The sequence below is a fragment of the Opisthocomus hoazin genome, chromosome 5, assembly GCF_030867145.1.
Source record: "Opisthocomus hoazin isolate bOpiHoa1 chromosome 5, bOpiHoa1.hap1, whole genome shotgun sequence".
NCBI lineage: Eukaryota > Metazoa > Chordata > Aves > Opisthocomiformes > Opisthocomidae > Opisthocomus > Opisthocomus hoazin.
Genome location: NC_134418.1, coordinates 26,546,215 through 26,617,288, shown reverse-complemented (window position 1 = coordinate 26,617,288; position 71,074 = coordinate 26,546,215). Strand labels below are relative to the sequence as shown.

Below are 71,074 nucleotides of genomic sequence, written 5' to 3'. Positions count from 1 at the left end.
CTTAAATTCTTTGCAAACCAAAAAACTTTCCCATCCTCTTTCCAGTTTAAATACAAAATGGTTTACAAATCTTTAACAAGTGAAGAATGAGCCCACCTTATGCTGATGAGTAGAGGGTAAATGTTCATTCTTTTGTGCTGTGAAATCCTACTGTTAAGAAAAAAATCAAGGCTGTTTCTCTCAAACCTAAGACTTCTTCTTTGCAAGGGTCAATACTAAATCCTGTGCTTACTCCATATTAGGGAAGGATCCACAGTGGTTTTTAGCAGTTTTGCATGAACTTAGGATCAGAGGAATTCTATAACATTTTCTTTGCTGATGGGAACAAGGAGCAACGGTGGTGTAATTTTTCTGTGAAATATGTGAACCCTCTTGTTAAGATTGCAAGTCTATCAGGCTAGAATATAGTTTGTTCTTCACTGTTATATGGAAGAAATATCATGTGGAGTTTTTGTATGTTAGATGTTTTGTAATCATTTGATGAAGAGGGAGTATCTACTGTTACACGTGTGAGTTCTCAGCCAGTGGAGTACGTGTTGTTCATTCAGGCCGTCACAGAAGGTACATCACATTGGTGCTATGGGGATCTGGTCATACTTGTAATTTTCTAAGTGCTTTGAAGTGATTTACAGGATATAGTAATAACTGTGTTTATTTGTTTATGTAGGTAATGGAGTTTCTCCGGTTTTGTCAAGCTATGCCTTACAGACAACTACTTTGACAACTAAAACTGGTGGCAGCGATGGCAAGGCTGAACACTTGGAGTATATTGCCTTTGCGCTGGTTCCTGTTTTCTTCATCATGGGTCTCTTGGGGATCCTCATCTGTCATGTCCTTAAGAAAAAAGGATATCGTTGTACGACAGAGGCTGAAGAATTAGAAGAAGAAAAACTCGATGAAAAAATAGGTAATCAACAAGTCTGATAACTTATTTCTGTACATTGCGGCTACTATGGAGTAATTTATTTTGAGACTTCTGTGATTTTTCTGTCTTATATTTGACATCAAAACAATATAATTATTTTTAGTACCATTGTATGTCTGTTGGGTTTTGATCTTTGCCAGTCAAAACTAGGAGTGTTCCAATTTCCCATGCAAGTCCTCTGACTTAATTAAGAGCTTACAGAGGTATCAAAGTATCCAGTATATTTGTTTGCAAATACATACTGCAATCAGAGTCACCAGATTGCTTTTCTGCATTCCACATGCTATTAGCAACAAAGTATTATTATACATAATTATATCCGAGGAGTGACAAAAAGCTGCCTTTCAAAGCCTAAAATGTGAGGTTTATGTTTAGCAATCTTAATTTGTTCCTGTTGTGCTGTCATTCTCATTTCCCCTCTCATCATAAAACCGAGCCTTTGGACTGACTGTCTGCGTTCTGTTTTATGTAATATGGGCTGCTCATAACTTTTTCTTAAAGATACCTTTGTTTTTGTTCTAATGTTTGTTTGTTTGTGCTCTTGTTTTTATGGTTCCTTACTGTTATCTTCTCTTACTTGAAAAAAACAAAGAAACAAAAAAAAACAACAAGAAAAGAGTGTTTGTTATCACTTGGGAAGAGCGATAGTAACCCAGTATAGCATTTGGCTAAGTAAATACAAGGGCCAAGTCATGTGTAAGTGCTTTGGGCCTCTTCCTTTCTCCCTGTTAATTACTGTCAGTAGGTTGATAGTAAGTGCCCATTACAGTGGCTCTGTGGTAAGGGCAGAGCCATGTGGTGCGGTAATGATGCATCAGTAGGTTCTTGAGCAGTTACTGCCTGGGGCACGTACGCGATGAGTGGGACTGTCTGATCTGTTAGTTCACCTGAGTGATAACAGCAAGGTGAGCAGTAATGAAAGGGGGACAACTTCTAGGCCTTCGTCTGGGGTAGCAGCTGTGTCGTAAGTTGCATTGCAAAGTTGCAGGTATTAGGATGAAGATGGAGAGTGGGTACAGAGATGAGGAAGCTCCTAATTTACTACATGGAGAGAAATTTTTAGGGTCTCGCCTATCAAACTTGCCTCAATCTTGTGATTCTTTTTTATTTTTTTTTCTTCTTTATAAAGCTAGTCATAATAATTATTAGGGAAGGGCAGAGCTGTGCCTTTTAGTTGTGCTATTTCTCTCCCTGATCTTTCTCTGCCTTCTGAGGTTATTCTGAGGAAGCTTCCAGTATTGTTAATGGCTGCAATCGATTCCAAAAGTATTAAGTATAGTCATGACATTTCTTTCTTAAATCCCTTGCTTCTGTAGTCATATAAGAATTTTTTTAATTAAAAAAATCAAATGCCATGTCCTTGTAGTTGTGGTGAAAAGCTTAAACTGAATCCCTTTATACTGGAAGCTGATACTACCTATTTTAAAATAGTGGCTTGAGACAGTTTAATGTTTTTTTTTCTTTTTTTTTTTTTCCTCCCTATGGTTGAGGTCAGAAATACTGCTCCCTTGTTTGTCTCCTTACGAGCTAGAGAAGGGATTTTGACGTACGCTTGTGAAATTATTGAGTTTATTCAAGTCTTCGATGAATATGTTAAAGCCAATGTGTAGATTCCATAAACTTGTGTTTATATTTTTTTCGCTATGCAGAGGGAGTCAAAAGTCACATCTAAGCTTTCTCTCCTAAGTGACAATAGATCTTGTATTTTTTTTAGGTAACTTTTCGTGGTGTATGTTTGTTTTTTGTTTTGGCTTGTGGTTTTTTTTTTGTTTTACTTAGCTTTAAAATAGATAAATTTTTCATTTGGAAGGCAAACATACTGACAACATATTTATTTCCTTGCACAGAGATGAATGAAAGTATGCATGAGAATAGCGACACTGTGGGACAAATTGTTAACTACATTATGAAAAATGAAGGTATGGTGTTGTGGTGTTGAAGTTGTGAGCGTTTGTGATGATGTTCAACAAATACATTTTTTCAGATATTCTGAAGTATGGTATGTTTATGTGTTTTCATTTAATAACCATTTTGTACATGCTTAACTTTTTGAGATTGCCTTCAGAAGTCAATAACTTCAAACAAAATAGGAAAGTTTTTCACTTACCTGAAAATTATTTTGTTTGGTAAGTTTCATGCATTTCTTGACATTTTAACTATTTGGACATTGAGGTGTTTTTTTTTTGGTTCATCTTTTTGTTTTGTTTGTGAAGGAAAAGCCAAAAGTTGCTTTCTTAATGGCCATGTTTAAAGCATGTGAAATTCTTATGTTTTGACCAGGTTAAACTTGTTGTCTTGAAATGATTCCTGCAGCTGTTGTCTGATGAAAGGTTTGTGCATAACTGAGACAGTGGTGTAGACTAGCACTAATGCTGAATTTTGAACATGGTATCTTCACGCGCTGTGTCTGCAAAGTAAAGGATAAAGAAGACACGACTGAAAAAGTAAAATCACACTAAAGTAGCCTGTGGAATGGTTGGTTAGTTCAGAACATGTTTGCCCAGTAGAAGAAACATTTAGGAGACTGCATGTTTTTATAGTCCAAGAACCTTTAGCCTGTTAATTTCACATTTGTGTAAATCAAAGTTCTCCTAAGCATTGAACTTGCTTTGAGTTACTTCTGAATGAAAGCTAATCTTCTGGAAAAAAGTGTATTTTGGGGTTGGGTTTGTTGTGTTTGGTTCTCCTCGCCGCCCCCGCACACCCCTTAACAACTGTTAGGGCTTTGAGTTTGTGTATTTTTCCTCAAGTCTGGGATTAGTTACCCCATGTCCTTTTTGGAATAGGTGAGCAATTGGTAGTTCTTGGCTGATAATTAATTTGCATTTTGTAAGGCTCACTTAAACTCAAGTTTTTAACCTTAAGTTGCTTTATACATGTGAGGTGATGATACTGCTGTGGTCAAATTGGTATTTTGAAATTTTCAGAGATCTTGTTTGGGAGTGTTGTGCAGATGGTTATGTTATATGGCTTGTATTGGAGCACAGCTTTGGGTCCAATATCAACTGTAATTTTAGTAGCTCATGTTAAAATAATCCCATCGAATTATATTAACATTTTTTTTACATAATTTTCTCTCAGGCCTGTTTGGAGATATACATAATGCAGTCATCCTTCTTTTAGATGAAATATCTTTCAGCACCTTTAATTTTGCTGTTTGTGTTTTTCTAAAGTTAGAGCTGTACACTTTTGAAGAATTCTATTTATTCTCATTGCAGCAAATGCTGATGTGTTAAAGGCCATGGTAGCAGATAGCAGTGTCTTTGAACCTGAAAGGTAATTACTCATCTTTTTAATGCATGTTTCCTGAAGCAACTAAAAACATACCCTTTCAAAGGGTTTTATTCCCTGAGTTATCAGCTAAGAGGGTAATACTTTGATTTCCTTGTTCTGTCTCTGAGTCACTAAATTTTAATGTATGCCCTGGGTTAGTAACTGGCTCTTCTAGTTGTGTTCTAGGTGTGTAACACGGACTTACCGCTTTTCAGGCCAAAGATTTACAGAGGCTGCAAAAACTTGTTTACTTTAGGGTGAAGTTACTTATGAGTTGACTTAGTCCAAAGCTGCTGTGATTTGAAAGAACAGAAGCAGCACTCTTTTCATTTGTATGGATGCTAACTTAGAATAGACATCTTTTCCTGTGTCTTCTTCTGGTTTACTTTTTTCTTTATAATTCTGGTAATAATATACAATGGCTGATCTACCTGTTATTATTTTTTCACTACACACCTATTTAGAGAATTATGTAGAGAAAGCAGTTCAGTCCTTCAGTTGCAGATGCATCATTTGTGTAAAAGTATCTGTACATAAGTACCTTTAAACTATATCTTCAAGTAATTTTTATGTATGATCCTATATTCATATTCAAGGCAGAGAAGAGGAAGGTTCAAATAGTACTGTGCCACTAATAAAAGAAGTGGGAGTGTGTAGTTGTAGCAAAACAAATAGTTGAGTATGCAACTGCTTGTATCCTGTTTTAACAGTGAGAGGCTTGGTTATTGAACTCCTTTTGTAAGTTCAATTTTTTTCTTCTCAAGTATAGAAATTATTTTTAAACTTTTATGCTGCAGCAGAAATATTTGAATTTTAACTCAATCTTTTTGTGTAGGGATGTGTGATGTTATTTTGGGCATTTTAGACTATTGTTTCAGTGGTGAATTAAAATACAGGAAGAAAGGGAAAGGGGAAAACGATTGTTTGCTCTTACATCATTTCTGACAGATACTCCTAACACTTTAGTAACTCAAGTGCAAATCCATTGTATTTCTTTGTAAGTTCGGTGCGCTATGAAAAGCTTCCTAACAATAAGAATAGTAATGGCTAAGTAAAATCTGCACTTCTGCCACTTAAAGCCATTAGTTCTTGTCTTTGCTTCAGATGTTGAACAGATTTTATTTCCCTTATGGCATTCTCTTATTTATTTATTTGAAGACCATTAAATGTCTCCTGTCAATATATGTCCAAGTAACTCCAGTCTCTTAACAGCGTGTTTTACTTCTTTGATTTGTTCTTTCTGTTCTCCTTTGGAGTCTCTTCAGTTTGTTAGTATTTTTCTTGAAATAACCTTTCTAAAACTGGGTGGACTGTTCAGCTGAGGCATGTGTGAGTATACATGTATTTACGCTGAGTAATGTAACTTTAGGTTCACAGGTTATACTCCTGTTACTTCCGCTGTGAAAGTTGTCCTTTTTAAGCAACAACATTGTAATGATTCGTGTTCAGCTTGTCATCTTCAACTTCTTTTTCTGAGGAATGATCATCTGGCTAGTTGCTTTTTAATATGGGTTTATACAGCTTTGCTGCTAAAGCACTGAAATTTGTGTTGTACTTACTGCAGTAAATACAGTGTTCTTCATATGATTTATGTATGTGTGAACGTGTCTTTCACACACACGCTCTACTCTGATCATCCTAATTTCTCATCTTGTCCTCTACCGTTACTGGGGGTGACCAAAAGTTTATGGGTACTTTAGCTAGTCTTCTATTCCATTACCCAAGGAACTATTTAAAACACTGAATACCATCAGGACCGGAATAACCACATTTAGTATGTCTTTCCAGTTTCATAGTAAGCTACTGATATATAACTTTCTGGTATGTCTTTTATTTTTTTTTATAAGCAAGATGTACTACCTTATGCTACAATAATTTCACCTTTAATGCACTGAGCTTTAGCTTGCTTTAGGAGAATGTGTTGTAAGACAGTGTCAAAACTGATGCTGAAGTCCAAAAAGTACATCATCTGCTTTCTATCTATGCTGTCTGCTTTTCTGTTTTAGAAGTAAGTTATATTGATTTGATTAGAAATTCTCAATAAATGCCTTTTGGTGGTTGTACTGCTTTTTCTTCCTTTGAGTACTTTAAAAAAGCATTTTTCTGAAGCTTAAGCTGAATGATCTGTTGATTCCTTTTCTCCTCATGGTAGACAGTTTTGCCTCTTTACAGTACTGTGGGACTATGCTCTTCTGTGAGTTCTTAAAGATATTGTAACAATTCTGAAATACTTTCCCGAGTAATTATATGTCTTCATCAGTATAAGTCCATGTAACCTGTTCCCTTCTCTTCTATTTTAGGCTGATTTTTTTTTCCCCTCACCTTTTGTGTTAGTTAACCATGTGATGACAGCTGAATTAACTTATGGGAGTGATTTTAACTGCAAAAATACAATATCAGAGGGAATCTTAAACCAGACATCCTCACAAATAAATGGTCCCTGAAAAAAAATAGCTGTTCACTAGACATAACTGAAGGTTATATTTTATCCTTTTTTCCTTTTTAAGAAACAGGATTTTATAGTAAACATTAAATTTCCTTTATCCTTTTTCCTACAGCCCTTTATCTCCTACATCTCCTGGGAGTCCAACAAGTCCAGGGTCTCCTTTGTCACCTGGTGTTGTTCCGTTTAAACACAGCTGCAAAGGCCATCACTTCCACACTGTTGGAGGAGTCGTAGAAAAGGATGTTTGTACTCGCTGTAGCCATAAACGGTGGCACCTTATAAAGCCAGCTCACAAATCTAAAGAGCACAGAAGAAGTCGTCTTGGAGAAGTTACAGTTCTTTCTGTGGGAAGGTAAGACTTAGGTCATTTTATTGTATACTTTTCTTAGGGCCGCTACAGTGGTCCATGCTGGATCAGATATCCATTGATTCTACTCTGTTTGTAGTATCAGTGATTGTTTTTTGTAACCCTGTTCTGTGACTGTTAGACAGAATTAGACTGAAGTTATTTCTGGAAGAAGTAAATGTGATTTTTTTTATTTTTAGAACTGTGCAAATAGATGGGGATTTACTGTGGGTATAAATGTAAATCCAAAGCTATTGCTCTGTTGATACTGGCTAAAAAGAAACAAGGATTGCACACTAATAAATTCCTCTGTTTCTGGATTTGATATTTCTCAAGTAAGTGCTAGCTATAGAAATCACTTCATTATTTTTAATTCCTAGCTTCCTTTGTAGTTGTTTTAGAAAGCTGCTGTTGTAAGAAGTAGTATACAATCTGTGGATTCTGCTTTAAAACACAGTTCCCTGAGAAAGTGTGATTCAGCAGTAGTAAGTATTAAAAGTACATGTAGGTAATAGGAAGGAAGATGGCTCTGAAGTGAAGTTGGGTCCCTGTGGGTGTCTGCCTGCTCTGATGTCTAGGTCCTGGGACCTGAAAACGTGTTCCTGTCCATACACTGGGTACTGAGAGCGATCTAACTTACCTCTGGGGAAATACAACCAAATCTCTCTTTTGCTTATCTCAGATTTAGAGTCACTAAAGTGGAGCACAAATCAAATTCCAAAGAACGGAAAAGCTTGATGTCTGTTACTGGTGTGGAGAGTGTCAATGGTGATATGCCTGCCACGCCTGTGAAACAGGAGGTGAGCGAAGCGCCTGCCACGCCTGTGAAACAGGAGATGCAAGAGAGGAGAAGCTCAGAGTAAACTGCAGGTATTAGACACTGGAACTTGTATTGAAAGTGGTATGTTGTGAAGTAAGCAAAGGTAATCAGTCAAGAGAAATGGAGTTGAAAATGTAGCAGTTCTGCATGGAAACTCATCTTTCAATTTCAAAAGTTTCTATAGAATTCTGCAAAAATGATATTTGATCACTCAGTTAATGATAAGTTGATAGACGCTAAATTATCCACCAAATTCTGATCTAATTATTTATTTAGACTTTGTAATTAGCGTAGATGTTGAAATAAAAACTGCTTTGTGGAGGTGGCATCGCAGGTCCAAGAAGTAAAACGTGGTCCAAGGAGTAAAACATGTGCATATTATTTTTTTTGTCAATAAATGATGGTTCAGATTTAGTGGCAATGTACTTATTACCCAAAAGAAACAAACACTGCTGACAGCTACATCACTGGAATAACTGCAGTGCTTCTTCCTTCTGCTTGCTGCCCTGTACTGTGTGCTGCTATAAGGTGACTGCTTACTAGATACTTCTCCGATAGATCAGTGGAGCTATGGCTAATAAGAATGGAGACACGTGAAAATGGTCATATCACAGGGATCTATGGTAGGTTATGAAGCCAGGAGGCTGGTGTATTCTTGAGTCATTAAACTTCAGTGAATTGCTTGAGGTACTCTGTTAAGCATGTCAGAAACATGTCGGGCATGGTTTGCACGCTGCATACTTTTTTTTCTTTTTTAACAGTTAAGAATGTTGGATGAAAAAACCCTACAAGTTTGCTTCTAACGGATGACACACTGATTGATAATCTGAAGGGGAAAGGTGATTTTAGAGAAATGTGATTTGAAATACAGAGCTTGACCCTTGGGGAAGAAAGGGGTTTCGGGGTGACAAAGGCACTGGATTTGAAGAAAGTGAACAAAGTGCACAGTGCCTAACTCTCTGTATGCTGGGAGAGAGGATAAAGTCATGTTATGTCAACTCAGTCCAGTTTCAAACTCTCAGTAACTGCAAATAAAAGAGGGAAATGCACAAGAGGAAATTGGGTATGTTTAAAAATGCAAGACCCAAACCCCCTCGAGTGTCTTGAGGTTAAATTCTGAAAGGCCGAGGTGCAAGATGTGACCTTTTCTTTATATCCATTGTTTATTCATTAAGAAGACATTCTGTAATTGTATCCATTTATAAAGGAAGCAAAGTAGAGAGCTGGTAATGCAATGGGGATACTTCCTCCCAACCTTTCCTGGCAGCACAGGTATGACTGTTGATCTAAGCAGGGTGTATTTGTCTGGAACTCTGTGCCTCATCGTTAAATTATACCCAGGTTTCTGGAACCATTGCCACAGAAGAAGAAAGACTTGGAGATGTGGTATGCTTCCAAATTTTTAAAAAGCTGTGGAGGGTAATGAAGTAAACTGTTCCTTTTGCTCAGAGGTTAAGAAGGTAAATAGCAGGCTAATTTGCAAGGAGGTGGAGTTCAGGTTTCAAAAATAAAGAATTTGGAGTAAGCTGTCATATCGTTATTGCTGGATATTTGTAAGAGCAGATTGGACAAATGCTTGTCAAAGCCAGTGTAAATACAGCTGGTCCTGCCCTGGAGGTACGTGATAGACTGTAAGGGTGGTTAGGTTTTTTGTTTCGCTTTTTGTTCTGTGGCAAATTTTTGGCAAATCATAGCTTTCTAGTGGCTGCTGTCTCATTACTGCTCTGTAGTCTGTGAAGGATCTACAGATGTCAGTGAAATACAAATAATACTCTTATTTTCCGACTCAGAATTACGTCCTGGGGCTCAGGGTGTGTTTTTTTTTTTTGGTGGTGTCCTTTCTTTTTCCTTTCTTCCCTTTCTAAAAATCAATATTGACTAAATGCAATAGGAGATAACCTCTTCCTTCATGGGCTGCGTTGGCATTTGCATGCCCGGCTAACTGTTTTGTTACTCCTGCGAGTATTTTTCTTTCTTTTCTATCTGTCTAATGGTAGTATGATCAAACTATTTGTCGTATGAATTTTTACTTAAAAGCAGACTAGTTATCTTCTCTTTAAACATCAGAAATAGAAAGAAAAGGACATATATGAAAATAAAGTTCATTCTAGTGCACTTTTATTTTCTAAAAAAAATTGTCTTATGAAATCACTCTAAAAATGTTTTGTAATCCAGTTTTCTTTCTAATTTGTTCTTTCCTCTCCTAAATAAAAAGCTATTCCCTGTAATTACCTAAAAGTTGTTCTCTAAATTTAAACCATTACTACTTTTATCTAAAAATAAGCTGTTCTCTAGAGAGGTATGATAGTATATCTATGAAAAAAAAATCTAAATGTCCATCTACGGCAGCTTTTTATTGTAGAACCTCCCTTAGGATTAAAGTCTTGCCCTTTCTGAAAACAAATATTTTAATAGTAGAGAAATGATTCTGCGGAATCACTTGTAAAGGTCTCTCCAGTCCAACAGAACTGTTTTGTAAATCATCTGGGAAACTAGCCAGGCCTGTTTGATGTGCACTACAAAAAATAAACAGATACTGCTTGAAAGACTATGATACTGTTCCCTGGCATGGTTCTAGATCAGTTTGTCCGCTGCCATGAGAAGCTGTTCACGTATAAACAGATAGTAGTTAGACCTTTACATCAATTAATTATTTCAGACTTCTAATAAATTATTATAGGTTAATTTACTGAAACTGAAGAAATAAGCAGCTTTTAAGACTTGTGTGCCTCCAGCCAACAAATTAATGATAAAAATCATGTATAGTTTTGGAGAATTTGGGTCAGATCTTGAGGCGCAGAGGAAGAAAGTGGACACAAATGTGTGTTTAACTGCTGCCAGAAAAGGTTTGTTCTGGCGTTTGGAGGCAGTAGATTTGTGCTTTGTGACCTGACTTTAACCGCTGTTACCAAGAGTTCCTGTATGAGATGGAATTTCTGAGCTGGGCAGTACCTGAATGATGTCATGTTGCTAGTTGCTTGTGTTCACAGCGGCTCTTGAGTTCAGGGCTTTTTTCCCCCTAAACTGACATGCTCTTAGTGTTTTCTTGAAGTGACCTCTACAGTGTTTCAGCTTATCATAGCGTCTTGCTGGCTGTCTCATTTGAGGTTGTAGCATGTCTTCTCCATATCTCCAAGCTCCACGTCCTCAGCAGACTCCATTTCATCAATTAAGTTTATTTAAAATATGCTTAGTGGCACGTAAAAATTAGTAGATATGCAGCTGATAGTTGAAGTCAAAATTTTGAGTTGAGCTCCTGCACGTCCATTGTAAGTTACTGGGTAAATAAAAGCTTAAGGTACTGGTGTGCCGAAGCTACGTAATGTTTTCCATTCCTACTATCCTTTTCAAACTTGTGTGCGCTTTGCACTGTGATGTGATTTGTCAGTTTGTCCATGTGTTTGTCCATCCTTTTCGTGAGTACCAGCTGAATTTTTAGTTCCTCTTCTTTAGGATTTCACATGCTAAAGTTGCAATGCACGGCAACCACTTCACGTGATTGTGGCATTTTTTTCCATTTCAGAGCATCTGCTAACTTTTTAATTGGCCTGTTCATCCTAAAACTAACTTTGCTCTTCAGGCTTATTTTTAGAATTGTTTTCTTGTCTTGCAGGTGGAACTTCTAGAAGAAGCTTGTCTGTCAGCACTTTGGAGAAAACTGAAAACTCCCAAGAGATACATACTATTTAAGGAAATGTATTTATGGCACTGTAGCATTTTACAAGTTCTATGATGGGATCCATGCAAGGTTAAACACTTAATGGTTTTTCATCAGTAAAATCAGTAAGACTTAGACACTTACTGTGGAGCTGTGTGGACCTCATACCAAATACTGGGCTTCATCTTGGAAAAAACCCAAACATATAAATTTTTGGACAGGAGAGGTAAAAGCCTTATCAAAGAATCTTCAATTTTTTTGTACTTAAAGAGGTATTTTTAATGAGCTCAATATTACAAGTAATATGATTACCAAGTGGATAAACTGTGTTCACACCTCTGGTCCATCTGGGTATTTCTCTTCTTCCCTTCCAGAATTGACACGTATTTGCTGAAGATAAAAGCCATCCTTTGGAAGATGAAAATACTCTTTCAATGTAACTGTTAAAAGCCAAGCAAAATGTACAAGGAAATAATTATGTTGCCAAAATCTGCATGTGTGCCTTTAGTATATAAGCCCTCGGACTCTGTGAAGGGTACTTCACAGTACAGAGTGGTTCACTTATATGCAGTTATTAAATTTAATTGTTGTCTTTCCCCCCCTTACCTCCCCCTTGCTACTTAACATGAGACTAAAGAGCATCTTTTTCTGTGTAGTTGGATGAGCTCTTGACAAGGTCACTTTACTCAGGGCCAATTGTTCTCCTGCTTGCTTGTAACTACTCACTTGTATTTGAATAATGCTTAATAGTTTTGCCTTTCTCTCTTGTTTTTATCCACAGGTTCCTTTTTAAGCTAAGGCAACATATTTCAACCATTAGATAAGAATATGGAATATTTGGCATTAAGAATTTATGGAGTATATACTGAAGTACTTCAGAGTGGTACCAAAACTTTCATTGGCACCAAAAACTTAAGTCCATGTCACTCCCTTCATATTTTAAGTGTGACTTACTGCTAAAAATACCAGTGATGGTTTTGTGATGTTAATTCTTTGTGTCTGCTTACCATGATCTCTGCCTTATCGTGTTACTTAGTTTTGGGAGGGAAGTCTTAGCAATACTTCAGCAAACTTTGCTGTGTAATGAAAACTGAAAAATAACATTTGTTCCAAGTGCCTAAGAATATAAGCTCTAATATAATGCATTTTAGTAGAGATAGCACTGTATTCCGAGAACTATAAAGTAACTTAATCTGCTTTATGAACTCAATCAGTGTTTGTTTTGAAATTGATTTGTTTTAAATTAGTACTTTCAGTCCTTATAGTGCAAGCGCTCTAAACTGTGTTTCTCCTTCGGGTCTGAGAATCAGGTTTCTTCATGAGTTTATGCAGTGTTAACAATCAATGCGTACAAAGGTAAAAATTAATATTCTTGCTTATGTATTAGATACTCCCACGTCTTGTCAGGAAATCTCAAGTTTATTTCACTCTTGCTGAAAGTATGTGCTGCTGATGGTCTTCCTTCCACTTGTGTCCATGAGATACTGACTGGATCTATCAATATATACTTTTCATCGATGCTGTATTTGCCAAAAAAACCCACAACCCACCAAAGCTCTGAAAAGAATAAATAGTTTATTGTTCCTTTATAAAATGGATATTTTTAAAGATAATTGCCCATCCTTGAGAACCCAAAATAACTGTTTGACCAGGACCGTAACTTGAGTGTTTAGCATCCCTGTCCCCATTAATTTAAGCTTGGTTTATGAAATCTCTTCAATATTTAAATGTAACATAAACACCAAGCTCACCTTACAGGCATACATTTAATATTCTTGAATTTTTTTCTTCTTCAAGCTTCACTTGATTATTTGTATGAAGAGCTAATGTTTCTAGGGAACTTAATTAGTATTGGTTATAGTACTTAGCTTTCACTTTTCAAGAGATCGAGAGCTATGAGTATAAAGTGTTGTTGGAAAAAGGGAGTATTGGGGAAAAACCAGCAGTCTCAAATAATTTTCAGAAAGGAGATACACAGTTATAGGGTGTCCCAAAAGCTCTTTTTTTAAAAAAAAAACAAAAAACTTTTTTTAAAAAAAGCTGTACTAAAGAAATTGATAATACTCTATTTTGATACATGATGGGTTAGTACTGCAAGTAAATTTGCCAGAAGGATGGAAGAAAGTTTAAACAGAAATATGTATTTTTTTTTTTTTTACTTAATTTAAAAGTAATTTCTATTTTGATGCCATTGGAAATGTGTAGAATAAAAGAAATGAAAAAGTGTTGGATATGTAAAACATACAAGACCTGCTATGTGCAAGAATTTAATTTTTGCATTGCTACTTCAATAAGAGGGAGGATTTAGAAACTGTGCCTATTTTATTGCATTTAACACTACACTGCAATTTTGTAGTGGTATGGATACTGCCATATTAGTCAGCCTTTCTTAAATTTGCATATCAGATGTATTTTTAACAGCATAGTTTATATACAACTTTTATACTACTAAGCAGTAAATAAAAAATATTGATTCTTAAGCTTGCTTGTGATCTCCTTAAGCCTGCATCCATTGTGTGGAACTTAAACTTTGCACGGTCTTAATGTATGATGCAATCTCTTTGCACCTTAAGTTTTTGTTTATGGAGGTAGTGAGAAGGTTAGGTTGTTGTGATGTACTTCAGAGCAATTTTATTGTCTTGAGACAGGACAATTGCAAATATTACCTCCATATTTTATATGAGAAAGAAGAAAATCTGTGCTTTAAGCCAAGCTGGTATCTGATTAAAGACCTTTTACCTTTAAAGTTTCAAGACTTTGAACTTTTTATTACATTTGACATTGAGCTTTATTCTCAAGTGTTTACCTAAGGTATGGAAGGAAAAATTACAAATAACAGGAAGCTCTTTGCAGCTGCTTCCTCTCAGCCTGTGTCCCCTCTGTGATACTGCAGTGCTTAATTTGTTACATTACGTTCTCACAGATAACTACAATCTACAAATGGCATTAAAAAATAGTTTTGCTGTATGAATCGTGTGACGGAGGCTCGAAGCAAGTTGTGGCTAGCTGAGATACAATTATCAGTGTATCAACCTATTTGCAGTTTTTTGTTCTTTATTTCAGTATTCCTAGCTGCATCACACAAGGTCTGTTTTGAGGTCTGTATTGGAATTTTAGAGGTTTATATGCAGCCGTGGTTTATATTCAGCATTTAAAAAAAAAAAGTTTCCTCCACGCCTTGATTTTCAATGAGAATTGAGACATTGCTGATAGTGAAGCTTCTGGAAAGCAAACACACTTTCTGATTCTCATTTTCAGGGATTTTTTTTGTTCCCTTTTTCTTCTACATAATAAAATAACCTGAGAGTAATACATATTATCCCTCCTCTTGTTCTCTTAGTATGTTTCCCCCTGCCCCCTTTTCCTTGACTTTCTAATGCTTTCAGTAACAACTTCAGATTGCCTTCAGTATAACCGTATCAACAGACTTTGATGCCAGGAGGGATAAGGATAGAAGATTGTTATTTTGTGTAATACACAGTTTATATTAGATAATATGTGCATATACTGAAATATAAAGAGGATTGCTGTATAAAGTTTGATAAATTCTACTCTAACTGGGCTGACAGAGAAGTCCTCAAAAGAAATGTGAAGAATTTTTTCTAGATGGATTTTTTTTTTTTTTTTTTAACGTGGATACTATTTCTGTTATTTTTCCCCAATACGGACATTTTATTTTTTTAGTAGATCATTATGCCAAAATTCAGGATCCTACTTCATGCTGCTGTAGCAGAACAGGTAGGGCAGCTACTTCTCTAAGAAAATCTGATTTTACTTGTAAAGAGCACAGAGCACGTGTGGAAACATGGTAAGGATTAAAGCGTTTCTTTTCTCTTTCTTTATGACTCTCTTACGAACAACCTCAGCTGAAAAGCGTGCCATAATGTACTTGGTAGCCTGCTGCCATTTTCTTTCTGTACTGTCTTCCTATTTTTCACAGGTACAGAAACCTTGACAAAATTGGTACCTTGTATAGGATCCCTGTACTTGTGTTTTGTGTGTCACTTGTGGAAAGACACCATTATTTCAGCCAACTGTTCTTGTTTAAAAATAAAAGTAATGCTAAAGCAGAAGCGTTTTTCTGTGTGCTTCAAGGCTGTGGATAGATGTTGCACCTATGTGTTTTCTGCAGAAACGAGCGCAGGCTGCGGTATTGCGAGGTGTGCGTGTGTGCATGCCCAGCTCGGAGCGTGCAGGAGAGAGGTGGCTGCCTGTGGGGCTGGGCAGCAGGGCCACACCGAAGGGTCAGAGATGGGCACTAAAACCGTGATAAGAAGAGGCGGGAGAAAAGCATGTCAGATAAGTTTGGGTTTGGTTTTCAGGTTTTTTTTCCCCACAAACGAATTGAGGTGGTACTTGCTGCATACTGATACAAAATGATGTGCGTTCAAAAGTGCCTTTTTCTGAGATTATTCATCTCTTGATGAGGACATGGGAGCTATTCTAGTTTGGTAATGCTGAGAGTGCCTGCTGGGTTGCAACATGAGACTGTTTCTTCTAAGGAATGAAGTTTCCTGGATGTTGAGTTCTCCCACCTGTGCATCAGATGCAATCTGCAGTGCAAATCAATTTTTATCTATTAAAGTAGGGTTTCTGTGTACTTCAGGCTTGTTCTTTCCTTTTTCCTGCTAATTGTGCAATGCTACTGCTAATGAATAAACCAGAAAACAGCGTGGTTAAGCCTTGGCTATCTAATATTAATGAACATCATGTCAGACTTGGGCAGATAACGATGGATTTAGATTTGATTTTTTTTTCTCAGTGTTTAGTGAAGTCCTGTATTTGGGGATTTTGTTTGAGGGAAGTTCGCAGTTAGGCTCAAAGTAGACACTGGATGCAATTTCCATTTCTCTCTTCTTTTCTGTATCCTTGTTGATTTTTTTTTTTTAATTTTTTTCCCTCTCCAGTTGTGGGGCCTGTGCAGTGAGGTGCTGCTGCTCTGTTGACTCTTGCCGTGATCGGTATCTCTCGCTGTGGGTGCTCTGTTTCTCCTCCCCTCTGCACCGCCAGTGGCAGGGCTGCCTGATGGTTGAAGGACCCCTCTGCAGAGCTGCCAGGCTCCTAGGCAGCCCTGGAGCTGCGTGCTGGTGGGTTAAAGCCGTCTGGTGAGGCAGAACTACTGACAGGGTATGTAAGGCTGGGGCAAGATGAGGACAGGGCAGCTGAGTGGTTTGAGAAAGTCGGAGTCTGGTCCTCTAACTCTTGGAGGTAGGCCAGATGCCAGGCCTGTAGTGCTGGAGGCAGGAAGATGGCGGAAGCCTGTGAGGAGACAGACTGGCAGGGTCTGAAGTCTGTCCTTGCTGTTGAAGTGACCTGAATTATCTGTGACCGGGGGGATGAGTGGGTTGGTGGTATATTTTGTGGGTAAGTTTAGCTAAGGAGAGACACCAAGTCACTTGTGACATGGATGGGCGTTACTCCGGATCCTGTTACGTGGGTACTGCTCGGCCATCTGTTTCTGGGCGTGTGGCCAGGCTTGCTTTGTCCCTCGGTGCAGAGTCTTTGCAGCGCAGGCCGGTTGCATCTTAACTCACACGGCTCCTCTTTGGTTCTATCTGTGCAACTCCTGGTGCTGCAGAGATGCAATGGCATCGAGTTCAGCTATAGCCTATCTGTCTTCCACAGAAGAGGATATATTGCCAAATGTATTTTTCTATCAATGTTAACTGCGTACTTTTATATATGTAAACCCTCTTGATTTTCTTTTTCTTTCCCCCCTGCTTCCCTCACCTGCTATCAGCAGCCTCCCCAGTCCTGTTTGGTGTGGGCTGCAGGGCTGTCAGGTGTGCGGCGGCGGTGGGTGGCAGGCCCCCCCGGGCACGTCCATGCCCATCCCCTTGAAATGGCGGCCGTGGGGGACAGGGAGCATTGGCTTCATTCGGTGAGCTCTGCAGAGCCGTCGCTGTGCAGCAAACCGACGAACAAACCCGGCTGATCCCTTGCCGGCACTGATGGCGGAGGGACGGGTGCGGAGAGGGGACAGCGACGGGAGCACGGAAGGCTCGGGAAGATGGAAGACTGAAAAATAGCAGTGACCGGAGGGGCGGCAGCAGTTCGGGACAAACTCTTGTCTCCTACTGGCCTAAAAAATTTGTCATTGCTTCATGGGAGTTGCTGTATATCCAGCTAGATACCCAGGTAATATGGGGTGATTTTTTTTTTCTTTTTTGCATTGAGTAAGAGTATTTTTAAATTATATGAAAACAGTGAGTATTTAACTACTGGCCTCCGGTATTTTGATTTATAGGTGAAATAATTATCCTTTAAAAGCAGCAATCTTAGGAGAGCGTTCAGTTAAAATACCCGTCGTATTTCCCAAGCCTTATTTTTCAAGGATTCCGCATAGCTGTGCGCGTGCACACACGCGCACACACACGCACGCGCGTATGCGTAGGGAGAGGCGGGAACGCCGCGCTTTGTCGGCTGCCAGCAGGTTTTGCGTAGAGCAGCTGAGCTATGGATTTGCTGGCAGCAGAGGGAGCTATTGGAGCTTTGATTACAAGTTCCAAAAACTTTTGCAGTGTGTCAGTGTTTAGGGGAAAAAAAAGAACAAAACCAAAAACTAAGAGCCCTAATTTAATCGGAGGTCTGAGGTGCCTCACTGTTTGTCAGCAATAGTGTTTCGCTGCCCTGAGGGTGAGTGGCCAGGTGTCCTGTGCCGCAGGGGAGCGAGGGCTGAGGGCGGGGTGTGAAGGCAGTGGGCCCCGAGCTAGGCCTGGGGCTGCGGCTGGGCCCGGGGCTGGGCCCGGTGTTAGGCCTGGGGCTGTGGCTAGGCCTGAGGCTGTGGCTAGGCCTGGGGCTGTGGCTGGGCCTGGGGCTGGGCCCGGGGCTAGGCCCGGCATCGGGCCTGGGCCAGCGGTGCAGCTGGCCGGCGGGAAGCAGCTGCTGCAGTTACTAGAAGGAACACAGTAAACTTCTCCTGGAGCCACGTTTTTAATCAAAGCAATGAGGAAGAACACGATCTGCGTGGCGTATGTCAGAACAATAGCGGCGTGCATCGGCTGGCCGTTAACGCTCGTGTGTGACGGGAAAAGTAATTCCCCGTCAGGGTGGAGTATGTGTATTACTTTGTAGGGCTTTTGATAGTTTGTCTTGATCTTGATTAATGTTGGATCTTTAGTACGGTTCTTTTTTTTTGCAGTTGCTGACGGTATGAGTTTCGTATGCAAGTCTGCATAAACAGGAGATTAATCATTAAAAATTAACAATAACCAGAATCAGACAACAGCATTTTTCTGGCAAAGCGTGCTGTGTGTTTGTTAGGTTAACCCCTGTGTTGCTTTTATCTAACAAACTGAAATTAGTGGGGTTAAAAATCTGTAATATTTCCTCAGTTCTGGAGGTGGATTCTGGAGAAACTCATGCCACTTTTGGCCATAGCAAAATCTCTTCATGTAACACATGCTGTATTGGAAATTTGCATGGATTTTTTTTTTTCTGAAGTTTATATGGAAAAACAAATCTGAGGAATGTCCCAAAGTTCGTTTGATGTTGTCTTTTTTCTGGAAGAGGTGCTCAAATGAGGACTAAAGGAAAGTAAATCTTTGTTTAGATACCAACCTTTAGACATGAGATGGAAACAAGCATCCCAGGTTATTCATTCTTGGCCAGACTCCTACGGTTTGTCCTCAAATACTTAAACAATATTTTAATCTCATTTATACATTCCTTTTGGTCTGTAGTCATCTTGCCTTTGTCGCTCTCCTTCCTTTCCTTTTGCGTAAGTCTAGATAAGTTACTTGTGCTCACTTGGTACAGCTCTGAGTGTGAAGAACGGGGACAGCATGTGCGATCACAGATTGTGGAAAATCTGGCTGTGCTTGAGGTTAAGGTGAATATCTGAGGGTGTTGCCTTTCTCCTTCCTGCTTCTGCACCCTCATAAAAATCAACCTAATCTTTATCTCAGAGTAAACAGAAGGGGAGCTTAATGAGCAAACAAATTAAACTGCAGTCTTCACATGACATGGTTTTATTGTAGGGCTGGTTCAGTGCTTGAGTCATCTGTAACCTGACGTGATATTGAGATGCTGTATTTCCTGAAAGACTTGTTTTTTCTGTTTTGCTACAGAATAAAATGTTTTCCAGCTGGTAATGTACAGTAGTTGAATTACAAAATACAGCAAAAACCTGTTAAATCCTGCTTAGTCTATAATAATTTCGATTGAGATTCAGGGCAGGGAATGGTGTAACCTCTATAGTTTTATCCATGATGGTTGAGTGATGACTGCTGGGGGTCTGTACTTCAGCAGCTGGATTAAAAACAAAATCAAGACAGCCATTATCTTTCCAGCTTCATTGAGAGAATCCTGTTCTCTAAGTTGTAAAGGGAATATTGCTTTTCTCTGACTAAAGGAGGAAGAGGTGGGGAGTGGGGAAGTAGGTCTGTTTAACAAAGTTCTGTTGTAAAATTGGGTTAAACCATGTTAACAAAGTTGAAATTGTATTCAACAATAAAAATCTTAAGAAGTCATGAGTGCTTATGTTAAGGCATAAAATTGCTACCATCTATTTCAATCCCTTACAGAATCCAGGATGCACATTTAGCTTCTTCCAGAATTTCAACAGCTCACTGTTTGAAATGGAAAAAGTCCTGAAGCAGGTGGGACAGAGTTTGCAGAAGTGGTCAGTCAGTAGTAGTATCATTTGTAGGTGCAAGGCAGAGTATTTCCTGGTTTTGGTTCCGCCAACTAGTTCAATTCAAGGACTGCCTGATCTGAAGTTTAGAAAATGATTGTGAAGATTCAAAATGAAGGAAAGTTTAAAAACAAACTGCTCTGAGATGCCAAGTGAAGTTATTAATGAAGGAGGGAGTCCTGAGACTGAGGTCTCTAGCTGTGTGTGAATGCATGAAATTTGGAAAGCCTGGCCAGGGAAGGAGCTGAGGAGTTTCTGTTTTGGTTTCATGATGGTAAGAAAAAAAATTGTCTTTACCAAGGGCAGTTCGTGTTGGGAAGACCAATGAAAAAGTCTTAATCTTCTTCTAACAATATTCTTAAACACTGTGTGATACAGGTATTCTAAAACCTAGGTCACAATGTCTGAAAGAATTCTGTTGATAAAGCTTCCTTTAAAAATGAATTAGTTTTTAATGTAGAATGACTTTGATAAATTTACTTCTTGTGTATTCACCATGTTAAAGAAGTTCTAATATGTTTGATTTTGAAGTGATGCTCTTACGCCATTTAGATGGATGCCAATTTCGTCTACGTGCAAGGAGAGATGTCACATTTCAAGATAAATAATCTATTATGGTTCATTGTTTCAATGCAATTAAAATGTACAATGTAGGCATTTGAATAAACATATGAAATACCATATACACAGGCCTTAATAAATGTTGATATTCTGTTCTTATTTAGCAAAATGTGATACACATCAAGAATTAATCTTTTGGAAAATTAAATCACATTTAGGAAACTGAATCTACAAACACAGCATAAGGTCAAGATTTTTTTTTTATTTTTAGGTCAGCATTTCTTGTTTCATGATTTAAGTGATGATAAAATAGTATTTTTATATTAAAACAATAAAATCTGAAGTACCTTTTCGAAGATTGTAGACTTTCTTTCTATTTGTAGATTTTAATTTTTAATGGGAAGTCTCCATAGCAACGCTTGCCCAGCTGATTGCCTTTGTTCTTTAGAAGGAAAAAAAATCTGCATGGAATTTATCTATTTCCAGGTTCCTGCTCTCTTGTTAGGGTTTTGTTTGCTGAACTGAAGAATTCTGCTGTGTCAAATTTTGGTTCTTCTGTTGCTCTGTAAAGAAACTTCCCCCATAATATTTTCTCTAGGAGATATTTAACTTCCTTGAGTTGGGTGGACTGGGCCATCTTCCACTCCTGTTGTCATATCTGGAGTTTCTGCAGTGATCTGAATTTTTTTTCATAATTCATTGGTGAGCCACTGCTAAGTGAGAAGGTGCTAAGCTTACTCTTACTCAATATCTCCTTGCTTATGTAGAAAAAGATTACAATTTCCCTTTAAGCTGTGTTACTGGCTTTGGAGAATAACAAGTAAAACATGAGTTTCCAAGATGCAAAATCTGTCATAGAAATACCAGCTCTTATAATAGTTTCCCATCCTGTTGCCTGTTCTTTATTGCTACATATGTCTTCACACTCACCTGTATAGAATTTTATCAAATACAGAAGCCTTAAAAATAGATATTGGCCAACCAGCTCCCTCATTAATTCCTTTTGTACCAAGGGAAAACTGAAACATTTAAAGCTCTGCTTCATAAGTGAGCCTTCTGAAAGTAGGAAACATGATTGGTATCTGAAGTTCTGGTGTTTGGGGTAAAGAGGTGTCTTAAAAGCTATATAGTTTTTTAGAGGATTCTTAAAATACAGAGTTTACTCTTGATTCCGGTAACTTTTCCTGTTACTTTCTCTGTTTTCCCAAGGTACTAAATTTTACTCTCACAATTGCCTGAGCAAAATGGATTCTTCAGGCTGGTGGTGTTTATGTTCGTTTGGATCAACATCTGAGGGCACTGAATAAGATTTGGTTCTTGCATAATTACTTAAAAACTGATTTTTATGGGGAAATTGTGTGTGGTATTTAAAAACTACTTCTGAAATAATCGATCCTCTTTCACATTTATTGTGAAAAGTGTACTGCAGTCTGAGAAATGGCTAAGAATTCCTGACACTCAGCTGCGGCATAGGAGAAATAAACACACATGTAAATATAAAAACAAGATACATATATACACATAAATATATACATATGTAAAAGAAAAAAAATCCAAAACTGCATAGGGCACATCTAGATAGCAGATAAGAGAATTCTGATGTTGGTGATACCTCATAGGTTTATTTTATGGAAGCTTTCTATATTCTGCAGATTTGAGCTACGCGTATGTCTGACTGTTGTTTTTTTTCTTTTTTTGGCTAAGAGCATTGACCAGTTATTTCCAGTGCAGTGAATATACTTGCTTTAGGCTGTTTTTTGCCTCTCTCACATTTAAGACAATGAAAACTTGGGCTGCAAGGAATGCGCTGTCTGTGGCCCAGCTGGTCTCTTGCAGAGGCTTGAAGTATGGCGGCCCACGATGGTGGGCAGTTGCCTGCAGAAGAGCTGCCTGGTGTGGAGTGTCCAGGGCACCGGCTGAGCCTGACCTGGTGCTCTCCTCCAGTGTATTCGAATTCTCGGGGAGCATGATCAAAACCCAGTGTGATTTGCACTTGAAGTTCAGGTTGGAGTTCAGGTTAGAAAATTCTAATCAAGTGGATATTGAAAAATCGGATACATTTCCTGGGACGTTTGTTGCATTTTGTTCTTTAACATTTTTTTTACTTACATCATTTTTCATGGTTCGTGTCATGATGTATCAGGGGCCGGTGGCTCCCTGGGGCTGGGATGTGGGGAGCAGCGGAGGCTTCCCCGGGGCCGGCAGGGCTGGGCCTCACAGCCGGGGCCTGTCCCACCGCCCCGGCCAGGCAGCAGGGCAGGCTGGGGGGCATTGGGGCAGCCCCTGCCCCAGGCATCTCTCGTGGCCCCAGGCTGAGACTGGGCCGGGCTGTCAGCCTGCAGGTAGGCTCGGCTTGGCAGGGCCCATGGCTGGGCTGGGCAAGGCTGTGGGGAGCTGGGGCAGGGTCTGATGGCCCCGGGGGCCGGCATGGGGTCCGGGGCCCCAGGCTGGGCGGGGGGAGCCTTGAGGGGTGGGCAGGGACAGTCAGGCCTGGTGATGGCCTCAGGGCCCTCATGATATAAAATCAGACATATGCTATGTCCTTTCATAACCATAACTAGTAATACGCAATGTGCCAGTAGTTGTTTACTGTCATTCCGTATTACAGTAATCTTTGATACACAAATGTGCACATGTAACTTGTATGCACTTATGAAAATGCTTAGAAGGGCCTGTTAAAGTAGGAAAGTGGTAGAGAAATCAACAGTACTTTAGAAACATATAAAGCTTTTTTATTTTACAGATACAGTGTCGTGACTTTCATCTGCAGCTGAATATAGTTGTCTTGAAGCTGAAGCTTCAGGCTTTTTTCATTGCTCTTAGGGGTATCATTAATGTTTTGAGACATTGAAATCTTGATCTGATCTTGCAGTATTTGGAGGAAAAGAGGGAATCTGCCTATAAACAGAAAGATTTTAAATATCTACATATTACTTAAACCCCACCTCCTAATATTCTGATCCTTACATACGTTAATGGTTAAGCTAGGATTCAGTATATACTGTTGGCAAACACATAGTTGGTACTTGTCATGTATCTAATGAGGGATATATCTTATAGTACTTCTTTTATGTAACTGTTATATAATCACAAAATGCGTAAAGCACAGAAGCCACCAGATTATTTTTTACGATTAAAAAAATTTATTAAGAGTTTATAACAGAAACTCAGAAACCACAAAATTTCAGTATCAAATGTCAAGCACTTTCTGTTTCAACCATTAAGATCTAATTTTTGATGAATTGAAAGTACCAAGTTGGTCTCTACCTCCTTTTTTTTTTCCCCCACAACAAAGGTTAACATACCCTTCCTCTTATCTTCAGACTAGTAAACGCTCCAGGAATGCAGCTAATATTTTCAGGTCTTACACTTAATTCAACTTAGAAGCTCGATTCCTTTCCTGCTGTAAATTTAAGGACTATGGCAGAGCCAGGGAGGGATCCACACTGGCTCTTGCTCTTTGTATATAAACAAAACACATCTTATTGGGGATGTTTGAGACACAACCTGTTTGCAAACTGTATTGTTAAGGCAAGTGAGGTGTGCCTGGAAAATTTAGAGAGCTGAGATGTTTCAGGCTGTAGTTTTACAACAGTTTTAATCTATCCGAACTGGTAGGACTGAGTTTTGATTACCCTCCAGCACCTCTGACACTGTGTGTGTCATTCTTACAGTTCATTAAACCAACAGAAAGTTACCCACTGTCTTGGATTTGGCTAGGCCTCTGCTGCTCTAATGAACTGAAGCAGGTCACTTGGGGTATCAAAGAAAGTCCAGAGGAGAGGTGTAAGGGAAGATATGAGGTTATCGCCCTAACGCCAGCTGCACGTGCACAGATTTAGGCTTAATCCGGAATCGAACCGTAACTGCAGTGAAGTGCAAGCAAAGCTGCCTTCCCTGTTTCATGCTTCATTAGATCATAGAACTTTGGGTCAGTTTTATTTTTTTGTGCTAAGGTGACGAAATATGTGGTTTCTAACTCCATGGCTTCTATAGTTCTATTTTAAACAATGGAAGTTTTCTGAACCTGGAGCATGCAGTGTGCGCAGACCCTCCTGAGAGTCAAAACCGAAGGAAGTGTTTGCATGAGTCCAGGTGAGGTGGGTATACAGCAGAATATCCTGTGTAGAAGAAATAATGCTTTTCCCTCCTGGTTGGCCCCAGTGTTAGTATTGCCATTAGCCAAGGGAGCACTACCGTACCCCAGGCAGTAGAAATTAAAAGGCTGTATAAAACAGCTGAAGGGACAGAGGTTTAGTCCCAACTGCTTTTATACATGCTGTTCATAACAGCCGTCCACATGTGCTGTACACGTGTTCATACAGATCCAGAAATAAAATCTGGATCTTAGCCAGTGCATCAGAAAGAAGCCTTCACCTAGTATTCCTCGTCATCTTCCAGGTCTTCCCCTGCAGTTGCAGCTTCCAGTGCAGCCAGAGCTGCTGCAACTTCAGCGTCTTCCTCCTCAATTTGTCCATTCATGTCTTCATGCTTGGGGTGTGTGCATGCCTGTGCTACTTTGGTAACAGCCGTGGCAGTGATACCACCAGTAATTCCCTCACTCAAACTTGCAGAGTCAGTTTGGAAAGGTTCAGTACTGCTCTCCTTCATAGGTGACGGCAGAGTTACACAAAGGTGCTGGTCCTGTACTGGTGAAGGACCACTGTTTTGATCTGAATGTGCACAGTTCACTGAAAAGCTATCTTTTTCAACATAGTTCCTGGTTTGATTACCGTTTTGGGGATAATCAATATCTGGCAGTTCTATGGCATTGTTTTCTGTCTCCAGCATCGCAGTTCCTTTGAAAAAGATGCTGTCTTCTGCAGACTGGTAGTTCCTATCTGGAATACTGTTCAGCTCGTTGCAGGCTGCCTTCCTCTGACTGCCTGCCTCTAGGTCAGGTTCTTGGCCAGATTTACTTGATTTGGTGTAAAAGTCTCTATTGCTGGCTGAAGAAGGGTCTGCTGACTGGCTGGAGGTTCCCTGTTCACTGGCTTCTTTCACTGGGTTTGTGCTGGGATTGAGCATGGGGTGCGCTCCAGCACAGGAGTTGCCACCGTTGACTGCAACATTGAGCTTTGCAACACACTTCACAGGGCCATCCGCTTGAAAATCATTGCCTCCATGGTTACAGAGAGTTTCTTTTGTGCTGTTTACTGGATTTTTATTTTCTGTTCTGTTTGGCTCATCCTTCTGGACTTCATTTTTGTGTTCTTGAATTTCACTGTTCGCTTCGAATTTGAATTTATTGCTGCCTTGCTCGTTGTTTTTGTAGCTGTTTACTTCATGAGTGCATCCAGGCGATTGTACTTCTTCTGGATCAAAAATATAGCTGGAGTAAGGAAAATTTGTAGAAGAAATGTTAATTATGCTGTTAATCAATATAATTCAAAAAAGGATTAAACTTAATTTTTAAGCTGGAGATCTTGAGGATCTGATGTCACTAAACTTTACCTGGGGTCCTGAGAATGAGCTAAACTGAATGGAAATGCTGAACTGTGCAACTGTAGGCTGCTGTCTGCCGGCGCTGACCGTGACTAACCCCTGTAGGGAGGTTAACCAGGAGCGCAAGGAGGATGACAGAGAACCTTGTGCTGGTTATAGCATGTTTCCAGCCTTATTTTTTATTTTCCCTGAGGAGTAGATTAGCCAATGAGTAGTCATTGCATAGACTGTTAATTAATATGTCCTCGTGTAATTGCTAAAATATCTCATTATTTTTTTTCCTGGTGTTCTTCCTTTCAAGTCTGATCTTTTTGTCCTTTTCTCTTTTTATTTTTCTCCCCTCCTTTTTCCTTTTTTACTTAACTTTTTCCTCTTACTCCTAACTTTTTCTTGACTTATTTCTTCCAGAGGGTCTCACTTTTCTTTCTCCTCTTTCTCTCGGAGCACCAGTTTTCTTTCCCACAACCTTACCTGTTCTAGAGATGTGGCCAAGGGAAGAAGTAACTGTCAAGTAGGGCTGAAGTCTTGGCTTCTGGCTAGTCTCCCTCTCCAGGATACTTTTAATGTGGGAATTGCTCCCACAACTAACTACATTTAAAAGCTATATGGAAGCAAGGATCTGTAGTTCATTTTCATTGCTTAGGAGAGAGGGAGGATCTGACAAAGTCTGTGCTCCTTGTTCTACTGAATTGAGGGAAGGTTTTGCTACCTAAATGAGAAAGAGCTTTGCTAAAGATGAGTTTTCAATGCCCACAGTTTTTCTATGGGATAGGAATTACAGAAATGGCGCTCAATTACAGTAAATCTAAAGGATGTTCACAGCAAATCAGTATGCCTATGCGCTGGCGTGACTTTAAAGATACCGTAAACTGTGGAAAAACTCCAGCCTTGTAAATAGGCTTAATTGAAGCAACAGCTGTAGGGGAGCGCAGGCACATGTTTTAATGTGTTTCTTTTGTTCAGTCTAAGCAGCTCTTGTTCTGTTGTACCTTTGTATCATTTTGCAGCACCTGCACCCCATCTGGATTTTCTTTAATCTGAAAAGAGAGAGAGGGAAGGCAGGGGAGAGGGGAAGTGAGTGAAGCATTATGAAATTATCGTGTGGATAAATGCATTGAAAATGATGCTCAGGTTTAGAAGGGTTTTATTTATGAAAAGGGAAGATGCCTACACAAGAATGGATGCACTACAGTGCAAGGTCTTTCTAGGTTTCTATCTTGTATTGACAGTGGCCTTTAGTTGGGGAAAAAATCTGGGGGAGAAATTAGTAGTTCTTACACAGACAGTGGTGCTTTCCCAGAATATTTGGAGACTCCTAAGTCAGACAGTAGTGTTTTGGTTTGGGTTTTTTTTTTTGTTTTTTTTTTTTGAAATTATGTGGCAGCTATTGGTGGACTTCTCTTCCATGAATTTGATTGCTTTCTGAACTCCAGTAAACTGTTAGCACCTACAGCATCCTGTAGTCAGGAGGTTCACAGCCCAGCCTTGCCTGTGTGAAGAAGGACCTGCTTACGTGTGACTTGAACCTGGTTCTTGCTAGCAGTATTTGATGCCTTCTAGTTCTTGGATTAGAACAGACCATGAGCATCATATCCTGTTATCACTATAATACAAATCCTGTACTGCCCCTTCAGTTCTGGTGTGCAGTCTTAAGGATCTTCATCTTTTTAAATGTTACCCATACTGACATTGTTTCATGCCTATAGATTGTCCTTGTGATGATTCTCTGGGTCTTTTGCATTTCAACATCCTTCTTAGATGGGGTGTGGGAACCACAAATGTGGAGTTCTCAAGGTGTGGGGAACCGTACTTTTGTATCTTCCTGATAACTGCTGTCCCCACCTGACTAGCTCTGTGACAACTACTGAGCATTGAGGTGACATTTTTGTGGAACCATCTCTTAGACACAGACACATTCCTGGGATTGGGGCTTTATTATATGCAGTGTGTTGCACCATTTTATTATGGTAAATTCTTGAGAGTTTGACTAGCGCTAGCAGAGTGTGTGCGTTTTGCTACATCTCTGTATGTTGCAAGCTTTCTGTGTAGGTGTGTCATTGCCTGACCCAGTGAGATGCTAAGAGCTGTCAATTACATGGCTCATATGCTAAAGTCTTTTATTATGGGAAGAAATAGTTTGCTAATTTGGACCCGTGAGAACTTTTTATGTTCTGAACCTAAAGTGAAGATACGGATCTGAACATCCCAAAATCCTGGAAAAAACATTATTCTTTATGGGTTGGGGCTATCGTATTTCAAGTAAATCAAGTCAGGACAGGCAGTTAATACATTTTGTCCATTGTTATTCAGACTCTTTCTTTTTCTCTTGATGTTCTAAAACCTCACATACTTTTGCCATTGCCTAAGGATGGCAGCTCACTTCCCATAAAACAGAAATTGATGATGCAAGGTCAGGGTATTTTTTGGAGTCATTTATTCACAAAACACCAAGGGAAAGTAATATTGATTTATTCTTACCAGGCATGGCCTGAACTGCACATCAGTGATTATGCTAGCAGAAATTACAATCAAAACTCTGTTCTATATGCTTATTGCCTCACTTTCTTTTTTTCCTCTATGATCCGACTTCCTCTGGTGTTAGCACTGAACAGAATGATGTCAAGCCCCTTGTTCCTGAAGCCTCTAAGGGCCTGCAGTCATTCAGCAGCTGGTTTTAGGGTGTAGCTGCTCCTACTTATGCTTTTTTTCTTTGTCTGCACGTGAACTGTTTTAGAGCAGAAACTCCTATCAGGAGTAGCCAGCTTGCTGTGTAGCTCAGTGCCTGTTGGGATGGCTTGTAAGCCAGGTGCTTTGCCTCCTCTGTCTTCGTGCTGCTTAAATGCATTCTCCCTTCCACATTTCTGCTGATCTCATGCTGTGTGGTGTTGTCACCCACCCCTCAACAATGTCACAGCAGGAATTCTGATACAAGGTTTTTCATCTGAAGAGGGTGCAGTGACTGGAGAGGTAGCCATGTGTACTGACCCTCCTTATGTGCAGTTGCTTTAGAGTACGAAGGCATTTGGACGGGTGTGACTAGATACAGGGCTTATTTGAGCTGCTGGCATAGCCATCTTTTCCAGCCAAAGAGGAATTCTTAATACAGTTTGCTTTGATCATGTTAAAAGCGGAGTTAGCTATAGCCCTTCTTTCAGTTAAGACTGATCTGAAGTTAATGCAGTTGAGCTAAGCCCTATGTGGTCATGTTTTTTGGTTTGACCAACATCTTTAGTTTTCACTTAAACTTGCTTCTAAACTGAAAGAACAAAAAATGCATAAAATTGACCAGCGGTGGATAGACTCAGCCCTCGAGTCTCAGTGGTTGGCATGTGTTAGGTAAGTCACCGTGTGATCTCTGTTCATGGGAAAGGCAGTGCAACTTGGCTTATGTTAAGCCTCTTTCTCTACAGACTTTTACCATCCCTCATGCTTGCTGTGGGCTAAAAGTATGCAAGTATTTCTCTGCTAAATCATGATAACTTTAATGGCTGTCAGTTGCTGCATGAGCCCACTGAAATGCCCACACAGCCTTTGGCTTGGCTTTAAAGTTTATGGGTTTGGTGAAACTAGTCCTTGTTTGTATGCAGATCAGTTCTGAGAACAGATACTGCTTCTCGCTGGCTATGGGTACTTTAGGTCAGGCTGCTTTTGTTTAAACTTTTATCTGACAAATTTCCTACTCAGTGCTTTTATTTCTAATTTTTTGTGATTTTTAAATCACAAAATCTTGCTCATAGGTTTTAACCATTGGGAAGTGCTAATTACTGTCCTTTATTCTGTTGTAAAGACGCTTGCGATTGTCATAGAAGGCAATTATAAATGGAAATTACTGTTGTTGCTTTCATGGGAAGCACTTTCCTGGTTGTTTTTTTTTAATTACAGTTACTGTTTGAATTATCTCTGCAGCTACTGCATTAAGCTTTTCCACTGATTAGTTACAACTGGATCTGTCCTCTAGCATGAATAAACTATTACATATGGAAAATACTTTATGTTATATTATCTTATAAATTATTTCACATCCCTGAAATAGGAATATGGTTTTACAATGTCTCTGTCTGAACACTGTTTTGTTTTTTTTTCCCTTGCCCTTTTCTTCTATATTTATAATAATCTTTCAAGTCAAGTTGGAAAATAATTCTGAGGAACAAATTGCTTTTATAGGATGAAAAAACATGCTTTAGTCCTATCTATCTTGTTTTAGGTACCTTGCTCTAAAGACTTGTGTATTGTGTGACGTTTGTAGTTCCATTAACGGATAAGTAGTATTAAAAAGTTCCTGTCTGGAGCAGTTTGAATCAAGCACATGCTACAGACCAAAAACGGTTAGAGAGCTCAAGCAATGGATAATGATGTGTTATCTGATACTGAGTTTAGAAACATTGCATTCTTTTATGTTCAAACTTTTTTTGCCTTTTTATAAGACATCTATTCTGTTAGATATTTTGTGCTGCTAAATTGATTATATAATTTCAGATGAACATGATGTGATGGAGAATGCTCCCTTGCAGAACACTTTCAGGGCTAGTTCCCCCCTCCCACCCAAAAAAAGACTGCCTGTCTAAAGCAGCAGTAAAATGCTTGGCCTCAACGTTTAGATCCTCAGAACTCAGATCAAATTGTCATTGAGAAAGAATGATGTCTAGGATCAGTCATGAAGTTCCTGAAGGCCTGTAAATTTCTGTATTTCTGTTGCTGGTTATTATGCAGTCACTTAATCCTGAACACCAGCACATCATCTGGTATTAAAGCTCTACTGAAATGTTAAGTACAGCCTGGTTTTTTTTTTGGTGGTTTTTTTTTTTTTTTTTTTTTTTTTTTTTTCCAGGCACTGGAACAGTTGGAGTGTTTATAGGAAGGAGATGGAGCTGTTCAGGTGAGAGGAATGAGGGAGGCCTAGAATTAATTTTTTTTACTCTACTTAATTTTGAACCTTTACTTTCCGGCTTTGAGTAGCTGCTGAATGTTCTAATATTTGTCTCTGAGGTTGAACTTGTACCAATTCTACAAAACAATCAGATTCTTGCAGCATGAGAAAGTACGATAGCCTTGTGGTTTGGATATTCAGCATCAGTGCTTGCTTCAGTTAAAGTTATGATACTTTTATTCAGTGAAAGAGACGGATGAGGCCCAACTCTGTGTGTGTTTCCCTCAGCCACACCAGCTGACCATGCAAAATATAGTCTAGATGTAATGTCCTTGCAAAGTATTAAATGAGTATTTGCAGAGAGACCAGGAAGACCACCACAACATCTTTCTCTCTAAATAGGAGAGAGATGGATTTGATGGGTGGACTGTTCAGTGGATAAGGAATTGGTTGGATGGTCGCATCCAGAGGGTAGTGGTCAAAGGCCTGATGTCCAGATGGAGATCGGTGACAAGTGGTGTCTCTCAGGGGTCCATACTGGGACCAGTACTGTTTAATATCTTCATTAGTGACACAGCAGGATCAAGTGCACCCTCAGCAAGTTTGCAGATGACACCAAGCTGAGCAGTGCAGTTGACACACTTGAGGGATGGGATACCATCTGGAGGGACCTGGACAAGCTTGAGAAGTGGGCCCGTGTGCACCTCATGAGGTTCAACAAGACCAAGTGCAGGGTCCTGCACATGGGTCGGGGCAAGCCCCAGTATCAATACAGGCTGGGGGATGAAGGGATTGAGAGCAGCCCTGCCGAGAAGGACTTGGGGGTACTGGTAGGTCAAAAGCTGAACATGAGCTGACAAATGTGTGCTCACAGCCCAGAAGGCCAACCATATCCTGGGCTGCATCAACAGAAGTGTGGCCAGCAGGTCGAGGGAGGTGATTCTGCCCCTATGCTCTGGCGAGACCCCACCTGGAGTCCTGTGTCCAGCTCTGGAGCCCTCAGCACAGGAAAGACATGGACCTGTTGAAACGGGTCCAGAGGAGGGCCACAAAAATTACCAGAGGGCTGGAACAGCTTTCTGATGAGGAAAGGCTGAGAGAGTTGGGACTGTTCAGCCTGGAGAAGAGAAGGCTCTGGGGAGACCTTATTGCATCCTTTCGGAACTTAAAGGAGGTTTTAAGGGGACTTTCTTTAAGAAAGATGAGGACAGGCTTTTTAGCAGGGCCTGTTGCAATAGGACAAGGGGTAATGGTTTTAAACTAAAGGAGAATAGATTCAGACTGGATATAAGGAAGACATTTTTTACGATGAGGGTGGTGAAGCATTGGAACAGGTTGCCCGGAGAGGTGGGAGATACCCCATCCCTGGAAACATTCAAGGCCAGGTTGGATGGGGCTCTGAGCAACCTGATCTCATTGGAGATGTCCCTGCGCACTGCAGGGGGGTTGGACTAGATGAACTCTAAAGGTCCCTTCCAACCAAAGCCATTCTATGTTGTGAAAGAGTGAGTTTCTTCCTTTAAAAGAAGATGATACAGAAGAGCAACTACTTTAAAATCAGCTAGAAAAAATCCTACTATGGTTATTAATGAGGTAGTAGACTTCATTTGAGGAGAGCAGGACAGCAATCCCATCAGCAAAACAAATGCTTAAAAAGGGAAGGATGTTAAATATTCTTATGGTGGCACCTGCTAAGAAAATGAAATGGGACTTCTAAGTATGAGACCTTGCTGAGGATAACAAGACTAGTGTCTGACTCCAAACACATAACCTTGCATGACAAGCCACCGTGTGCTTTAAGAGAAGTCTGCTTTGCTTTATCAGATTTGAGAAACACAACGTATCTGATTTTAAATTATGTAATAACATAGCTTCTATTGTCTATTTAAACTGTAGCTGTGTTATCAATAAACAAAAGGCAAACAAAACATAATGTCATGAAAAGAAAAGGAGAAATATTTTTGAGAAATAAAGATGGTTTGAGAACCTTTCTCAACATTCTTGGGAGTTTACACAGAAACAGAAAAAAGCCAGTCTTATTTTTGTTCATGGTTTGTTTTTTCTTTTGTCTTTTTTTTTTAAAGTTCTTAAAACCCCTCCAGGAGCAGAGGCAGAAAGGTGAGGGGAGAGCATATGAAAATCACTTTTCTAGTAGGTCTCAAACTGATACCTCTGGCTGGGTGACTTTTGATCTGGGTCGTTCTTTTTATGCCAGTTGCTTTGTTTGTGTGGGTTGTTCCTCCCCCACACCCTGGTGCTTTATGAGCTTTTGCTGTTTCTTTCGCTTTTCTCGCTCCTCTGTCCTTTCCCACTCTAAATTACAAAGTAAGGAGTTTTTTTACTATGCTTGTGTTATCTGGGCTGCTGAGCCCGAATTCTGCATCTCCCAGGGGCCTGGGGTGCCTCTTTCTGCTCACTTTTCAGACCAGACACTGCTGGTGTTTTCCCTGTCACTCTGCTGTGCTTTGTGCTCCTCAGTGGAACCTGTCCGTTCCCAGGGTACTGGCCTGAGCTGCCAGTCTCTTTGCAATGGACACAACCCCTTGCTCATTAAAATTAAGCCTGGCTGCTTCACAACTAACACAAATACAATTTATGTAGTGGGGTTTTTTTGCTAGTGAGGTATCATATAGATGCCAAATGCTAACCAGGTAGGAGACATTCACAGAAGTAAATGTAGGGAGAGAAAGTGTTCGCAGAGAAACACATACAGAGGGAATATAGAGAATTTGAGGTTGGAATAACCTTAGAGACCTCTATCACTTGGCAAGCCTCTCCTCGTGGGAGGTGCCTTCTGTGCTGCGCAGGCTTTCACACCGCTTGGAAGATTTCAGAGGCTGTCCTCGGCATGTGCCAAGGTCTGAGAAAGGGTCAGGCGTCTCTAGGTTGGAGGAGGGAACTGCAATGTGTTGCTGAGGGTTGGAGGCAGAGGAACGATTGATCTGGGTGACAGGTAATATAAAAGAGGCTCAAAAAGATTGTGGGACAGATGGTAAAGCTAAGAAGAACTATATTTAGAAACGCAGAAAACTAGTAAACATAAAACAGAAAAAATCACAAGCCTGTGGTAGAGGGAGAGATGATAACAAGGAAAAGGTTGTAACGGAAGAAAGAGCAGGGACATAATTTGGTTAGCCACGCACTGTGCAGGCTAATCACTGCTGTTGGATGAATACCATCTGTAAGAACTGTCTCACTTTGCTTAAAACACAGAAGAACACTTCAAATCCCGTGGTTTTTTTCCTGACCTTAGTCACTATTCTGAGGCCAGAGGGCCTCCAAAGAGAGAGAGAGAGAGAGGACACCCCCCCCCCCGGCCCCGTCCTGGGCCCAGAATCCTCTGAGCAACCTAATCTAGTTGAAGAAGTCCCTGCTCATTGTAGGGAAGTTGGACTAAATGACCTTTGAAGGTCCTTTCCAACCAAAACTGTCCTGTGATTCTATAATGCTCTGGGGAGGCTAACGTCACAGATAAAACCTTTGGAGCTGAAAGAGAAATGTCTTCTGAAAACAAATTACTTTCCTACAAAACTTAGGTGTAGGGGACCCTGCTTCGGCAGAAGGGTTGGACTAGATGACCCACAGAGGTCCCTTCCAACCCCTACCATTCTGTGATTCTGTGATTCTTCCCTCTGAGAGTGACGGAGCCCTGGAACAGGCTGCCTAGGGAGGTTGTGGAGTCTCCTTCTCCGGAGATATTCAAGACCTGCCTGGACGCGGTCCTGTGCAGCCTGCTGTAGGTGACCCTGCTTCGGCAGGAGGGTTGGACTAGATGACCCACAGAGGTCCCTTCCAACCCCTACCATTCTGTGATTCTGTGAAAACTCCAGATTACTTCTTAGTTCTACTCCTGTACCTGAACGTTGTAGACCAATTTATCTGGAACAGTCACATTTAGCATATAGGTGAGAAACAAAAAAACTGTGAAAATTAAAGTGGCGTAGAACGCCTGATCTTCTCTCCAGAGTCTTTGGCAACTCTCATCCTAGCGTAGTTGTTACGGAGGCAACAATTTGATAACTAGTCTGTGCTTATTTCTGCATTGAGACCAGTACTTAGAGCTGGACTGAAATCTATCTACTTTCCTTTTTCCTCACTGAATCTTAGTCTGGAAATTTATTTTAAAAGTTTTTCAGGGAAGAATTGAATTGTTGTATATAATCGAAGAGAAATGAACTAACTTGAGGAAATACTGTAATATTCTCCCTTATAGGAATCTGGTCCCACCTCATGGGCTTTTTTTGTCTGTCTGTTTTTCTGTAGTTGAATTGACTTCAGTCTCTTTGTTCACACTTTCTTAAAGTGCAGCACTGAAGTGTGGTTTCCATGTTTCAGCCATCTTGTAGTTCAGCCCTAGTAGATACCTGGCTGTGCTGTCCCGCAGACGGAGCATGATCTGCGGATTGATTCTGAGTCACTCTGCAGTCCCTGCTGTCTGCGTTGCTCTGCAAGAAAAGGGAACTGTGCAATTGCTTTTCCTGGTGTAGCTTGGTTTGCCCTGCTCTTTTGTGGGAGGCAATCTCTGTGTTTGGGAATAAGGAGTGTCCGAGTGTCTGCCAGAAAGAGCCTTGTGCTGTCCTGCCAGCACAAGGTTATTGCCAAGGTTATTGTTGCCTGTCGTCTTTTCATTTACTTTACTTTACAAAGCTAGGGAGCTGCATAGGACTACCAGCCACTTTTATTCTCCACTGAGGCCTTATTTGCCTGCTGAATGTTTTGCATGCATCTCTAGTACAGCCAACTGTGAAGATAAGAGAAGCTGACACAGAGGGACTCATCAAAGACTTAAATAAAACTTCTTCAGCCACCGCCGAACTGCAGTGGTGACTTAGGGCAGTCAGCTTAGGCTGTTTGACTCCCATTGCTACCCTCTGTTTCTTTTCAAATCCAGTCCCCTGTTTTTCACAGACAGATGTCATCATTGCATGAATGTAAATAATCCTTACGCTATCTTCAGCTGTTGAGCAGAATATTTATGTATTTTTTGAAGATGATTCTTCCCCTTTTTTTCTCCCTGGCCAGGCTGAATTGAGCCCATGGCTTGTATGTTATTTGAGGCAGTGGCCTGATTCTTTATGTGCTTCTGTGAGTGAAGTGTCAAACTTTTGGGTGATATTACACACTGGTACTGTATACAGACAATGACTGTTTCAGTGAGGGAGGAATTGAATTTGGTGTGTTCTGTATGCTATTCAAGGCATGAAGTTTGGTGTTGGTTTTGTGCATAGGGCTTTAGGGGTATAATTTATGCTTCTTCCCAATGAAGCCATGAAACTGATTTACACTTCTTGTAGCTTTTTCAAGGGAGAATAGTGGCTTTAACCAGGGCGGGTATTAAAACCTGGAGACTGTCATGCCTCAGAAGCATGTGTTTCTTGTTACCTGGGAATTTACAGGACTTGCTCAGTTATGGCTTCATAAACTTTGATGTTTTGTGTTCTGACATAGAGTGGTTCTTTTGGCACCAATGAAGTAGCTCCGATATCACAACACGTTTTTGCTTCAGCAAGGTAGTACATAACAGGATAACAGAATCCTTAAATGACAAAGGTATGCCAGCAGTCGTAGCAAGGGGAAAAGCAATACAAGTGACACTTGAACAGGATTGTTTCTAATTAACTTAATCCCACAGTTTTTGGGAGCTCACAGAGCAATGTGATTTAATATCAAACACTCAAATAACAAACACTAAAGCGTGCTTGATGAACCATCAATACATCATCAGCTAATCACCAAACTATGGCCTACTCACCAAATAACCAGTAGGAGTAATGTTATCATGATTTTAACCTCTATCTGCATGGTGTCATCTGAAAATGTATGCATGTATTAAGAGTTTATCCAGGAAATTTGCAATAATATACAAAAACTTGCACTTACGGTGCTCTCTGTCCCAGGATCACAACATTAGCTGTCAACACTAATTGCTATGTACATGAAATAGTACAAACTGCATATTATGTCTTTTGATTATTCATAATGGCATCCAAGGGAGAGTGCAGTCTCCTAGCTGAGAGGTGTGTCTACTGTGTAGGAGTCAATTATGTCCTCTAGTTGTGAGTGTGTGCTGTGGCATTTCTCAGTGCTGGGAAAAAGCATCCTGCCAGTGTGATCACAGAATCACAGAATCACAGAATAGTAGGGGTTGGAAGGGACCTCTGTGGGTCATCTAGTCCAACCCCCCCGCCGAAGCAGGGTCACCTACAGCAGGCTGCACAGGACCTTGTCCAGGCGGGTCTTGAATATCTCCAGAGAAGGAGACTCCACAACCTCCCTGGGCAGCCTGTTCCAGTGCTCCGTCACCCTCAGAGAGAAGAAGTTCCTCCTCATGTTCAGACGGAACTTCCTGTGCCTCAGTTTGTGCCCATTACCCCTTGTCCTGTCACTGGGCACCACTGAAAAGAGCTTGGCCCCATCCTCCTGACACCCACCCTTCAGATATTTGTAGGCATTTATAAGGTCCCCTCGCAGCCTTCTCTTCTTCAGGCTGAACAAGCCCAGTTCCCTCAACCTCTCCTCGTAGTGGAGATGCTCCAGTCCCCTCACCATCCTTGTAGCCCTCCGCTGGACTCTCTCCAGTAGCTCTTCATCCTTCTTGAACTGGGGAGCCCAGAACTGGACACAGTACTCCAGATGAGGCCTCACCAGGGCAGTGTAGAGGGGAAGGAGAACCTCCCTTGTCCTGCTGGCCACACTCTTCTTGATGCACCCCAGGATCCCATTGGCCATGAGGTTGTTCCTCCCCAGGTGCAGGACCCTGCACTTGCCCTTGTTGAACCTCATCAGGTTCCTCTCTGCCCAGCTCTCCAGCCTATCCAGGTCACGCTGAATGGCAGCACAGCCTTCTGGTGTATCTACCACACCTCCCAGTTTGGTGTCGTCAGCAAACTTGCTGAGGGTACATTCTAACTCTTCATCCAGGTCGTTGATGAAGAAGTTAAACAAGACTGGGCCCAGCACTGACCCCTGAGGGACACCACTTGTCACCAGCCTCCAACTAGACTCAGCGCCGCTGATGACAACCCTCTGAGTTCTGCCATTCAGCCAGTTCTCTATCCACTTCACCGACCATGTCTGGCTGCAATCTGATGAGAAGCAACTCTGGCAGTGAGGATGCTCAGAGTAATGGAAATACTTACATTGGAAATATGGAAATAATTTACATTCATATTCTCACTCAAAGAGCTGGGAAAAGGTCAGATTTAGCCTGATGCTGCTGATCGGGAAAAAATACATGCTAATTATCCTGCCTATGTGTAAGTGTAATACCAAGAAACTGTACCAGTATAGCTGGCAGCGGCAATACTTGCCAGTTGTTACATGCCAGTGTAAATACTTACCTGGAATGGGGAACATCTGAGTTGATGCAAATGCAGCATCAGCAACTGCTCCCCTTCTTCACAGCTGCTCTCTCCCCATGCCCCCAGGCATCTAGCTATGTTTTTATCAGATCCTGATGAGATTTCTGCTCCCACCTTGCCCCTTCACCTTCTGGCTTTTTCGCACCAGACTAAGACGCAGTGGTGGGCAGGTCTCAAGGCAGGAAAGCTTGTGTGTTGCCAGTTCAGCTTGAACACACCTGCACTTGTTTGCAGGTGTGCTGGCAGAAGGGGGTGGTAGTGAAAAGTAGTTGCTGTCAGTTTTACAAAAGGTGTTTTGTTTGCAGTTATAACTGTTCGCTATTGCCTAAGCGGATCTTCCAAAAAAATGTAATAATATGTATAGGTATGTTAAGTCCTGCTAACTCCTCCTCAAAATGTCTTTCTTTCCAAAGCACTCAGGTCAGACAGGTCTCCCGCTTACACCTGGGGGCTTCCTGACAGTATTAGTCAGTATGTGAAGTCCCATGTTTTGTTCTCATCATAGATGTGTATTTCCACTCTGCCAGTGTTTTTGATTTTAAAGTAATTCTTGTACTATTTGATTCACTGACTAATCTCTCTGGTGGCTGTAGGTTTTTTTGTAAACACCTCTGAGAAAGTAAGGCCAGCTCGTAGGGAAAGTGGACCTTTCTTTTGAGGCCCTTGTTACTGCAGTAGAGTGTCCTAGAAGGCACATGGACTACAACTTAGAGGTGATCTGAATGTGCCCTTTTTTCCTGTTACGCTCTTTGCAATTGATTTTAAGTATTTATAAGATATTTAAGAGGAAATGCATTCTCTCTGACTAGTTCCTCATCACTCACAGCACTAGGTCACAGAGCATTTCCCTACCGCCATTATTTACCATACAAAATGTTTGTTTTGTTTTTGATGATTAAAAGGAAAAGTGGGGCAAAGGGTAACACTCTCACAATCATTAGCCAGTTTGCACAAAGGAAAAACAAATATAGCTTGCAGCATAAAACCACTCATTTCCTCTTCATCCAAGCTTATTCACTACATCTCGTCTTCCCAAAGGTACATCACTGTCTGGTGTTTAAGTTACTCAAGTTTATATTTCCTATCTTTTAATATTGTTAATCCTATAAAATATAACAGTTTGTACTCTAGTGGGTCCTAAGCCCCCGAGTCATGTTTGGGGCCGTACTGTGAAGAGGCGAACATAGAAACGTGCTCCTTTCCAAGGGATGCGTGGTCTAAACATGTGACAAGGCAAAAAAATGGATATGATAAGCAGATGGTCATGTACGTGTGAAAGAAGCAATCAGTACAGAAACTATATTTGATTCGGTAATTGTGTTAGGCTAGGCCCAAGTGGGAATCTGTGTTTAGGAACACAGCTGGAGCCTCAAAATAACTATAGCTAATTTTTGTGTAACTAAGAGGGACCGTGTCTGAAAACTCATCTCTCTTGGGAGGTCAAAGTGTCTCTTTGCAACCTTGTGCGACTTTGCACCATGGCGAATGGATTCTTGGGTTTCAACCCTTGGTCTGAAAAACCTTTGTTGTATCCAATGTCTTTTTAAAATGCTTCACATAAAAACAGGGGCTGAGATAGTGCTGCCACAGGGCTACAAGTCACAGGACTCTTTGCATATGCCTGGAACAGCCCCCTTCCCAGAGGCAGGCTTCAGCAGCCTCCTTCCCAGCGTTCCATCAAGGACGTGACTTGGATAGCTGAGAGACATGGCTTTGAGGCTGAGGGTCAGGCTGAACCAGGGCTCCTAATTTGTGAGGGAATTCTCTAACACTTTGAATGCTATGTAAAATAATCACCACCACCTCTGTGGTTTTGACTGGGAGTTGCTGTGGCTGATGCGTTTTAGGTTTTAGCTCTTAGTCTATGTGAGATGTGGCCTTAATGCACCTGCCAGGCTTTGGAGCCTCAGCAATGCCATGTGGTTTCAGGCTGCAGGAAATCTGGTATACTCACATCCTAGGGCAAGGAGTTCATAAGCTCTCAGCGGACTGGGCTGGATATCCAGCTAAAGGGCCTTGTTCCGCCTACCTGAGACACATGTGGGTATTTGATGATAAATCCTTGGTCTTAACTTGGGCTCCCTGTTCTATCATGTATTTGGCTAGACAGCCTTTCCTGTTTCCTAATACAAATAGTCTGCTTATTTTACAATTCCCAGATGAGCTTGGCAGGAGGTATTTTGCTGAGACCTGTCAAGATGGTAGGAGCTCTGGTATGTCCATCACAACAGCTTTGGTCAGGGGTGGAATGCAGACACTGGTCTGTGGACTTCCAGAGAGTGCTGCGGATTTCAGTTTTGGGCTTGGGCACTTAAAATTCGCCAATGTGTCAGCAGGACACTAAAAGTATTAGACTTAACACAAATAATAATGGAGTTGGAAGAAGAAATCCTCTAAAATTCCTAGTTTCCCTGACTCTGCTTAAAAGGCTCTATCTTGACCAGATGATACACGTCCATGTGATAGACAATAGGTTGCCCTAGGCTTAGTGAAATGGAAGCTTGAATACGGTCTGAGGACAGGTTGTCCATATGGATTACTTCTTTTTCTGCCAGCTAGGCATTACGCCACAGTGGTATGGGTAAAAACGGGGCAGTGGCAGCTGATTTGTGACTTTCCTCCCTGAGGACAGTAGAGACTTCATGTGCGTCATGTGTATGACGCAGTGAATCTTTTCAAGAGAAAAACGTGACTCATTTGCCTCATTTGTCCAGTCTTGCAGGCCAGCTCAGATTCAGCTAGAGGAAATGGCTTGTCATTTTTATGTGATAATCTTTGTGATAAAGCAATGACGCGGCAGGTTAGGTTGTAAAGTTGTATTTCTGTATAGATGTACCTCTCCTTAGGTGTTTATAAACGTACCTCTCCTTAGGTGTCATACACATGTATGTATGGATAAATAAAAAGGTCTGAAACAGGGAATAGGTCCATGGTAGTCAAAGCAGTTTTCCTGTTGGTAAAATTGTCTCATTATTTGCTCCCCAGCTTTGGAAACGCAACTACTGAAATCCTAGTTATGGATTTCACAGGGTCATTGCTCTGACGCCTGAGGGACTTCTCAAGGGAATAGTAGGAAAACATCATACAGAGAACTTGTTTGGCTTGGTTGCATGAGGTAGCTGAAAGAAAAGCGCACGGTGATTGACGAATGCCATAAATGTCCAAGTTCTGTTTTTTTATGTTTATTTTACAATGAGGTAGCTTATAAAGATGTTGCAGTAAAAATAAAAGCTATAATTTGGAAATTCTGTTCCATGTTCACATAATGTTAGTGTTGCTGTTACGTGCTCCTAATAATTTCTGAAATATTTGAATACTCCAAAATACTCCTCTGTTCCTTGTCTTCAGTTCTTATTCTGTACATTCACAGAGGCTGCTTCCTGGTTCTTGGTAGAAATATCTATACTGTGATGTGTTACCTAACGCCTGTCCTAGGTATTTCCCCTTGTCATATTAGCTGGATGATCAAACCTAAGTTTGAACTGCTCTATCCTGCCTCAGTGATATTCTGTAATTTCAACCCTGTTCAGTGGCTTGGTCTGAACATACTGAAGGCCACAAGCCTTTTACACTGGGTGCATCCACATTCTGTATGCCTGCTTGAGAAACAGTCATACGCTGGAATCGGTGGAGACATTTTGGTTTACTTCAAAAAAGAATCTTGATAAGTCCCTCCATCGACAAATTTCTGACTAGTTGTCTATTTCACTGGGAACACTGAGGGTTTTATATGTATGTTATTGTTCTTTACGCTTTCTTTTTTCCTAATGGTTGAACCATTTCTCCTGGCATAAAAACTATATAAAATTCAAAATCTGATGATTTGTTTGTTTGTTTGTTTCCCCCAGTTGGTCTCTCAGACCTATGTTTAAAATACTAAGAAAGAGAGAAAAACTAAAGGTCTTGTGGTAGCTTTCTTACAGATGCTTCTAGTTCTGTCTAAGAAGTGAGATTTCAGCCTTTGAATGAAAGATGAGGTCATGAAGAAGGACTGAATAACTTTACAGGACTCAGTAAATTTAGGTCTCAAAGAGTAGGGAGAGAGGGTAGAAGCATGCTGCTTGATCTATCAGTATATTAAAGGCTTTGCTAAATTTTAAGGACTGAGAAAATTCAACAATTCCTGAGAGGTCAAAGACATCTGTTAAAGATGGTGGTAGTGGAAAGATGTTGCTCTCCCTGGTGGAAGATCAGATTGAAATTTTAACTGAATTTGCGGAAGGGCAGATGCTGAGGTCAGAAAGGGACATGTGAAGAAAGCAACAATATGTCAGGGTCTGCAGCTGCATCCAGCCCTTGACAGATTTACTTTTGGCTGTGCCCCTTTTCGGCTGCGTGTGAGATGCTGCTGAGCAAACTGATGAATTAGAGTGCCTGATGAGGCATATCTGGGGGATCTTGATACCTATGTGTGACATAAACTCAAAGAAGCACTAAACTTGGGACTGAGCTAAAAGTCGGGGTCATTCAGGTCCGTTGATTTGAACTGGTATGGCAGTCCCTAAGATCCTGTAGCAATGCAAGATCCGCGTGGCAATGTGAATACAAAGCAGATTCTCTCCTGGCCATGATGTGGCCTTAATTTCCTGCACCCTCACCAGAGGGGACTGGGAGAATGCACGTAAGGACAGAATATGCCTTTCAGAATATTTGTTACTCTGGGACTGAAGGAGTCAGAATCTGGACATTTTGATTTTCTTTGCAGTACTGACAGGGAAGCAAACAAATCCCTCGATGTGAATGTTGTATGTCAGCACAACTGGCTGTGGAGCTGCTTGTTTTCTGTCTTCTGGCACAGAAGTCACTTTTTCTTGGACTTCCATTTGCAGAATCAGCTGAAGAATATGAGCCTGCTTAAATATAGAAATATTTTCTAGATGTGTTTTATTTTTTTTCTTAACTGAATGTATACTTATATATGTAATAGAAGGCTATGTTTGTAGCCTTCTGGAATAATTTTTATCATATAACTTTTATGGATGCTGGTGTCAATGAGAAATTCTACTTTGGATATTAGGAAAATGGAAAATACCAGACAGTGAGTGTGAAGGCTACAGCCTACTGCCACAGGATTTAGTCTGTGAGAAAAATTTGGCAACCCAAACTGGTTCCCAGCTATGTTACGTGATTATGCCAGGTACACTGTCACATAGCTGCCGCTAGCTTGCAGCATAGCAGCACACTGTACACTGCTATGAAATGAAGCTCTTCGTTGATCCTTCATCTGCTGGAAGCTGTTGCCTCTTGATTTTGCCTATGAGTTCTGTGCAGCAGTGAAAACCCAGAAACAATTTATTTGCCTTCTGCAGCAATTTGGGGGCTATAGATAGCAGAACCTTTAAAAAATGCTGTGGAGAGACTTTGAATCTTTAGGGGATCTGGGAAACACTTTGTGAACAGAGGAAGATATGAAAGGAGAGAAGGTGGAGACTTCATATGTTTTAGATGTTGTAAGATTCTTGTGAGTAAGAAAATAATAAAAATTATGAAAACAACAATTAAGCGTAAGTGCACTAAATGGTACAAGTTAACTCATGATTTTGGCATTCTAGTGTATACTAAACTTCTTTTTTGTTTGCACCGCATCAGTTTTGTGGATAGGCTGAGCGCTTCTTTGTTTCTTTTTTGTTTTCCCCTGCTGAGTTTTTGGAAGTGGGCATGAAGAGACACTGCTGGAGTTTAGCAGGCTTTTGTCCTTTAAGTACACCATACTTTTTTACTTAAGGGAGCAACATTCCAAAAGTAGGCTCGGATGTCTATGGAGATTGCTTCAAATAGGCATTGGAGTTTTTTGTGTCTATTCCTTTAGGCAGGATTGAGGCCAGGTAGGATATGTGATCTCAGCTGTGGTATTCAATTGTAGATTTGTGTCCCCAAAAATCATCTTGCCCTGGATATTTCAAGTGCTTCTGATTTGTTTATGTAATTCAAAATATTGCTAGTGGCAGGTATTGTGGTCATGGTGTACTGCTCAGAACATCAGCCTCTCTTAATACAAAAAAAATTGGATAAAGCCCTAAGCAGTTAGTATGAGTCAATGATTCTTTTCTGTAAAAAAAAAAACAAATAAATGGATCAAGAAGCTTTCTTAAAATTGTCAGGATATTGCAGTTGACCATTTGATGGAATAACTTGCAGCTCTTTGTAATGGAACTGTTAGAAATCAGCGTGCTCTCCTTCTGCAGTGAAATCAATCCTTATGTTTTCCAATTTGTTCTCCTTCCCCAAATCCCCCTTTTTCTTTCCCCCCTTGCCTTATCTTGTTGTTCCTGTATCATTTGCCTGTATTTCCACATTTTCTCCTGCCCTTTTTCACCTGTGTTAGCTGACTTGCAATGACTATTCCTCATATTTTGTATTCCTGTATTTCTTTATTTCTTTATTTCTTCTTTATAGTGTCTTTCTCTAATCTTTAAAGTGGAAACTGGCAAGCTTTTATTTGTTACATCAGAAACATTAGGGTTTGGAAAGAAACACAGTTCAGAACCTGTTCTGTCACCCATGTTTGTAGCAGCAAAGCATCATCACTAGAAAATATGGTGGAGTACTGCAGAGAGAAAAATAATCCAGTGAAGTTCTCTGTTGTGGAGTGCTGAAGTTACAGTAGTGAATGGCCAGTAACTTTTAAACCTACACGAGGAGAACAAAAAAAAAAAATCCTACCTTTCGGATTGTACTCCATCGACTGCTTGAAAGGTTTGGTTTAAATGTCGTGATCCTGCAATAGTAAAACAGCACTTTGCGAGTGGTTTCTTCATGTGCCCACACAAGAAAGAAGAATACTCTGGGGTGTAGGCCGTCTACTGCAAGCAATGTGGAAGTGTAACAACGTCCTCTTCATGCCATTGTGAATTTTTAATCTAGACAATGATCAAACAAATCACTTGAGTAGTATGCTCATCCCCTTGAGCTGAACTGGAATGCTAACCTGCTTAAAGTGAGCATGAGGTTGCCTGCTACAGTGGATTACAACTCATGTGAAGTGTTTAAACAACAGCAATAAAATTAGAAAGTTTTCAAATATGCAGTGTTGTGGTTTTTGTTTTTTCTTTGCTGGGAGCCAGGATATTTATAGTGTCAGCTAAAACTTTATGCTTGTCAGAACTATCTCCTTCAGATTTTCACAAATTTTGAAACTAAAGAAATGTGTCTGGCATTGCAGTAATTTTCTAGGTGTCAGTAAAGCTATTGTTCTTTCAGATATGTGTACTCCAGGATAAAAGGAAAATTCAGCAAAATATTTTCTATTAAGAATTTACAGAGAGACAGAAAAATTTGTAAGATAATGACAGAATTAGAATGAAACAGTGCAGATGCTTTTTCTCCTTTAAAGATACTAATATTTTCAGTATTTCTTATAGTGAGTGGAATGTGGGCATATGCCCATGTGGATCTGTGTGTGCATGCAAACTTGTAATGAATATCAATCACCAAGTCAAGCTCCTTTCTGTGAAATGGGCAATGTATTCTGCCATGGATTGTAGAATTTGGGCCATGTGTTTTCTTTCATTCTCAGCGTCTCTCTGCTTGAGTGACAATAACTTGAAAAATGTCAGTGCAGCTTACATTACAAGTCACAAATCTGGATACAGTTTGTGCTTGCACCGTTCTTGAAACCTGGAATGCTTTTCTTGTAAGAGACTGAGGTTACCGGCCTTGAGATCCCTTTCAGTGGCACTCTCCTAGGATCTAAGCCAAGGCAGTTCATTCCTGAATTCAGCGTCCATAGGTAATGGGGCTGGGGAGGGACAGTAGAAGGCAATTTCATGACCATTGCTGTTGCTGCTGTTTTTGATGTACTGTCTTTCCTTATATATGCCTTGCAATTATACTTTTCAGAATTTATGGGTAAACTCTGAAAAGTTCTCATAAAATTTCACTGCTAGCTTTCAGGTTTTAAAGTACCCTTGGCTGTATAGGTAGTTTCATGGTTGCTGTTGGCCTACAAAGTAAGGAAAACAACAATGCATAGTGTTTGACCCGTAGATGATATTTAGAAGATTTTCTATTAAAAGCCTGAAATATGACTGAACACTAAATGTGAATTGAGGTGGTCCAGGTATCTGATGTGACTCATTGCTAAGGAGAATCTGGGAACTCTTGATTCATTGCGTTGCTCGGTTGCCCTACAGCAAGTCACTTAACTTGTCTTGTATGCTACCGTTTCATATCCTGCTCGGAGCTTAATGTTTGTGCAGCACTTTGGAGATTTATAGCACTATTCAATCTTATTACACTGTTGCAAAGAGTGGAGAATGTTTTTCTGCATCTGTTAAAGGTGCTGTCAGTACTTTAGATGAAGTTAATAATAAAGCTTTTGAAGAATGTCTTATTGTGTGTTCCTGGTTTTATGCAACCTTTTACTGGGGTCATCTCATGTCTTTTTTTACCTTAATTCTATTCTTTTTTGATGTAGCTCTCATTATTAATTACCAAGTAGATTCTTCCATTGAATTTTTGTTTCAATCTCTGATTAATCTTACAGTGTAATTCTGTCTTGATATCCTTATTTTTTTATGCACCTTTATGCCTACAATTAGAGTCAAATGGGAAACAAAATCCATGGCCTCTTGCCGCATGTTGAAAGGATGCAGAATTTATTTAATATATGCAAAAGACGTAGCCTGCTTAACTAAATCTTACAGTGCATTCTTATCCCCTGTGAATTACTTTTGTCTGTTTAGCAAATTTTGAAGTAGTAGCTTAGCTGTAGGGTTTTCTTTTAATTTATAAATGGGTTTTGTTTGTTTGTTTTAAATCTTCTAGGAAATATGTCTCTATAATTCACTGGAAATTTAAAATGAAAATGCCAAAAAGGAGAGCTGATCGGAGTCATAGGTGTTGGTATGTTGGAAGCTTGCCCATTATATCATGTCAAGTGATAACTGATTTCACTGTGAACTTCTGTCTGATGCATGTGACTGGCTTTTGACCCAAAAGTAGGGTGTGCTTTTTCTTTAAGGAAAAGCAATGAATTAGTCAAACAGTTTGCCTATAATGGTAAAATGAGTGCTGAAAACTTTGTCTCAAATGCTGGATATTTAACAGAAGAATATGTGCACAAGCTGGCTTTCAATAGAACCAATAGTTAATTTTCTCTGTGTCAGACAGGATCAGGCATAAACCAACCTATATTTATACTTAAACTTGAGTTAAAAATATCCCCTTTTAATTGTATTTAGAGCTTTCTCCTCTTCTTCTTGGTGATGGTTTGGAACATGGCTGTTAGTCCTGCAAATTATGCTCAGACTTCTTAAATACTCTTTTTACCATCATTTTTGCTTAGCAACATCCCTTTTGAGATATTCTGGGAAACTTAATACTTGTCTGGTGTGTAAAACAGTGTTTGTAAATCAAGGAATGTTGCCACATCCTGCTTGCTTGAGTTTTTAAATACTTTTTATAGTACTCTTTGAGGCAGAAACATGAAGTCTTACACACCCAGTCACTCCAACTTACTGCATAACACAACTACAAGTGACTTGAGACCCCATCTTTGGAACTTGGCTTACCATGGTGGTGTAGATTGTTAAAGCGGGTGAATAGTGTCTACATGGTTGTCATGGATCCGAGCAGCAAGTGGTTTTCACATTCCAAAATAACCTGGAATTTAAACAATATTATTAGGCTCTCAGAAGCTCCTATTCGCATTTTCCATTTCACTTAGTTGCTGAAAAACATGCTATCTCAGTCACATAGTCAAAATCTAAATGCAGTACCCTAAGCCTGCTTTGGCATAGAGCCTGCGTATTCTTCAGACCCTGGGTGTGCTCTGTGCTGGACAAAATGAACCTTTTGGACACTGAGCAGTTATTTCTGTATTTACCTTCTAGTGCTGCTGTTAAGTCCCTTTCTAGATTTTTGGTTTTTAAAGCTGTATTTGTCCTCTACTCAAAGTGTGTGTGGGTAGCTGCTTTTTCTGCGCAGGTTGGACAGCTGTTGCTCCAATCCACCTATTGTCCCACTCCATTAGGAGCTCCCCACTCTCCCCCCACCCAAAGTTTTCAAGCACCGTACACAGTTTCTTTGTTGTATAATGTCGTGTGAAGCCGCCCAACACTGTTCATAAGAGCCTCCCTCACCCTAAGGATCAAAGAAAACTAACATAAGTTGTACTCAAACAATACAAGGTTTAACTCTTTCTAGAATTCATAACTTGGTCTTCCAAGCTGATCTGAAGATCAGTTGGTTGTAGACATTACTTGTTTTCCTTTATTGGTCGAAAGTGTTAGAAGTCCATGCTGTCCCTGACCATTTCAGAAAATGTTCAGCTATCAACAGTGGTTTTAATTTACGCCCTGAGTTTTGCATTCCCCTCACAATTTCTTTCCCTTCTCTAATAGCCTTGGTCCTGCTCTATGTGTGCTTTTGTGGTATTGTTCAAATACTTTCTCTGCTGCAAACTCTCTTGTCCAATAGCTTTTTTGGGGTCTTTTTGATCAGTTCAACTCTTCATCTCAATTCAAATATCAGTGGAACAAACCTCTGATTTACATGCATTCTTTGTGTTTCTGCCCATGTATTTCATTATAATTATTTACATACGCATGTAATAATGTGCTCTTTGTGCCAGGCAAGCTGAGATGTGTTTTGTGTGTGGGATACTGTATGAAATGTAGGCCCACTGCATGTTGATGGTAAAACTGTGACTGACCTTGCTAGCAGTGGAGTGAATGCCTTGAAGATTCTGTTACAAGGTCATGAAAGGGAGAAGTTTTGTGAAGTCAAAGCTGAATTTGAAAATACTAAATTCTGTGTATGAGTGCTTGGAGTGAAGACATAATCTTTCAACTGTAAAAATGCACACTTCTCCCCTAGGGTCTATAAGGATGAGGAGAAAAAAGAAAAAATGTAAGTAGCTATAGCTGTCTTGGTTTACTGGGGGAACTGAGGAGGAAGAGAAACCAATAGTCAGTTTTCTTTACGAAAGCACCTAGGAAATATAATCATGTTGAGGTTAGCTATTCTATCAATATTTCGTGAATTTAAAAAGGTTTTGAAGACTTTTTACATATTTATCAGTATGCTGGTTTTTGAATTCAGTCATTAAGCTCCTTGTAAATATCAAACCTCACACTAACAACGTGAAGAACATAAGCAGGTAACTGAGATACCATGCATCAGTTAACGCTTAAATGAACACTGTTTAACAATTCTTTGAGATCTGGCCAATCTCCCCAATTTGTGGGGAGCCTGATCAGTAAATGGAAAGGCACAGGTTGTTTCCTGAGTGGTAAAAACAAGCTGACAAAAGGAGAGATCTTGATCCACAGCTGAAAATAGGCAGCAATTTTCTGGAAGAGCTCTGTGGTCTTGTGAGTTCCTGGCTGCATGGGCTGAAATTCCAATTGCCACCTGTGTGAGCTGAGTTTTACTTATTTTGCCATAAATTGAAAATGTTATAAACTGCTGATATGTTGGCCTGTAAGAAGTGGTATATTCAAAAAATGTACAAGGGGTTTCTGGAGAACTACCAGCTTTCTGTTGGCTAGGGAGCTTAGGACAGTGCTGTCCATTTAGCTGATCTTGCAGTCTGTTATGTGCCGATTTGTGTCTAGATACAGGTTGTTAGCTGTAGTTGTCTTTTGGTGAAACCCCTTTGAGTCACTGGCAGAAAGAGGTATTTTTATGTTCTGTTTGTTGCACAGCTTCTGTAGACCATGCTGGCTACTTTCTATTTCTTCCTGGCAACCTGTGATCATGAGCTGTTTTAGATGGTGGTGTCCATGTTCCTAGCAGGCTTTCTGCTGCCTGAACTATGAATCACAACAAAGCAAATTTGTCTTATGTTTTATGAAGTGTTGCCCAGAATCACAAAAAAAAACAATTGAAAGGGAGCTCCAGAGTTCATCTGACCCAGCTTCCCCTCTGTAGAGGTCAGTGTAGGTGTACAGCATGGTATGAAACATACAACGCCCAGGTTTAGCTCATTAATGCAAGGGAAGCTTTGATCTTTATTGGCAGTGTCTGCAACAGCAGCATATGGCTCTGCTGGGCAGGTGATGCAGTGTCAATACACTCTGTCTATGTTTGTATAGTTCTTTATTAGTAAAAATCTCCCAGAAGCCTAGGGTGAAAGTTCAGCATCCAAAATTTTCCACTTCTCTAATAGTTTCCTGTTCTTAGCTTGGGTGTTAAACGTGTTCTGCTTGCTTACCTCTAGATTTCAGCCCAAAATGCTAGCAATCTGTCTCCTCTTTAAAGAACCTAGGAGAAGAAAAGAACATACTGGTGTATTGCTGTATATTGCTATTTGCATATGTCGCTATGTGCTATAGCAAGACAGAGACATTTATCTTCCCTCTGGAAGAAGGTATTTGTGGCACTTTCACTGGGTCTGTTAAAAAGAGAATTTTTTGTTGCAGTAGATTACGTTGTTCCTCAGGTACTGCTTTCTCATTTTGAAGTTTTTGTTGTCAGGACAAGTGAAATAATGACTAGATAAGAAATGTCTTATGAATGGGGCCTTTTACAGTTTCATCCTGCAAATTGCTTGGGCACAGAGAAGTTCAGGTACCCAGTTCCTGCAGACGCTATTCAGCCAGCACGGAGAAACCATGACAATCTGACAGATAGTACTCTGTGGGAAGCAGCTTCCTTTTCTTTCTGTGCAGAAGATGAGGACGTGCAGCCTTCGGTATGATCAGAATCTGAGAAATCAACCTAGCCAGATGCTTAAAAATGAATAGAGGGGAGGGAGTGAGCAGCTCTTGTTTCCTGCAGCTGTCAGTGCCCATAAATCAACTCTGTTTTTCCTTTTAAAGCAGGACAAGAGCATTAATTTAATTAATGGGTTTGACTTGCTCTGGAAACACACAGTAGAGAAATCGCCCTACCCACACCTTTCACAGATGCTGTATACGTACAAATGTTATTATGTATTTACTCATGAATGCTTTCCAGCATCATGGTGCTAGATACAGTTGAATGCCTCAGGCAGGTGGCAAGCCAAGACTGCAACAATTCCTGGTTCTTTGGACATGCGGATCAGAGCCACAAAAGGGTACCAGGTTAGCTCCTGGTTTCTTGGCTCCACCCCAGTTCTGCTCAGCAAGGACATCAACAATGACTGCTACACAAAACTCTAGGGGAAAATAAAAAGAGTGGTTTTCATCTTTTTTCCATGATTGGGAATTTAGTTGTGTAATAATATAATAATCAACTAGATTTATTCTGCCACTCTGTTTAAAAAAAAAAAAAAAGGGAAAAAGCTTATTCTTCTTTGAACTGTCCCTGCAATGGATCATCAGGAATATCTCTGCATTGTTTGATTTTTCTTAGATTTTTAATTCTACCTTATTATGTGTAGAGACACAGAAACTATCAGGCTGGACCAGACCCCAGTTCAGTGCTGTGGTCAGCACCAGGTTCCTCAGAAGAAGTGGCACAAACACCCCTCGGGGAGCTGGTATTATGCAACTCTTACATCGCATCAAACATGGCTGAAGTCTCCAAGTTTGAAGGCTTACATTCTCCTAAAACTTTTAACTTTTTAAAACTTAAATTTGATTTTGTCACGTTCAGTGTTGTGACGCTAGTTTGTGTTTGTTGTTTTCTGTGGGAACCTCATTAGACTCTTTGCCTCGGTAACGAGTTTATATATAGTGATTACCCAGACTAGTTATGCTGGAGGAAGAATTTTGTTTGCTCCATTCTGAACTAGTCCCTTTCTTGTTCTGATTGAATGTTCCCTGGTATTTGTGTTATATAACAAGATGGTTACACTTTCCCTTTAGTCTACAATGCAGTGTAGGATTTTGCTGTCTAGACAGCTAGAAAACTTTGAAAAATATATACTGAGAAATGCAGCTTTTTTTAGATGAAAGAGTTATTTGAGCTCTTCTATATGGATGGGTCTTTTTGTTTAGCATGGATGTCTCTGGGATGTGGAGTTAATCTCTCAGTAGGTTGGAGAACAGTGGTGCTTTATTCAAATGGTGAAAAATAAGCTTGAAAATACTGGAAAAAAGAATGCTGGAATGTTGCTTTATATTCCCTGTGCTGCCTACAGGAGTGAGAGCATCTGGGAAATTTCAAGTACACAATGACATCCACCCTGAACCCTGTGATATTGTACTAACAGTGTCAGTTCTAGGTTTTTTGTTGGGTATTTTTTGTTTGTTTGTTTGTTGTTTAGGTCCTGCCCAAAAAACTCTATCTGGGGATTCAAGGAGAATCGCATCTCTGATTTTTGGAACAACATTACCAGGCCTGTGTGAGTGCATTTATGAATATTTATCTGGAACTTAGGATTCAGAGTGAGTGTTAAGAGTGCAAGCGACTGCACATCTTAATCAGGCAAAATCCTCAGACCTCTTTTTCTTTCCCTGTCATGCTCATATCCTGACAAGATCCGTGATCCTTGGTTTTCAAACACTCATGCCAAAACAAGAACATCCATAACAAATTTCAGTCAAAAAATGCTTTTTCTTTTCTAAGTTTAAATATTTAAACACACTTATAACTGTACTGGCCAGACATTGACATCGGTAATTCTGGGAAATGTTCACAAAGAATGCCAGACGCCGGGTGACTGATGTGCTAGGTCTTTTGGTTTGTTACAACAGAACATTTTTTCATTTAACTGTAGAATAAATATTTTAGCTTTCTCATCTATATATAACAACTTTAATAAAAAGACTTTAGTACTTAAATTATTATTAAAGCTATACCTGGGAGCATTTTATCATGTAAAAAATGTTCATCAGCCTGATTTCAACAGCACAACTTCCTGTAAATGCTGTGTTGCACGCTCTGGGGTCTTACGTAGGGATGGCTGAAAAAGTAAATCATCATCTCCAGTTCCTGGCCGCATCTCATTACTGGATAAGGCCATTTTCAGCATAGGGAAGGTGAAAGAGGCTGAATTTCTTCTACTCCTTTTTACAAGGGTTCAAAGCAAGTATTAATGTGAAATGAAATGTACTGCAGTTTAGCCTTCATTGCTGCATGTTCTGCCGTGGACAGACTAGATCGATAGGCTGAGGCCAATTCTATGAGGTTCAACAAGGCCAAGTGCCGGGTCCCGCACTTGGGTCACAACAACCCCACGCAATGCTACAGGCTTGGGGAAGAGTGACTGGAAAGCTGGAAAGCTGCCTGGTGGAAAAGGACCTAGGGGTGGCGGAAAAGGACCTGGGGGTGTTGGTTGACAGCCGGCTGAACATGAGCCAGCAGTGTGCCCAGGTGGCCAACGAGGCCAACGGCATCCTGGCTTGTATCAGGAATAGTGTGGCCAGCAGGAGTAGGGAGTTGATCGTGCCCCTGTACTCAGCACTGGTGAGGCCGCACCTCGAGTAGTGTGTTCAGTTTTGGGCCCCTCACTACAAGAAGGACATTGAGGTGCTGCAACATATCTGGAGAAGAGCAATAATGCTGCTGAAGGGCCTAGAGAACAAGTCTTATGAGGAGCAGCTAAGGGAACTAAGGCTGTTTAGTCTGGGGAAGAAGAGGCTGAGGGGGGACCTTATCGCTCTCTACAACTACCTGAAAGGAGGCTGTAGTGAGGCGGGTGTCTGTATCTTCTCCCAGGTAACTAGCGATAGGATGAGGGGAAATAGCCTCAAGTTGTGTCAGGGGAGGTTTAGATTGGATATTAGGAAATATTTCTTTACTGAAAGAGCGGTCAGGCATTGGACCAGGCTGCCTAGGGGAGTGGTGGAGTCACCATCCCTGGAGGTGTTCAAAAATCATGTGGATATGGCACTTCAGGGCATGGTTTAGCAGGCATGGTGGTATTGGGTGGATGGTAGGACTTGGTGATCTTAGAGGTCTTTTCCAACCTTAATGATTCTGTGATTCTTTGTCTTCTCCATGGCAGTGGGCCTTTCTCCAATGGGAAGAAACCTGTGTGGTCCTTAAGCTTGGTAAAAGCTGGACTGTGAACGACTTGGAACTGAGTGCTAGACTTAGTACTGTGATGTTTTGTTGTTTGATTGCTGAAGCATCTGACAAATTAAAGGCAAGCCCTTATCTGCAAGTCACGCCCTGCTTTTAGCTGTCTGACCTGTCTCTCTGTTCTGTCAGGTGCTTCATGGGGATGCACTGGGGGAAAGGCTTGGGCAGAGCCAAGGACGTGCTATAAGCCTGACCTCACACTGTTTCCCTGATGCTCTGCTCCCTGCAGCCCCTCACTTACCAGGAAGCTTGTGTCGTCTATATTCTTACAACAAATCCTGTCTTTATTGTTGGAGGAGAAGGGGAGATGTGGGTGTTGTGGATGTCTTTTGTCTCTTTCCACTACCTTTTTCATTAAAACTCTCTGATGTGCCATGCACTACCTGAAGCAAATGTGTCTATGTGATCAGCCAGTCTTGCTGGGACCTGGCTCTGTAAGTGGTATTCCCAGACAGCCACTCATCTCCCAGTCTCTGACTATTTCCAGGCAGTGGTGTCAAAGCAAGATCTAATTTAGCTGTGAAAGTTATGAAGGTTTCTGAAGAGAGTCAGCACTGTCATAAGCTCGTGACTCTTGTTGGCAAAGAGCCATGAGGAGCCACCTGTAGAAATGTTACTGAGGATGTGGAAATGGATGACACTAAATTGTGGGTTATAATTTAGACAAGAGAAGATTGCAGACTGATTCTGCAAGTAGAAAAATCCTTTGAGGAAACAAATTGTGTCTGTAGTCCCATCAGAAGATTAGAGATTCTGTCAAAAACTGACTTTATTATAAATAGCTTAATGGTAAAGATTGTGCTAATAGAGGTAAGAAATGCATTTTGCTGAAGGCTAGGAAAATTGGTGAAATTTGAGGATCGGTATTTCTTTTCAAGTAGACGTAGTAGCAAAAAGTTCTCATCTATAATTAGTTGAACATGACTTGTTGCAACATTTGAAATAATTGTCATTGCGTAGAATTGTGGTTGAAAGAGTCCCAGTGTGCTTAGCATTCACTTATATATTTGGGTAACATATGCAGCCTTTAAGGCCTCAACTTCATAGTGGGACTTGTTCATTATAGTTTGTAATTGTTTATTACACTGACACAATTAAAGAATGAACCAAGGTGGAATAGAGGTGCTTCAGATGACATTTTGAATATTCAGTGCTAGCAAACACAGGCTTGGGAGCAGGTTTGCCCCATCACTTTTGTCATGTGCATATATATATATTTCTGCTTGCTGTGGTTAGTGTGTGGGAGGCCTTACACTATCAAAGTTAGTTTTTAATAGTGTACGTTCATCTAGTAAGGAAGATAAGTGAGTCACAGCGACTGCTGCTTCTTTCTCCTGGTTTTGGTGGGGTACATCCTCCTCCTGAAAATGAGTTTTTGTTGAGAGGGTGGAGCCAGGATCCCTGGTGCTTAGGAAGTACTATACTGAGTGAAGCAAATGAATGGGCCTGTGTTTTATAGTTGGCGTACATTTATGTAGCTGATCTTACATCTGTTATCGCTGTAACCAATATAAGCTCAAACTGACAGATATATTTGTTTTGTAATTTTTTGCAGCCACAGTGTGGACACCCCTGTCACATCTAGGGGATGGGGGTTGCAGTCCAGGGGAGTTTGGGTGACGGCATACTGGTGTCTGCATCTCTCCTGGAGCACCCAGTCCTGGAGAGCCAAGGCTGGAGCTGGTGTCAGTGAGGTGAAGTGTCAGTATGAGGCTTACTCGAGTCTTACTGCTTTTCCTGAGGTTGCTCAGCTTGTGTGACAGAGGTGTAAAGCTGTCCCCAAAGGCCAGAAAGCCCCATTGCCAAAGCAGTCAACAGCTCTACCCTGTTCTCCTTCTGCTTTCTGTGCAAGCAGCATGCTGCGTAAAACAGATCAAGAGCAGACTGCAGTAGGGTAGCTCCTCTGGGCGAGAACCTTAGGTGTTTTTGATAAACCTTAATGTGCACACAAGGGCCTAAAAGGCACATAAACTCCTGCTGAAGCTAGCTTCTCCTGTTCCATTTGAAAGTTCTAGCTTCAGTGCTAGCAATATTTTCATCCTCCAGCCAAATAAATGCTCAGGAGGATGTATCAGCATCGAGTCCTCTGAGCAAAGCAGGCAGTAGCAAAGATGAAGATTTTGAAAATCTTCTCAGTAAAGCAGGCAGTAATGAAGAAAATGGATAAAGACTTTTGATTTGGGCGGGTGAAGCTTTTCAGAAGGAAAGTAAACGCTGTTGCAGCCCAGAGCAAATGCTGCTGGGTATGACTTACGCAATTTATATACCTTTTTAATTAGAAGAAGTGGAGGTTATAGGCCCACTCTTCTATATTTATATCATTATCTTTGTGCTGACTGCTCACAGTGACATATTAAATGGCACAAAACTCTTGCTAAACACCTATAAACTCAGTTGTGTGCATCACATCCTACAGTCAGCAGAAGTGGTTATGCATTTAAAGCAGTTTTATCTAGAAACAGAAATTCTTACCGGGCATTTCTTCAGCAGCATCTGTTTTCTTTATTTAACTTAATTAAAAGCTGCTTTAAAATGCATTGACGACACCAACATTTGGATAAGATTATGGACTGATGGTTCTAGGTTCCAAGCTTTTGAAATACATAAAAGTTCTTTTTGAAGCATGAAATTACTTTTCTTGCAACCTATTCCTTAATTTAAAATTGCTAATCCTATGAGACTGGCAGTCCAAGCGTCTACTTAAGACTAAGCCTTGTTTGCCCACAGAAACAGCACTGTTGTGAAGCAAGAGTAAACTAATCAAGATAAACCAATTTTAAATCAGTGCATCATTCTTATGCACAAAATTGCTTCAGATTAGCTATGCCAGTGCAACACCCCACTTCTTTTAGGGCTGAATGTGTAGTACACATTGGTCTTTCTGTGAGCTGCTCTGAGCACTGGTTTTGCAGCTGAGGCAGTGCCACTGCAGCATTTAATACAGCCGGAATTCTCACATCTCCTGTGCTGAGATCCCTGCAGTGCCCTGGTGTCAGACTGGCTGGCTTCCTTGGGGTTTGCCAAGTGTTGGTATTTACTTGCAATCTGCATATGCGGGATTGAAACCAAACAGATAGTTTTAAATGGTGAGAGACATCTTGTTTGCAGTCTTTGATCACTTTGCCTGTAAAGAAGGTCTCAAATCCAGGTATTTATTTTTCTGTTGTAGGTTTAACTTAACTAGCTGGCATGATTTGTGTGCATTCCTGGGATTTTAAGCAGAAAACGCAAAGGTTGTTGTTAATCAGTTTTTTTTTTTTTTAATTTTAGACTAACAAATACTACATAGCACATCTTGAATGAGCTTTATTTAAATTTTGGAGTTGCTGAGGATGGTTAAATCTGTAGCAAAGACTTCCTTTTTCTGCAGTGTAATCAGATATCACTGATACCAGTCCTTCAGTCATGTGATTTGATTCTCACAATGGATGGTTCCTCAGCTTAGAAAACCTATTTTTTTAATGTTACAATCAGGTAAAATTAAAATGCTCGACCTCCCTTATGCATTCTAAAGCCAATATTGATGCAGTGCTTTTCTTTTACAAATCACTTAAGTGATCTATGAGAACTAAAAGCAGGTATTATCCCCAATAATAAGGACATTTTTCCCCTCAGCTCCTGAAGTTGTTTCTCAGGTCCTAGTGGCAGGGACATCTGTATGGACTAGGGACACTGGAGCCGTAAGGGTCTGAGCTGTCCCTTGCACTGCAGTGTTCTAGGTCTTTTGTTGCAGTGATTCACCATACATACTTCCCAATATTTTGACATCTAGAGACATTCACATTTATTGTATATATTTTTTCAAATGGCATGTGGTAATAAGGATGAATGGGGAATAGTCAGTCTGCTTTACAGAAGCCACAAAAAATGTAGCTTTGTTCTGGTTGAGAAAATGCAAATTTTTGTTTGTAATTTCTTTGTAAAATTCTCCGTGAAAAGACCATTTCCCCCTTAACTTTATAGGATGATCTTTGTGGTCATCTTTCCCTATTTGAGAGAGCTTTGACGTTTTTGTACCACTGGAAGAGACATAAGGGCTTAGGTTTTGTGCTCTTTGTCAAGCTGCCAGTTTGGTACCCAAAGAACCGAGCTACTTTACTGGTTTGGGTCGCAGTGCTGGTAAGATGAGATGGTGAAGCGACAGGGAAGAGGTGGAGTTGCTGATGGAGACCCAGATAGCTGCTAGATTCTATCAAATCCTCCTTGTTCATGTCAAAAAGACACCAGAATTCATTTCAGCTAGGACAGACTGGCAAATCTGCATAAAAATGTAGTCGGTGCTTTCCTGACCCTTCTGCTGTCTGATCAAGTTTCAGTCTACACAGCTCATTGTGATGAGGGTGTGAAGAGGTCTGAAGGAGTAAGATATTTTTGTCCTTTACAGAAAAGAAGGCTTTTTGATGCTGTCCTATCTGGCATATTACCTCCTGAAATCCTTTAAATGTATCAAGCTTATATTTCTATTTTCTCTGTAGCAAAACTTTCTTCCAGCAAAAGTGACATTTGAGTGACTTGTGGTGTAGTTTCCTGTCACAACTAAATTTCTGTGATGCTGAAATGCTGCCAAGAGATGACCCTTTTCTCACCTATTCCTTGTGCTTTGCTGTAAGTATTCAAAAGGAAAAAAGTGAGTATGAAGATTCACCATGAACAAAAGTCCTGAAAAAAGCCCCAGTCTGCTGTGGCTAGAGCTTAGTCTGAGCCCATAAGGTGAGAGGCTGTGAACCAGAGACCTTGACACCCTCTAAAACCGTTGCATTGTCTTAGGACAGCTGGAGCTGAGGATGTCTCGGAGGTGTCCCCTTGGGCGCTGACTCTGAGTGCAGCATCTGGGTGGCCCACGGGGGGGTAGGGGGGAGACTTTCCCCAGAGATGAAAGGACAGAGAGGCAGCTCTCTGCTGATTTCCCCCTTTCTTCCTCTAACAAAGGAGTCTCCTTATTCAGGTGGCATTTAATAGTCAGAAACCAATAAGGGAGTTTGCAAAACAAGCCTGCTGTTTAACTTGCAATGCCTGCGCTGTTGTGATGTTGTCTTAAAACACCAGCCCTGCTGCAGCCTGTGCTGGGAGAGGGAAATGGAAACTCTTCACTGTTGTTGCCTCTGGAAAGGAATACATGGCACACGATGTTGTATGGAAGAAACAATGCTTGGCTAGCTCAAGCTATTTTGAAAGATCCCCTGACATTATCATTATTTTTTTTTTCCCTTCTTACTTTTTCAGATAGCAGAAAGCTTTATAGACATGAAAAGTGTGGAAACTTGGGAACTTGGACTTAGGGAAAGGATGTCTCCATAGGCAAAGCCTAAGTAGAAGGAAACAGGTGGCAAACATTAGTATTAGGGCAATTAGCTGTGTGGTTTGGGTGGAGCAATGACTGGGGAGGACAGCTTTGTGATTAAGAGGCCTGACTAACACCCAGCAGTCTGTTTGTGGCTATGCTGCTGGTGCTGCCTGGGCTCTCTGTTGCCCCAGCGGTGGGTGGGCTGCAGGAGTGGTCCATGGGACACAGCTCTGTCCCAGCTCCAGCAGCGGCCAAGTGCCACATCACGGCAGAGCAGTTCACAGAGGCCCCACCTAGCTGTGTGGGATGTTAGTGCCTATTATGTGTACGATTTTGCCCTACAAAATCTGTGTAGCTGTCTAAAGTCCTGTTACTGGGCTTGACAGCAGCATGCTTGTGGCAGGTACCCTTCTGTCTGAGCAAGGCAGGGCAGCTTGACAGCTACATTGTCCAAAGCAATTTAAGGTTCACAAACCTGGTGTTCCTTTGACATTGAAGAGTTGCTGCTGCTCTGGGTGAGCTCTGAGCCCACCTCACGTGCAGGGCAGACACCAGGACCCACTGCTGTCAAAGCCACGTGAGGCAGTGACCGCCACGTGTTGTGTAGTAACTTCCTGATGTCTCTCATTGCTTGAGATTTCAGGTACCTGTGGTTAGGTGCCTCCTCAACGCAAAGGGATTAAAACTCAAAGCATTTATTTCTCAGAGATAGTGTATTTTTTACTAATAAGCAAGATGGGATTGCGTTATGCTTTACCTAATTCTCCCTGAAGTAAGCAGGTGCCAGAAGTCTGGATCCAGCCTGGAACTGTACAGGTAATCTATAAATGCATAAATAGAGTATGTCTTATTAGGTGTCTCCAGGACAGCCAGAGCAATGAGGCCTTTATCACTTCTGGTGCCTGTAAATGCTGCTGTAACACAAACAGGGTAATACTGCAAAAAAATGAAGGTAACTGAGAGGCAAAGCACTTACAGCCTCTTCATATGGGGAAAACCTGCAGCGAGGGAAGGGGCAAAAGCCCTGAAGTGTAATGGGAGCTGGGTAATCGCACACTGTGAGTAACACACACCTCAGAATCTTCTAGGCATCTCACAGGGATGCTTCAAAAAGGCCATTCATGGAAAGGTTGTGACAATCAATTGCAATCTTTGCTTCCATAAAGAGATCTTCAGGCCTCCTGGGAAGCGAAAGAAATGCCTGCAGAAAGAAGGAAGGTGAAGCCCAGGCTCTGTTTCAGGCATACCTTTGTTACCAGGCCTTTCAAAAGGGCTCATGGACAGGAGTGCTAAGTCTTGTTTGTGTTGCTTTTTGCTGGACTAGAAATACAGTGTTTCTTAGTGGGAGAAAAGCCTATTGGCTCAGTGAGGAGAAGGTTTTCTCACATTGGGCTTTTTCAGACTTTATGATGCTTTAGCCTTCATTTGCCACGCAGGTGTGTTATTTTTTACATGAGAGGAAAGTAGCAAAAGATGTCTCCGTGTGGGAAGGTGGCATGGGAGGAGGGTGGAGCTAGCTCTGCAAACAGGCTTCTTTCAAATACCACCCTGGAGAGGGAGACTGCAGATTTTTGGAGCCTGGGCTCCATGTGGTAGGTGGGAGGGGATCTGTGCTATTGATTAATTCCAAATTGTGTGGGATTTTCTTGGCATAAATGAATGGGGTCTTTGCCAACTTAAACTTAATTTGCCTTCTGTCAAATGAACTGTGAGAGCTGTGTGATGAGGAAGTTTTGAAGATGAGGGACTCCAGAATCTGCAGGGCTTGATGGAGTTAAGCTTTCCACTTACTTGGGAGAGGGAGCATGGCTTTTCCTGGGCGGTAGTATATTTACTCATTTAGTTTCTTTTGCAAAGTTTCCAGAGCCTTATTTAAGGAGCCCTGTATATCTGGTGGAGAACAAAAGGCTCTTTAATGATATCTTTGGATATTATATGCTCCTTACCGGGGATGCCATGGAGATGACGAAAACCAAAACAACCTGAATAAAAGTACAAATCCTGCAGGGTAACAACAGAGACTTGCACAGACTGGGGAACAGAAGGCAAAAACTGGATAACAGGTAGCTCTTGATGGACTCAGTCCTTGGGTTAGAGAATTTGTGCCAGTATCTAGGTGAGCTGTTCAACTGCCTTAGCACTGCACTGCACAGTAAGCTCTGCAGACAGAAAAACGTTGCAGGCTGTAGGAATGTGTGCTAAAGTAGAATTGAACAGACCAGTAAAATATCTGTTTTACTGAACAAAGAATTCTCAGTCTATGATTGACTTCATTTCATGTCAAGAGTAGAACATACAAATCTAGGCTCTTTCATGGCATGATACTGAACAATGCTAGCCCTGTAGCACAGAGAGCATACCACTGCTGGATTATCTGTCCTAAACGTACTTTAGGGAAATTTGGTTAGGTTTACTTTATCCCAACAAATACTCTTTTAATGCAGCTGTTACAGCAGTGCAAACCACAGATTTGCAATAAGCCTTGCTTCTGGGGCTCATCTCAAATACTGGCCTTATGAAACATTTTTTTGCAGATTTGTCTTTTTGCATCAAGCTGGAATGATACAGAGAATGGAAAATAATTTCATGATATTAGAAGACTCAGTGGTTTACAGACTTCAAAATCATGTGACAAAGGCAATTTAACATGTGTGGCAGCTTAACAGGTTAAGGCAACTCAACAGGTTTGGGGGGAAAACATGAAACTTCAGTTCCTTGAAGGGCAAAGAGAACCCACAAGGAAGAGAGTCGATGTTGGTTTCATTGTTTCAAAGGAAATTTAAGTAGATACAGGAAAAAGATGTGTTTTGTGTGGCTGGCAGGCTGGAAAATCTTTTGGGAAGATTTGAAGTTATAACTGGATCTTCAAATTGGAATGTAAATGGAAGGAAAAGATACTGAAACCTGTTTATAAATTGCTTGAGTTTGCAACAGTTACATCCTTGGTTTGTTACTACCAGCCCAAAGTGAATCCTACACAAAGAAGCAGGTATGGCCCACAAAGCACGTGTTATAAATTTATTGCTCAGCCAAAACTTGTTTTTTCCTGGCAAGACTGAAAGAGAACACCATGAGTTAACAACTCTGTCTCCTGCCCAAATTCACGGCTGCTAGCAGGTCTGACAATCAGAAGGCTGTGCATGGGGCACAGTGCTTGGGCTAAGGCATACACAGAAGAATGGAGTGGGAGAAGTAATTGTAAAGCCTGGTCAACAATATACTTGGTGCAGATGAGTCAGTGGGTTTGAAAGAGAAAATTGACTTTGCTCATCTTAAACAAATCTCAAACTCAAACTTTCCTTACTCAGCTGTCCTGTATGGAAACAGTGGTAAAATCAGTTGTATCACTTTCATCGTTATTCCTTGTCCTTGTTGCTTTTTAATTGTATCACAACATGAAATCCAGATAGCTTTTTTGGGACACCTATAGAAAATCCTTTCCTCAGCAGAAGAATCTGACATGTCGTGGGAGCAGAGTTGGTTTATTTTGTGATCAAAATGGTAATGTTGTTAGTTATGTCATATATTGGTGGTCCACAGTTCGGATGAATGCCTAGCATGCAGGGGCACCAAATGTTCAGAAGCTGGTATTTCAGTGAATGGTAAGGATGTGGTGTGGCTGGCTCAAGCAGTTATTTCTGAGATCATCTTGTAGCCTCTAAGTAGAGCTGCTTAGACCCAGTCAGCTATGGGGATGTTTGAGAAGGATCCAATACGTACATTAAAAATAGGAATCCTTCTAAAATGGTACACGCCATATAAATTAGTTTCTTTATCAGGTTATATCTATATCAGCTCTCAGATCAGACATAGCATGAAAGATACTAATACACCTCATGCGTTTCTTTTTCTTTCACCCTTTTTTGGGAGTGGGTGGGGGTGCCTTTCCCCCCAGTTTCATTGCTGGAGATGCTCCCCCTCCACGGTGTTGTTTCTACATAACAGGTGTGGGAAATGTACTAGAATGCATTTGTCACCTCATTGTTCCTGAAAATCTCTCATAAAGAATGGTCAGGAAAGAGGAGAAAAGCAGAGGACTACTTAGGTCAGAGTTACAAAGTACTGTGAAACTGGGTAACAAACATTTTAAAAGAGAAAAATACAGAAACCACCAAAAGTCACACTCAAATCTTCTACAAAAGGCTCTGGTACAATACCTTACTAAAGACGCTTTTATGTGATGTCACTTTTTCTCTTACTTGAGTTCTTTTTGATTCAAAGGGTTTTTCTTTTCTTTTAAATACAGCACTTAAATTGATGTGTAAAGCATAGAGATAATTTAATCTGGAGCTGTTTACAGTATGGGTGAACTTTTCCATTTGGTTATTTTAAAACAATTTCATTCACAGACATTGAGTGATGATGGGTGGCTAAGGGAATGATTAGACACAATAATTTTGTGAACAACAGCAAAGAGTTTTTATGTTATAATTGCAATAATTATTTCTCAGAACAAGGCAAATCCAAAGTATTGCCTACTGCACTAAAAAGGTCCAAACGTGGCTAAGATATGGTAATGGTGAGATAGCAGTGAAATACAGCTGCATTTCTGTTGTGTTATTGGATTGCTTATCTTGATTGCATTTGCAACCTTTTTCAGTCTCAGCAGAACAGTATTTGAAAGCTATAGAAAAGTATTCATTGCCTTAAAAGACTTAGTGTTGTCTGGCATCGAGCCAGTTTAGTAATCCTTTTTTTTTTCTTCTTTCTCTTTCTTTTAATCCCGTGCAAAAGAACAGACTGTATTCACCAAAATTATCAATGAAAATTGCACTATTAAGTCTGACTTGCTGGACTGTGTTTGGCAGTGGAGTTGCTCACAATGCTGTGTGCTAACAGCAGGCTGACATTTCCAGCAGAACTCCTTGTTCCAAAGAGTTTCTGCCATGGCTATGAATGGTGTGTCTCAGGTAGCTCTATGAGAAAGCAAATACCTGCTGCCTGGGTGTCAGACTTTATTTATTGGGCAGTCTGACACATTGCCCCCTGACAAGAAAGGTATTGACACCGGGCTGGATTTTTAAAGGGTGTTAGTCTCTAGAGGCAGATTTGGCTCTCAGAGCGTTTGGGAGACTCAGATTAAAATTCTGCCTCCGGCACAGCACACGGAGCTGGTTTAGCTCCTTACTTCTCAAACATGGCCTTCCCCCACACGCAAAATGTGGGTAACACTATGTGCTCTGAGCTAAATAGGTGCGCTCTGACTCCCTCCAGGAGGGAAGTCCAGCCGCATTGATTTCAGTGGGGCCGCTGTAAAGCTTTATTGTGGAAGGACGACAGAGAAATGAAACAAAGCTGAGGCTGTAGTTTGATCAATACTGGGTGCTGGTACTGGCTGTGAAGCAGCAAGCTGGCCTTCCCCTAGCATCTAGCTCTTTGTCCTTGGCTTTGCTCTGTTTTCTTAAACTGTCTTTGGGTTTTTTTGATCATCTGTGCGTTAGCAAATCCATATGTTTGTACTCCATATAAACAGAAAGGAGTGGAAATGCTTTTATGGGAGGTAATTAATCGGATAATTGAACTTGGATAATTGCACTGAGCATTAGTTTTTAATGTATCTAGGTAAATATGAACTAGCCTTTTAGCAATCTGTGTGCATTGATCCAAAGCAATGGAAAATATTCCCAAGTGATTTTAATTTAAAAAGAGATCTTAGGGACATATATTGAACATTGTACATGGCTGTAGCTCTTGCCCCCCTTCAGTTCAGGGCTGGAGACTGTAGCTTTTGTTTCATTTACATTGCAAGTGAAGTCTTACGGTATTTTTGGTCTTTATCCATGTTTGCGTCTGAAACGGTGCCTGGCAGTTGAATCTGTATCTTTGCTGCCCAGACATTGCCTATTCATTACGAACATTCAGTGGAGACATACACGTACTCTGACAACAGAAATGCAGGACTGATATCAAGCCGTGCAACATCTGCTAAATTCACATGGGGAAAGGGAACATGAAAACAAATACACAAAGGGCACAGCTACAGAGATGGTAAATATTGTTTTTTCCATGCCACACCCAAACCAAAAATAGAGGCAGAGGGGCCCTTAACAAAGCTTTATTCAGGTTCCTGACAGCTGACAGTAACTGCTTGCTTTCCACTGAGCTGTAAGTGAACAACAAGACTGCCAGCTTACTTCAAAAGCCTGAATTTGCCTGAGACTTCTGCTTCTTTTACTATGAGTAGATCAGAAGTAGATGAGAAGAATAGCTCTCTGGAAAATTGTAGCGTTAAAATCATGCAAATGCGATGGTTATCAAGCTTGGATGCTATAAGAAGAGTAAGAGTTGATAAGACTTTTTTTGGGGGAGAAGAAACTGCTCATAATGTGGAGCGGCATGGATTTGCTGGCTGGAAAAGAGGAGCCGCAGGCAGGGGAGCCCTCGGGCTGGCTGCAGGCTGCAGTCCCCGGGGGAGGAGGTGTCCGGGCACAGCGGGCCTTGGGGAGCCCAGGAGAGAGAGGGGGAAACTGCTGGGCGGCTGCGTCAGGGTCTGGGTGGTGCTTTCTGCATCCTAGACTGTGGCACAAAGCTCAGGTGCTTAATAAGGTTGATAAAGCTGGGTGCTCCCAAATCTACTGCTGATAAAAGTGCTGCAAAGTGGCTGTGGGATGAAGGGGGAAGTGAGTGTAATAAATACAGCCCAGTCAATAAATGCAGTCATTGTAACAAATACAGTGGGGAGAACAGGCAGTCAGAGGAGGAACGGACCCACAGCCAGACAGGTCCTCAGGACTGTGGAAATGTGACTCCATACAGCTCATTTGGGTCGCTCCCTGCCTGAAAGCTGCCTGCAGAGACTCTGCATCAGAGTGTATTTCAAGAGGACGCTAATGCCAGCCTGCCTGGGCAAAGTGCCTTAACATCTAGATATATCTGTCCTGAGCACGGGAGATGGGACAGAAGTGAAATAATCTGTTTTGGTATGGTCTGGAGAGCTTCTGTCCAGCACAGGCAAACCCCTACTGTTCCCGTGCTGTCGTTTCTGCTGGCAGCAGTGTGCTGGGTAGCACCGACACAGCTCGCATCGGGCTATTCCTTTTTCTCCTGGCCCCTGTTGACAGCGTGAGGATTTGATACTATTCCCACTGGAGCCAGTATGAAAAGTTCCCGGGGTGGACTTTAAGCTGAAAGGGTCCAGTGTCATTTGGTGTGTGTTCTTCTTGACATGGGATACTCTTGTCCTCGTTACTCAGCAATTTTCAGAAAAGCAGATTACCTGCTACAGCAAGGCATTGGACCTTGTTTACATAAAATCAGACAATTAACTGCTCTTTAATATAAATATATAACTATGCTAAATAGTTAGGAAATGATGCAAAGTTGAGCCAGGCCCATTTGGTAACACCAAAAAAAGCAAGCCCCAAGGATATGGTTTACTCCTTGCTGTCCCAAACAGAAAAGTAACTTATATGAATTAATAATAGCATATTCAACCAGAAATATTTTTCTAACCAGAAAGCATCTGTGGTTTTGCACCAAACATCTGTGGTTGAAGCGAAAAATTAGAAGTTAAATAAACTCGTGTAAAAATTGCAGACACAAACGTCACACAAAAAAGAAAACTTGGGCCTTTTTTTCCCTGCTTCCTGCTGTAAGAGATTAAATGTTTAGTTTCCAAACAATGTACTTGGCTCTTCATAAAATTTTAAAGTTCCTCCATATGTCTAAGTGAAAGTGACTCAGAGGAAAGCTCACAGGAAAATTGCTGCTTTTTTTTTTCCCCCTTTCCAATAATCCCTTTTGACCTTTCTACCAAAATTCATTTATTTTGTCCATTTTGATATCAGAATTTTAATGAGTAAAACTATATCATGTTTTATACCAATACATTCTGCTTGCCACAACTCTTCAGTAGCTCAGCAAAAATCAATGATTTCCATGCATCATTGCTTGGGTGTGAAGTTTCGACATTACTTCTCTAGCATGATCAGGTGCTAAATGAGGTGCTCCTGGTTAAGGAGCAGTGGGGATTTGGCCTCCTGGTCTGTGTTAGCCGTGCCCTCCCCACGCCAACTTTGTTGTGTGGCAACCACGGGCATGCTCTGCTGACAGGAGACCATGTATAATCCTCAGATAAACAGGGTCTGAAGGAGGAATCATAAGTTCCAAACAAATATTTATTGCCTGACGTTTCATCGTGTTTCAGTGGGTTGTGTGTGTTCAGTCCCCCTCACCTCTTTTGTGAAACGGTGTAAATGGAAGATGCAGACAATGCTGAGGCCGTGTTTAACTACGCACTGTGCAAACACAGCAGAAGACCATCCCTTCCTGAAAGACATGAAGAAAGGCTTTCCTTGGCTTTCATTCCGTAAAGCCTGAGAGCAAATAGTTACTTTAAGTAAGTTTATTTCCTTGAGATCAGATAGAAACAGCTGTATGGTAAGAGAAGGGTCTCAGCACTCACAAATGCGTTCCTTGCACAGTGACCACTTTCAACCAGGCTTTCCAAGGAAGCCACAGTTCACTTTCAGGTTGTCTTAGCTCTGGTTTTGAGGTAAAGAGAAAACTGTTCCAAACTTCTGGTAGTGTTTTGATTTTTATGTTTGCTTGACTTCCCTCAAAATCCAAGTGAAAAAAATCTCTCTTAGGTTTCCAATAATCTGTTTCCAAGAACCCCTCTCTTTCCTTGTTTATGAGCAAGAAGTATTTGATTTGTATGTCTTCCCCATGGAACAACACTACATTTGACTCTACATTGAGGTGTCAAAGCAAGAGAAGAGGTTGGTTGATTTAGTCAGAAAAAAATGTAATAATTGGAGCAGTACAAATTCCTGGAATAAGTGTAAAATCATGAGTATAAAAAATATCCGAATTGCTAGAGTGCTAGACAGCAAATGCCTCCTTTGTATCCCTTTCTTTAGGAAAGGAGTTATGGCTCCCTGTCATTCAATGGCCAGTCTGTTTCTGGTCACAGTGTTCATTCTACCTTCCAACCTACAAAGATATCTGCGTAATTAACATTCAACACATTTAACTACTGAGCTACTAAGTGCTGGTTTACCATGACACACCCAATTTGTACAAACATTCTTAAAAGAGATTGGCCATGGCAGGCTGTTCCTAGTGTGTCAGGTACAACGTTCCTCCTCAGTGAAAGCCTGTGTAATAACCTGGCTGTTTATTTGGGAGCTGGTGCATTCCCCTCACTCCCCTGAGCTTTAAATTTAGCTTAGCAAATAAGCCCCTTATCTACAAGAGTTTCTAAGTAGATTTTTGGAAATTATTCAAGTTCAGAGGTCAGTCATAGTAAATGTGGAACAGTTCTTTTAAAGCATAGTGGCTTCTTGCTACATTCCCACCAGCGCAGTTGTGAGCGACTCTGCTGGGAGATTAGGACTACAATTAGTTTGATACAAAGATATTTGATAGCTCAGGCTAAACATACTAGGCTACACTAGGGTCTTGGTCTTCCTCAGCGTTAGACCTACTATGTTTTGAGATAGGCACCCTGAAAGTGAATGACAATATTAATTTTTTGAAGTGCTACTGGTGATGTTGTTTGGGCTCAGATTTTCTTAGATTTAGGTACTGGTAATGACAAAACCCTTTTTTTGCAAAGAAAGTTGAGAGATTATCTGAAGCAAGTTGCTGTAGGTATTATTATTCTCCACTTCTTCTTAGTATCTACTAGCATTGTGTGGGAAGAGGAAAAAGAGATGGGTTTTATAGAATAAACTGAGGAAAAAATACATTGCTTGCAGTCACTGCCCAGCCACTGTAGGAGTAAAACAACAAACACTGCTTGCTGCTTTTGTGCAGTGGGAATCCTCAGGGGGTGGAAATCTCATGATGCACTAGAGATCTTTTAGTAAATATAGATTCTGTAGCTCTATAGAGTGTAGTCTAATTAAATTGCTATAAAGGGATTAAAATGCTGAGTATTTAGAACACTGTCTGAAAACAATTACAGTTTAAAGAAAAACTGTGATGAGAAAAAGATCTTTGTGATAAAAAGGCTAATGCTGTACCCTGGAAAAATCCTTCAGCACAAGTGAAAAAAACAAAAACAAAAACAAACAACTCCTGCAGTATTGCTAGAAATTGTCAGTGAAACTTTATCACTCCATGTGAAAATGGATATGCTTTAATGTACTTTAAATTCTCAATCAACTGACTTTCCTCTTATTCCGTGTTTTGTAAATTTTTCTCTTTTTATGGAGCCTGCAGTACTCCCCATCTGCCTTTCATTTGCTTTTTAAGACTTTTTCCCTTTAAATGCACCAGATCCGAGGAGGGGAAATCAGAAATCGTGTAATTTCAGTGAGGAAGCCACATCCGTTAAAATACACTTTGATTGAAGCGACTGAAACAATGTGCAATTCATGGCAGAAGTAAAGTCAGAAGAGTTCTAAATCCCTTCGTTTCAGACATCAAAGACATATTAACTCCCCCTTCACTGCACATACTCTAACACAAGCGTTTCAATAACTAAGAAATGTTTTAAAATATTACTTTTTAAATAGATTTGGCTTAAAAGATTGTTTTGTTTGGATTTCTGCTGAGCCAGCTGTGTTTCTGCGTATAAAAACAGTACTGTACAACAGGTGGAACAAGTGAGATCAGATATTTTCAGGATAAAACTATCAGACTATTTTGAAAGCTAAAAAAGAAAGAGTGCAAAATATGCCCTGTAAACAGTTTCTCTTGAAAGCACAGCATTACAAGTTTAAAGGAAGAAGAACTTCTCCTACCTGTAGCTTTTGTGGGGATCAGGAAGTGTAGCTTTTTTCTGATTGCAATCTTCCATGGCTTAGCCTGGCTTCTGCATTTGAATGTTAAATATGTAAGAATGCCTTGTTTAGCCTGGGAGTTTGCATGACCTCTTAATGAGACGCTGTAGTTGGTGTCATTGGGTATTAAGGCGTCATGTGACTGTAGATGAAAATAAAATCCTTTAAAGTTTGCATTTAATACTTCCTAGAATCTGTAACCCTTTACCTGCAAGCTGGATGAAAACCTGATAGAGCTCACTGTTTCCTGGTCAGGGTTAGAAAAAGGAGAGGAGGAAGAACACGTGCCAAGTAATTCCTTTTCCTCCGGGACAGTCACTTACAACGACCACAACAAAGTCTGAGCCCGTCAGTGTATTAATGCTATCGTTTGCATATTCTTAAAATTAAATCTCCCCATATCAGAAACAGTGCTGGAGGGATTTGGCAGAAAGATCCTCTGTTATGTTTTGCCTCGCTATGACATTTAATCCCCACTGATTTGGGTGATGCTCTGTAGAGGAACTCTGCTCGAACATACATTTGCAGGTATCGCATCACATTTACCTATGAAAGTTGCTGAGTTTCCTGGAATCATTTTGGTTTGGGTGTGGTGTTTCCAAAAGTAATATGAAAGATGTTCTGCTGCCACAGTCCAGTTAGGAGAGTGTTCCCTGTGCAAGAGGAGAGGTTTGACTTTGGCAATATCTGTGAGCAGCTGGGTCAGGTGTTTCCAGTTGTAATCTTTAACATATAGTGACATACCTGGAAACTGTCCTGAAAAGAACTGGCTCTAACATTGCATCATCTAACTGCACGTGTCACAGCCGGGGGCTCCAAACCTCCT

At 40.7% G+C, this 71,074-nt stretch overlaps 2 protein-coding genes across 5 annotated transcripts in view; one reads left to right on the top strand and one right to left on the bottom strand.

The window, feature by feature from the left end:
* The window catches only part of RELL1 (RELT like 1), a 24,867-nt gene extending 10,653 nt beyond the window's left edge, over window positions 1-14,214 (top strand). The window contains exons 2-7 of one of the 2 annotated variants that reach the window (XM_075420681.1): window positions 668-907; window positions 2,773-2,844; window positions 4,144-4,201; window positions 6,757-6,996; window positions 7,673-7,790; window positions 11,424-14,214. In XM_075420681.1, the coding sequence (XP_075276796.1) occupies window positions 668-907; window positions 2,773-2,844; window positions 4,144-4,201; window positions 6,757-6,996; window positions 7,673-7,790; window positions 11,424-11,543 (848 nt within the window). In that variant the 3' untranslated portion in view covers window positions 11,544-14,214. Of the gene's footprint in view, window positions 1-667; window positions 908-2,772; window positions 2,845-4,143; window positions 4,202-6,756; window positions 6,997-7,672; window positions 7,861-11,423 lie in introns of both variants that reach the window. The other variant, XM_075420682.1, reaches the window with a different exon arrangement.
* A 9,638-nt stretch (window positions 14,215-23,852) lies between these two features.
* On the bottom strand, window positions 23,853-70,298 carry PGCKA1 (PDCD10 and GCKIII kinases associated 1). 3 transcript variants are annotated; one of them, XM_075422162.1, is made up of 6 exons: window positions 70,210-70,298; window positions 50,495-50,544; window positions 47,850-47,940; window positions 45,001-45,197; window positions 27,099-27,146; window positions 23,853-25,996 (listed from the first exon to the last, which is right to left on the bottom strand). In XM_075422162.1, the coding sequence occupies exons 4-6, from the start codon at window positions 45,093-45,095 to the stop codon at window positions 25,042-25,044; spliced, it is 1,098 nt and encodes a 365-aa protein (XP_075278277.1). In that variant the 5' UTR covers window positions 45,096-45,197; window positions 47,850-47,940; window positions 50,495-50,544; window positions 70,210-70,298; the 3' UTR covers window positions 23,853-25,041. The 3 variants fall into 3 exon arrangements, with proteins under 3 accessions (XP_075278277.1, XP_009933826.1, XP_075278278.1); XM_009935524.2 differs by lacking the exon at window positions 45,001-45,197; XM_075422163.1 differs by lacking the exon at window positions 50,495-50,544 and having other exon boundaries at window positions 70,210-70,292.
* Between the last annotated feature and the right edge of the window lie 776 nt (window positions 70,299-71,074).

Excerpts from the sequence above, each read along its gene's own strand:
- PGCKA1 (XM_075422162.1), bottom strand. The coding sequence starts at position 45,095 with ATGAAGAAACCACTCGCAAAGTGCTGTTTTACTATTGCAGGATCACGA. Across the intron at positions 27,147-45,000 it reads GATGGAGTACAATCCGAAAG|ATTAAAGAAAATCCAGATGG; the intron begins GTAGGATTTTTT and ends CTCTCTTTTCAG. Across the intron at positions 25,997-27,098 it reads TGCTGCAAAATGATACAAAG|CTATATTTTTGATCCAGAAG; the intron begins GTACAACAGAAC and ends TCCTTACTCCAG.